A 72089-nucleotide genomic window follows, 5' to 3' on the forward strand; every position below is an offset into this window, starting at 1 on the left:
TATTAACACCAGGAAATGCTGTGATGTCATTTAGTCACCAGCAGATGGAGGCAATCATTCAGAGTTGAATGTTTTACTCTCGATTAAAAAACACATTTTCCTTGTGTAGGCACAGCAGTAGATTCATAATAAAAACACAGCAAAATATGCAGCATGTAACAAAGTGTTTGTTTTGATTCACATAATAAAGAATAGAAATGTAGAGTTATAGTCTAGAGAGGACTGAACATTTCAACAGGCGGACTCACACTAAATCTAAAGAGTCCAGTTCTTAGTTCTGTTTTATGTTTTTTGGCTAATACAAATCTTCCTGTCATGTTTCCACAGCCAGCCTGCTGGTGTCTGGCTCCTATGACAGGACTGTTGCACTCTGGGATATGTCATCCCTCTGCCAGACTCTCATCCTGAGGGTGAGACACACACACACACACACACACACACAGAGAGAAACACACACACACACTCTCATCCTGAGGGTGAGACAGACACACACACACACACACACACACACACACACACACACACACACACACTCTCTCTCTCTCTCTCTGCTGAAATAAAAGGCATCTTTAATGCTTTTTTTCTTCCTGTGTCACAGGGCCACAGTGATTGGGTGACAGATGTGTCAGTCAGTGCTGACAGGAAGTTGGTGGTCTCTGCCTCCAAGGTATAAATCCTCTCTAGTGGAAGCATTATAACATGAGCCGCTGAGTGTCCTGTGTCTCTGTAGGACAGGACGGTGAGGTTATGGAACATGGAGAACATGGAGGAAATCCCACAAGTCCTGGAGAAGAGGAGGACACAAGGAACAGGAATCCACATCCTCAAGGTGAACAACACAAGCCATCCTTTGTTGTTCTGCTGTTGAAATGTAGTCTTGCATTGTCTGGCTGCACCACAGATGCATTCTGGGATAGGAGAACAAAAACTCTCTGGGTTGTTTGGATTTCTTTAAACCAATCCCTAAACACGTGTAGTTTATAAAATCTGATGTTTGATTCTAAAGTAAACTAGCCGACAATATAACAGCTACAAGTCAACTGAGATGATGAGACCATTAAACACACAACTGGTTGATCCTTTACACACACTACAATGGGAGGAGACACAGAGAGAAAGGAAGGAAGGAAGGAAAGAAAGAGGGAAAGACAGAAAGAAGGAAAGACAGAAAGAAGAAAGAAGGAAAGACAGAGGGAAAGACAGAAAGGAAAGAACGAGAAAAATAAAGAAGGAAAGAGAGAGAGAGAAAGACAGAAGGAAAGACAAAGAAGGAAAGAACGAGAGACAGAAAGAAAGAAGGAAAGACAGAAAGAAGGAAAGAGACAGAAAGAGGGAAAGACAGAAAGAAGGAAAGACAGAAAGACGCAAAGAAGGAAAGACAGAAAGAAAGATGGAAAGAGGGAAAGACAGAAAGAAGGGAAGAGGGAAAGACAGAAGGAAAGAGGTAAAGAAGGAAAGACAGAAAGATGGAAAGAGGGAAAGAAAGATAAAGGAAAGACAGAAAGAAGGAAAGACAGAAACAGGGAAAGTAGGAAAGAGGGAAAGAAGGAAAGATGGAAAGAAGGAAAGACAGAAAGATGAAAGACAGAAAGAAGGAAAGAGAGAAAGAGGGAAAGACAGAAATGCCTTCCCAGTGTCTTGTTGTGTGTCTCCAGTGTGAGGAGTGTAGAAAGGCCTTCCCAGTGTCTTGTTGTGTGTCTCCAGTGTGAGGAGTGTAGAAAGACCTTCCCAGTGTCCAGGCTGCAGACCTCCGAGCTGCTGACTCGCTGCGTCTTCTGTCGACTCAAATCGCCCTCCAGGTACCGACCGCAGCCGCCACCGCTCATGTGACTTCCTGTCCAGGAGGTCAGAGGTCAGAGGTCAGCCACGCAACAGCAGCAGCCGGTAGGAACCGGAGAGAGTTTACAACCCAGCCTCACCTTCAGAGTACCTTACTGTCTCTGTGTTTCCACATTGTACAGATGTGACAATTTTTCCAAGTTTTTTTTTTCCCTTTTCCCGATGTTTTAGTTTTTGTCACTTTTCTTCTGCACTTTTTTGGCATTTTTGTTGTTTTTTTTTCACTTTTTTCAACGTTCTTTTATCAATTTATTTTTCCAAATGCTCTAAAATTGAATAAAAACACCCAAATTCAATGAAAGTAGTGAACTGATCATTTATTTAACTTGTAAAGAGTGTTGTAGGGAACCATCACACGTTATTTTTTTTTTGGGACATTTTGGTTGATAGAAACCCAAAATTTCTGATATAGAAATTGTGGTGGAAACTTTTCTTGTTAGCAGCCGGGTGTATTTCAAAAAGGACAAAGTGAAACTCCATCCATCCATCCATCCATCTTCGTCCGCTTATCCGGTGTCGGGTCGCGGGGGGGAGCAGCTCCAGCAGGGGACCCCAAACTTCCCTTTCCCGAGCAACATTAACCAGCTCCGACTGGGGGATCCCGAGGCGTTCCCAGGCCAGGTTGGAGATATAATCCCTCCACCTAGTCCTGGGTCTTCCCCGAGGCCTCCTCCCAGCTGGACGTGCCTGGAACACCTCCCTAGGGAGGCGCCCAGGGGGGCATCCTTACCAGATGCCCGAACCACCTCAACTGGCTCCTTTCGACGCAAAGGAGCAGCGGCTCTACTCCGAGCTCCTCACGGATGACTGAGCTTCTCACCCTATCTCTAAGGGAGACGCCAGCCACCCTCCTGAGGAAACCCATTTCGGCCGCTTGTACCCTGGATCTCGTTCTTTCGGTCATGACCCAGCCTTCATGACCATAGGTGAGGGTAGGAACGAAAACTGACCGGTAGATCGAGAGCTTTGCCTTCTGGCTCAGCTCTCTTTTCGTCACAACGGTGCGATAGATTGAATGCAATACCGCACCTGCTGCGCCAATTCTCCGACCAATCTCCCGCTCCATTGTCCCTCACTCGCGAACACAACCCCAAGGTACTTGAACTCCTTCACTTGGGGTAAGGACTCATTCCCTACCTGGAGAAGGCATTCCATCGGTTTCCTGCTGAGAACCATGGCCTCAGATTTAGAGGTGCTGATCCTCATCCCAACCGCTTCACACTCGGGTTGCGAACCGATCCAGTGAGTGCTGAAGGTCGCAGGCCGATGATGCCATCAGGACCACATCATCTGCAAAGAGCAGCGATGAGATCCCCAGCCCACCAAACTGCAACCCCTCCCCACCCCGACTACGCCTCGATATCCTGTCCATAAATATTACAAACAGGATTGGTGACAAAGCGCAGCCCTGGCGGAGGCCAACCCTCACCTGAAACGAGTCCGACTTACTACCGAGAACCCGGACACAGCTCTCACTTTGGTCATACAGAGATTGGATGGCTCTGAGTAGAGACCCCTCACCCCATACTCCCGCAGCACCTCCCACAGTATCTCCCGGGGACCCGGTCATACGCCTTCTCCAAATCTACAAAACACATGTAGACCGGTTGGGCATACTCCCAGGCTCCCTCCAGGATCCTTGCGAGAGTGAAGAGCTGGTCCGTTGTTCCACGACCAGGACGGAATCCGCATTGTTCCTCCTCAACCCGAGGTTCGACTATCGGCCGAACCCTCCTTTCCAGCACCTTGGAGTAGACTTTACCAGGGAGGCTGAGAAGTGTGATACCCCTATAATTGGCACACACCCTCTGGTCCCCCTTTTAAAAAGGGGAACCACCACCCCAGTCTGCCACTCCTTTGGCACCGTCCCAGACTTCCACGCAATGTTGAAAAGGCATGTCAACCAGGACAGCCCCTCCACACCCAGAGCCTTGAGCATTTCTGGACGGATCTAATCAATCCCGGGCTTTGCCACTGTGTAGTTGTTTGACTACATCAGTGACTTCCGCCTGGGAAATCGACGACAATCCCCCATTATCCTCCAGCTCTGCCTCTAAGATAGAGGGCATATTAGTCGGATTCAGGAGTTCCTCAAAGTGCTCCTTCCACCGCCCCTATTACCTCCTCAGTTGAGGTCAACAGTGTCCCATCCTTACTGTACACAGCTTGGATGGTTCCCCGCTTCCCCTCCTGAGGTGGCGAACAGTTTTCCAGAAGCACTTTGGTGCTGACCAAAAGTCCTTCTCCATGTCTTCTCCAAACTTCTCCCACACCCGCTGCTTTGCCTCTTTCACGGCAGAGGCTGCAGCCCTTCGGGCCCTTCGGTACCCTGCAACTGCCTCCGAGTCCTCCGGGATAACATATCCCGGAAAGACTCCTTCTTCAGTCGGACGGCTTCCCTGACCACCGGTGTCCACCACGGTGTTCGTGGGTTACCGCCCCTTGAGGCACCTAAGACCCTAAGACCACAGCTCCTCGCCGCAGCTTCAGCAATGGAAACTTTGAACATTGTCCACTCGGGTTCAATGCCCCCAGCCTCCACAGGGATGCACGAAAAGCTCCGCCGGAGGTGTGAGTTGAAAGTCTGTTGGACAGGGGCCTCCTCCAGACGTTCCCAATTTAACCGCACTACACGTTTGGGCTTACCAGGTCTGTCCAGAGTCTCTGACCCAACTCACCACCAGATGGTGATTGGTTGACAGCTCTGCCCCTCTTTTCATCCGAGTGTCCAAAACATACGGCCTCAGATCAGATGAAACGATTATAAAATCGATCATTGACCTTCAGCCTAGGGTGCTCTGGTACCAGGTACACTTATGAGCATCCCTATGTTCGAACATGGTGTTTGTTATAGACAATCCATGACTAGCACAGAAGTCCAACAACAAACAACCACTCTGGTTTAGATCAGGGAGGCCGTTCCTCCCAATCACGCCTCTCCAGGTGTCTCCATCATTGCCCACGTGTGCGTTGAAGTCCCCCAGCAGAACAATGGAGTCCCCCACTGGAGCCCCATGCAGGACTCCAGTCAAGGTCTCCAAGAAGGCTGAATACTCCGAACTCCTGTTTGGTGCATATGCACAAACAACAGTCAGAGTTTTCCCCCCCACAACCCGCAGGCGAGGGAGGCGACCCTCTCGTCCACGGGGTAAACTCCAACACAGCGGCGCTCAGCCGGGGGCTTGTGAGTATCCCCACACCCGCCCGGCGCCTCACACCCTGGGCAACTCCGGAGAAGAAAAGAGTCCACCCCCTATCCAGGAGTATGGTTCCAGAACCAAGACTGTGCGTGAGGTAAGCCCCACCAGATCTAACCGGTAGCGCCCACCTCCCGCACCAGTTCCGGCTCCTTCCCCACAGAGAGGTGACGTTCCACGTCCCCAGAGCCAGCGCCTGCCGCCCGGGTCTGGTCCGCCGAGGCCCCTGACCTTCACTGCCACCCATGTGGCATCGCACCCGACCCCAACGGTTCCTCCCACAGGTGGTGGGCCCATGGGATGGAGAGGAGTTGCCACGTAGCTTGTTCGGGCTGTGCCCGGCCGGGCTCCGTGGCAAACCCGGCCACCAGGCGCTCGCCGACGAGCCCGCCTGTCTGGGCCTGGCTCCAGACCGGGGCCCGGGCTTCCTCCGGCAGGGTCACTCCATCTCTGCTTAGCTTTTTCATTGGGGTTTTTGAACCATTCTTTGTCTGGCCCCTCACCTGAGACCACTTTGCCTTGGGAGACCCTACCAGGGAGCACAAAGCTCCAGACAACACAGCCCTCAGGTTCACAGAGACACACAAACCTCTCCACCACGATAAGGTGATGGTTCACGGAGAGGTGAAACTAATAAGACTATTTGAGAATGAAACCAAAGTTTGGTCTTTGAGTATTTATTTTACTTGTATAAGTATAGGAAGACAGTTTCCCAGGTACAAAAGCACGTGGGAAAGTATCTTCAAGTGAACTAAAGTTGAGTCCACGGTTATATATGATAAGGCAGTCAGAGACACCCCTCCTCCTGATATTTTTAGCAACAACAAACAGTTAACCAAAACACCATAAACAGTATGAAATCTCTTTACAACTTTCCCTTTGCTCCTGTTTGAAAACGAAGCCAAAACACCTGCTTATCTCAGCTGCTAGGGAGAGAGAAATATGTCTGAGAGTACATAGTTTACGATTGTTTTATGATTGACCTAATCGGCTAATAACAGAACGCTAAGATGGCTAAACAGTGCTTCACTGTTTTCCAGACTTTGTGGCTCTCACTTATTTTGTGAGAGTCAGAAAGTTAGAATTAAGACAATAATATACAAAAAGTCATGCTTAAATGTAATTTTCCATTACATTCCACCCTTTTGATTACAAAATAATCACAGTTAACAAAATTACTGTTACAATTTAGAATATATATTGCTTATAGCTTTTTCCATGTTCTTCTGGTGTCAGAGGTTCGTCCACTAGCACGTGACGCACCGTAGGAAACTAGTCTTTACCACTGTCTTGTTTTTCTTTGTTCTGGCAAGTGTGTGTGTGTTCTCGTTTAACTACATTCGTGGGGTCCAAATACTGGGAACACAGGGCTGTTTTTACGACTTGGTTTTAAGGTTAGGGTTGAATTAGGTTAGGGGGTCCAGACAGTAGTTTTGTGTTGCTAGGGAATGCATTATGTCAATGGTGGGTCCCCACAAAAAATGCTGGACCCCACAACTTTAATGGGCAGTTTGAGGGTTAAGACTTGGTTTTAGGGTTAGGGTTAGAATTAGGTTATGGTTAGGGGGAGGGTAAGGGTTGATGTTAGACATTTAGTTGTGATGGTTAAGGTTGGGTAAGTGGCTAGGAAATGCATTATGTCAATGGCAGGTCCCCACAAAGATAGTGAAATGAAGTGTGTGTGTGTGTGTGTGTGTGTGTGTGTGTGTGTGTGTGTGTGTGTGTGTGTGTCGGTGTGAAGTCCCTTTCTCCATTTTGCATTCAAACATACTGCTTTCCTAAGTATGATCTATGTCATCATTGATTCAAAGATGTTACATTAGGGTTAGTCAATTCATACAGACAGTTATAGTGGACAAAGTAAGTAAAAGTACTGATTCCAAACTGTAAACATTTTCTGTTACCAGCAATATTCCATGAAAAATATTACCTAAGTGAAAAAGATCATAAAAATACATACTTATTGAATATTGAATATGAATATTTTGTGAACAGTTTAAAGTTTGAATCATGTCTGTAGGTGAAAGAATGTAGAAGGAGATACATTTTGAAGCAGAAGAGGATTTGAAGGATTTGAAGCCCGCTCTTTGACTTCAATGTTAAAAAAAGTGTTAAAAAGTTTAATATTTTAAAAAGTATAAATAGTAGAAAATAAGTTGAAGAAGTCCCATCATTAGCTGAAAGAGATGAACATTTTAAAAGTTGAATGGTTTTAATAGCTGAACATATGCAGAAGTTACGGAGAGCAAAAACGATGGAATAATAAAAATGGACGAACAGAATAACAATAGTTGCAATGCTGCTGAATCGCCATTCCCTCTAATTATTTGTTCTTTTATTAATATTATCACTTTGAGAAAAAAATTCTACTAATTTTAGTGAATATCAATAATTATGAAACAGCATTTCTTTCCCTCATGCTGGTTTAACTCAATAAAATCCATACAAATTGTGTTGAAAAGGAAACACTGGTTTGAAATTGTTCTCTTTTAGGCCTCAGACTATGTTAAGGGTTGTGTTTTTGTAAAGAGATTTAAAATCTAAATGATGTGAACACCTTATTTATTATTGCTACTATATCCCTCCTATATGAGGCATGAAAAACTCATGACTCAAAAACGCAGCATATATAAATAATCTGTTTAATGGTTTAGCTATTAACACTGTGTCCTAGTTTACACAGCAAAACCCTGTATAAAAGCAACAAAAAGTTAAATAAATAATTTCTTTAAAAGAAAAAGAAATCACCAAAATATTATGTTTTCAACATCAATATCAGTAATTTAGTTTTAAACAATTTTTGTGATATAGCAACTCAAAAACTCCCATTTCAACCTTTATTTGTTTCAATATAACCAATGGACTAAGATTTAATTAAACAAATATATGTTGTTTATTATATTTTTGTCTTTAGTTTGCAACGCAAAGTAATACTAATTGCTGTCTTGTAGTTCTAAAAATCATTATAAATTAAAGTTTTTAGACCTAGGAGAGCAACCCTAAGTACTTCTAATTTGAAGTCTATTTATCCAAATTGTTACCTGATATGGGAACATATCATATTTTATGATATATAACAAAAATGTGTATCAAAATCATTGCTGAACCTAAATTCCACATGCACAACTCCTGATTTCTCTTACCTCTGGGTGTGTGTGTGGTGCTATGGCCTTGCTGCTCTGTCTACAGTTAGGGGTTACCAATCACCTCACTGAGTGTCTCTGCTGCTTTTGTTGTGGTTGTTAGATGTCATCAGGAATTGGTGTCTTTTTGCAGTGAGATACGTTACCAGTTGGTCCTCACACAATGGTGTGTCTGGTGGGTGTCCTCTTCGCTCAAGTCCAATGTGTGGAGGTGAGGCAAATAAAATTTCAAAGGGTGACAGGTTAAGTCACTTGCGCGTGCACATTCTCATATACATCAGTACAATAAGCAAAGCTTTTGTCAAGGGTAGGCATGTTGCATTTTGAATGCAAACCACTATACTCAAGATTTTGGTTGGAATTCTCCATTTTGGAATTATTTCAGTGAGTAGGGCTTTGGCTACTACACTGGCTGTCATTTGTGAACCAATCATCATTGTGAAACTATTGTTTTTCCCTCGATTGTATTTCCATCATAATAATAATTCCCCCTTTTTACACATGAGCTCTACTGCTTGTGCTGAGAGATGAGATGGCAGAGGTCCAGATGGTTCAGGCCAGTGCTAGAGTCTCTGGAAGAAGACCTGTTAACCTAAAAAATAAAATCAGGGTTAGTGAGAGGTGTGTCAGAGAGGTCAGGTCGTGGTATTCAGACCACCTGTAGCTCTGCAACCCAATTCTTTCTCTCGGTCATCTGGTGTGTGGAGAAGAAAAATCAGGGTTAAGAACAGTGCATCTGTTAGAGTGACATTTGGCAATCTAGCAGAGTAGTAATATCTAAGGTACCTGGCCACAGATAAATAGTTTTTCCATTCTGTTCCCACAAAATGTGTGACACTGCATGTAGAACAGGACGTATTTCATGCTTCCTCAGCGGCAGAATCCAGTTTAGCAGAGAAATTTGCAACCGGACGGAGTTTGTCGCCGTGGTGTTGCAGCAACACAGAGGTCATGCAGCTGCTTTTCAATGGTCTGCATGAAACTGTTTTTAGGGATCTGGCAGTCCCAGCGTCAGGCAAAACTGCAGAGCCAGTTTCATATTCACGAACGCTTCATCAACTTTGGGCATCCAAGAGATTGTTTGATGTGAACTGAGACCCTTACCATGGATCATGGAGCTTAATGGAGCTTCCATAATTGCATAAATAGAAATAAATGTATGTAATAGGCACATATTCCCAGTTGGACAAAACAGTGTATCAGTGAAAAGCATTTCTTCATTGCATGAAGTGAGTGTGTGTGTGGTTGCAGTACCTTCCTCATCAGGTTTTGGACTTAGTCAATCAGAGGGAAAGGTGTTGTTCTCTGTCTGAGGTGTTTTTTGCTTTTTCTTTGGGCAGTTACATACCCAATGTCCAAAGTCCTTACAGTACAAACACTGGTCTGGGTTGTAGGGCTCACCATTTTGTCCACGGTACCCACCTCGGCCTCCTCTGGCTCGACCACGCCCTTCATGGACGCAGCTCTTTTTGGGTCCACGCTCCATATGTTGCCCACCAGCCTGTTGTAACATGCAGACAAACGCTTCAAACATGGTTTTCTCACGTACTCGTTGGTCTTTCCACCCGATGCAGGTGTGACGGATGCTGGCGGTCCTGTCCAAGAGTTGAGTCTGTGTCCTCTTCGTCCCTCCGTTTTTTCAGCTCGTCTTTCTGGTTTGTAGAGAAAGCTCAGAACATGGGCTTTGGTTAGGTTGTAGAACTGATGAGGTTATTGGTGTATGTGTGTTTTTGCATTATTTCCCTGAATCATTACCTCTTTTATCCATATGTTAAAACATTTTTTGTTTTTCCTGTACTCAATGAATCATTTTCTGGAAACCCAAAATTTGTTGACCAATATGGTAAACATTGTGAACCATATTTCTTTATCATCTCGTCCACCACGGGTCCCGTGGGAATGTGACTTTGAACCTTTATTACCTATAACCAAATGGGGGAAGTACTTCTTAACCTTTACAAATAGCCGTCGCTATGAGCCCAAGTTTATTTTCGGCAAACCCGTGCACAAATCCGAACAGTTCGCCGACTGTTTACCTTTAGATTTTATCATAAAATCTAATGTCACACCCGTGTTGGAGAAATATTCAGAAATATGCCCGTTATTTGTCCAGAAATACCACTAGAACGATCATAAATGTAATTACCCAAATCGTTATACAAAAACCCAAAAAGGTTATCAATCTACTCAGTTTCCAACGTCAGTATTTGTTTACAAAATGTATGTACCAAGAGATAGTTTTAGGGTGACCTTGTAGCCCCTATCTGTTCAGACAAACAATGCTCACATTATGTTCCAGACTTTGTGGCTCCTACTTAGTTTAGTGAGAATCAGAATAAAAATGTGAGAATGAGATAAACTCACTTTCAGCATTGTGAGAGAAATTAAAACAGAAATAAGACAAAAGATATAAAGAATCATGCTTAAATGTAATTTTGCCATTACAGTATTTCTAAGTGTTTTTAAATGTATTTTTTGATATATCAAATTCCACTTGTACGACAGCTTGAGAACCAGTGAACTAAACCACATAAACATATGTATAAATGACATCATCATCAGCCCATCAGACACGTCTCTCCCCAGCACAAAGCTTCTTAGGAGCCTCCAGAAAGTTCAGCTACTTTCTCGATTTTCTAGTAGAAACATCCAATCTGGCAAACAGTTTAAATGACATCTTTTCAAACACCCCCACCCTATCATCTCACAAGCCCACTCCTGGAGATACGGCAGCCCTTCATTCCTCCATCCTCTTCAAATAATCTGTCAGGCTATCATTAGACTAGTCTGGACCCAGCTTCTTATGTGTAAAATTTAAATTAAACTCAGAATGTCTTCCATCATGTAATTTGCTAAAACAGATCAAATCTTAATTCTTCTTCTAACCTGGATCTCTACATTTTCATCAACACACACCTCTCCTCTCTCCACCTTCTCTGAGTTCTCTAACCTCACAGAGAAATCTCTGCTGGACAGATTTTGATTTCTGCAGTTTTAGCATCACCAGCCGGTCGGATATTGAACCAAGGGAAGAGTTTCTCAGTGAAAGTGTCTCTGTGAGTGTAGATGTGAGTCTTGTCTTCAGAGTTGTAGAAGGACACCTCCCCCCCTCATAGTCCAGCTGGACTCTGATCCTCTGGAGACTCATCTTCACGTTTACACTACTACCAGATCTATCAATGTATTTTCCATTGTAATGTAATAAACACCAGTGTCCATATTCTGCATAGCTTTCTCCCTTCCTGTCAGCTGACTCTTTGGCTAAACCCACATTCCAGTCAGGATGATCTCCCACCTCCACCTCCCAGCTGTGCTTCCCTGAGCTGAAACCCCCAGAGCCCAGAACATCTGCATACCTGCTGTGTCCCTCTGGATTGTCTGGAAGCTTCTGATTTGTGTCTCCCTGTCTCACACTGGTCAGATCATCAGACAGACAGAGCCAGGGGTTTGCAGTGTTTGGGTCCAGAATGAGGGGACAGAAGTGGACCATGTCCTTCATCTTCTCCCAGACTCTGAAGGACAGGTTGCCCAGATGTTTGGCCACATCTGTCAGTGCTCCTGAGAGCAGCTGTGGATCTGACAGCGAGCACTGGACTCTGGCTCTGCTCTGAGAGGCTTTATAACTGCTGAGGAACGCCACGCTGTCTTTCTGCAGGTCTGCTTCCACAGCAGAGATGCTGTCTGACAGAGAGGAGATCTGCTCCTGAATCCTCTTCATCTCTCTGCTGACAGTCTTCCCCCTCTGCTGCTCTTCCTCCCTCAGAGCTGCCAGTCTGGACTCCTCTTCCTCTTTCAGGAACTGGTGCAGCTTGTTGAACTCGGCTCTGATCTGCCTCTCTGTAGACAGCAGCTGCTTCTTGGAGTGTTGATTTATTTCATCGTATGTTTCCTCCACTCGTCTGTGTTTGTCTCTCTTGTCCTGCAGAGACTGTAAGTCAGATTTCAGCTGCTCCTTCAGATCTCTGACTGCTTGTTCTACAGGAACCACCGTGTGACCGTGGTGGAGAGAAAACTCACAGACAGGACACACAGCTCTATCTTCATCCTTACAGAACAATTTAGGCTCTTCTTGGTGTTTACTACACACCACCTCCACCTTCTTCTCTCCTTTTTCTGTCTCAGATGATCCAGATTTCTGTCTCCCAGCAAAGCTGTCAGCCAGTTCCTTCAGTGGAAAGTTCACCACAACATTATCTTTTGAGGATTTTCTTTTACAAATGGGACAGTTTTTGTTGTTAGCTTGTTCCCAGAATTTTTGCAGGCAGCTTGAACAGAAGCTGTGGTTGCAGCTCAGAGACACAGGATCTCTGAAAGTCTCTGAACACACATGGCAGTTCAGGAAACTTTCTAAAAGAGCGATTTTCTCAGCCATCTGTCTTTGTATCTAAATGTGTCTCAAAAACAAGACTCACCGAGTTCCTGTCCCTTCTCTTGACTGCTTCAAATCTTCCCGTCGTGTGTTTTCCAGCAGAGATCTCACACCCTGTAATGGCGTCTCAGCTCCGTTCAGCAATGTCAAAATCTACTTTCATTTTCACTCACCTCTCACCAGGTGAATTATTAACAGCAGGATCTACAGGAAGTGAAAGGTGTAGTTCAGTTTAAGATGATAATCTTATCAAGTATCTATAAATAAAACACAGTGTTAAACTATCATTACTGATGGTACACGAGACTAAGATCTGTTCATACAATATTGTGTTTATACACAGCTCTTTACAGCAAATCATAGCAGCTTTGTATAAAATCAGAGATTACAGGACACACACACACACACACACAGGCAGGGATGTAACGGTATGAAAATGTAACCTTAAGGTTATAGTGACCAAAATGATCACGTTTTTTGGTATTATCGCGGTATTTTTAAAAGTGTTTTCAGTATGTTCAGAAAGCACTGTTAGGCCTACACAAGCTGAACTAGTTTTGAAAAGTGTAACAGTGGTTATTATATTACAAAAATATAGGCAACAGGCTTGTAAAAACTATTGAACACTGGCCCGCTGTAGGTGGTCCGGTAAGAACTCGGACCAGAGATGTCTGACTCTGAGATCCAGGAAGATTTATTTCCAACTCCAACATGAAGTAACTATGAAGTAGTATTTGACGTTACATAAATATAAGAAATATAAGCAAATAATAATGCACATTAATAAGCATCTGACTTACTATGAACATTATTTACCAAAAACTAAATGTTATAGCCACCAGCATATAACAAGAAACAATACTAAGAATTACATTAATTTCTCTGTAATAATTAACTTAAATGTAACATATTATTGCTCAGTTACAAAAACTGAGAATAAGCCACATCTATTACAGCACACATATCCATAACGGAGCAAACAGTGTAATACACCTTTAATAACTGAGCATGTGGCTCCACAACGCTAGTCTGTTTATCTTTCTATTACTGTCTAGTCTGTTTACCTTTCTTTTACTGTCTAGGCTGTTTATCTTTCTTTTACCATCTAGTCTGTTTACCTTTCTTTTACTGTCTAGTCTGTTTATCTTTCTTTTATGGTCTAGTCTGTTTACCTTTCTTTTACTGTCTAGTCTGTTTATCTTTCTTTTACTGTCTAGTCTGTTTATCTTTCTTTTACTGTCTAGTCTGTTTACTGGCGATTGCACCTTGCTAGCAAACACAACCGGAATATCAACACGTGGCTGCACAATAACAATAATAATAGTAATATTAAACAATATGCACTTCTATCAGCTATGCAATGAGAAACACAGCAACAGCAATATTATCAATACGATAATATATCTCTCTCTCTCCAAATTAAGGCTGAGCAATTTTATCGATTCTGCGATATAAATCGATATTTTTTCCCCCGAGAAAGTATCGATTTTTATGCCGCGAGTATCGATACATAAGTCCCATTCAAATCCCCCGTGTTTAGCCCCGTTCACGTTGCAGGAAGAGCGATTTGGTCAGCCAGCCGATAGTGTCGCTGTAGAGCAGCCAACGTCAACTGGCGGCCCGCCGCCAAAGCTTTTAGTCTGGCCCGCAGAATAATCATGAACTCACAAAGAGGAAAAAATGTGTTCTGTTATTTATCATTTCAAGCATTTAGAGCAAAAACCCAGTCCCCTGTATTTACATCTCTATTCACATGCCGGGATTCTCTACAGCGATGACCGAGCTCCACACACACAGCTTAGCCGAGATGTGTGCGCGTTAAAGGTTAAAACACGCAGCACCTGACTGGGAACGATACAGAGTTACCAACGGCCGCTGGGGCAGATGAACTCCGCTGGTCTCTTTTCTGCAAATAGGCTACAATTAAACCTTCGTGAGTAGAAAGTCAATACTTATCAATGCACTCACCTGTGTAGACCGGCATCAACATGTAGAAAGCGATATTTCAATCTGCTCAGTCCACCGCGCCGTTTTAAGCAAACACAGCTCTACTCTGCAAATAGAGAATTTTTACAAACAAGCTAAAACAAAAGCTGTCGGTTTGTAGTCTAACTGTTTATCTTAGGTTGCCGGGAATCTGGAAATTTTGACAAATTCTTGTAAACTTCACTGCTGGCTGAACAAACCAAACTCTCCGCTAAAGCGGACCATCTGGAGCTACTTAATATGCACGTGAATGACGCGATCGTTATGTTCGAGTGATGATGATGATGATGGTTGTATTATTTTGCAACAACATCGTTTCATTGCAAATGAGGCATACATGACGAGTGCATAGCATGCTTATCAGTCATTCATCATTAAAGCTGGGCTTCTGGCTTTTCCACGTCAACTTTTTGCTTCAGCGTCTTTGACAGTGACATGTTTACCTGACAACAGCTTTTCTTTCTGCAAGCATTTTCCACCAATCAGGATGCTGCATACTACAATAATGTTTCCATAATCACAGACTTTAACCTCCTAGTCTGAGATCTTTTTCTATTTATCATTATGGAGTTTCCCTGCTTTTTAGGAGTTTGCTCACACTAATACATGTTAAAAAATAGTAGCATTAATTCAGTAAGAAAGTGAAAATTTCAAACAAGAATAGGCGTATTAGGTATAAATTCATTTTATTTTCTTTATTTGAAAGTCCAGCTGCCAGAGTGCTTTGAAAAATTCTGAAAAAAATGTAGTTGATGATCCCTGCTGTAGACTCTCTGTCCAGTCAGAGGCATATATTGTGTAATTGATTTTTTCAGTTCAATTAATTAAATCCAAGTAAATGGAACACTCACAAGATGTCACCAAAATCACTCGGTCCCCTTTAAATCTTTCAGAAAATGATGTAAGTGTATCGAAATATATCGAATCGTATCGAATCGTATCGTTGGCTGAATATCGTGATAGATATCGTATCGTGAGCTGAATATCGTATATCGTATCGTGACATTAGTGTATCGCTACAGCCCTAACACACACACACACACATACACACACATATATATATATATATATATATATATATATATATATATATATATATATATATATATATTAATTTAATGATTTTTAACTAGCAGATATCACCATGAAACTCTGCCAGATGATTACTTACATTGAGATGAGAAAAAAATGTATTACAAGTTTTCTGTAATTTAATGTTTAAATATGCAAATGATGCATTATCTAATGAAAAATGCGCTAATTTGCATATATTTAAAAAAACGAAATCTGAGTATTGGATAAAGCCACGTTCAAAACTATTTTTTCATTGTGTTCACATATTAGATGGGGAAAAAATTACAGAGGGATTTATGGATATCTATGTTTGTTATCCTGTAAATCAGAAGATACTGTCAATAGTCTTAAAAAAACGATTTTCGCCATGTTTTTTGGAATAAAATGTTATATAAATCAGGCTAGGAATAATATATTTACAAATCCCTCTGTAATTGTCTTCATAATATAACTAGGTACAAGACTGGAAGGTTTGGTGTATAAAGGTGCTACTGAAGTGGAGATTTCGTTCTTGGAGTATGAGAGAAAAGTCATTTTGAGAAAACGGTCTTTAAAGATTTTTATAGCAAAATTCCACTAATTTCTAATGAAAGCCATGAATTACAGACACATATCTCTTCAGGTCCAAGTAAGATCCATGTATCACACTGTTTAACATCCACAACTCATTATTGCTTCATCCATCACTGATCATAACATCCAAAACAACACATCAACATGGCCTTCAACTGAAGACCATTACATCACAAACTTCGAACTGACAGAACACAACCATTACACAGCCTGGTTCCATATCCATGCCAGTACCATATGTAGGGCCCTCCTCCATCTCCTGCTGGTGTCTTTTCACTATTTTGGCTGTGCTTACACTTTTACGGCTCCGCTTTGCACTGGCGGTATGGACACTATTGGCTTTTGAGATCCTAACCATGTCGTCATCCTTCATTGCATTAACAGTCTGTGCTCTGAAGCCACAATTTCTCCATCACAGCCAGCATGGCAGAGGCACCCTCATTGAATGTAGAAATAGCCTTCATGTCTGCAGTTTTTGGACACTGGGTCCATATAACCAAGTTCAGGCGTGCGTTGTCATTCTGAGTGCCTCCATGCTGCACTGTCACTGGACATTCGGTGATACACAGGGATGAGCTTCTTATGAATCATTCAAAAGAACAATATTTAGAACACTGGAGAAAGCAACCAAAGTAGACTAAATTGTTATTAAACTTATTATTTTCACACAGTCAGAGATATGAAGAAGAGACGGATCCTAACTAAATACAGGCTCAGTGACCACCAACTGGGTCAGACAGAGATGCAATTCCTCCTCCACTGGGAAAAAGTATCTTCACTAAGAGATTTACACCTTGGAAAAATAGCCAAAAAAATAAAACTTCCCAAAGTTAACACCAGAAAAGAAGCTGGTAGTTCTCCTAGGAGAGGGGACAGCAGCTCCACTGACAGCTAAATATGGATCTTCCTGCCACAGCCTGAGGGACTCACAACCACTTTAGGATCCCAAAATTACAGATTTGTTTAGTATTTTATAGTAATTATAGTAGAATAGTATATATGTGACACCTACATATTTATTATATGACATGTAGGCCATGAATATCTGTAAACTGCTTGGAGAGAGAGAGAGAGAGAGAGAGTCAGTCTGATTACCTCCTCTGTCTGAAAACTCCTGTTGTCTGAACGATAGTTTAAACATCAACGTACTATATGAAGACATTTCATCATCTGCTGTCTCAGTGTGTAATCCCCTGGGTCTTCTTGCTAATAACAACTGTTTTCGCCTTCTCTGAGGTGATTTTCGACCATTTTCGACGCATTTATTTTGACATTCTGAACTACCGCGGAAATGTCAGAGCGCGTCACGTGACCATTCTAAGCGAATCACGTTGTCAGGAATTGTCATCAGCCAATGATATTGCGCATTTAGCGCTAAATCCCCCCTTTTACTTTCACAATTGGTTGCTGATAAAAAGGAAATCCATATTCCTTTATCCTTCCTTTATTCCATATTTGGATCTGACAGCATTGTAGAGCAGAGAGAGAGCTTTCCAACGGTATATGTGATGACTGGGTGCAGACAGCGATCGCGGAGCAACGGGAAGATTTAGAACGCCAACTTTTGTTGAATTTAGGAGAACTCTACCGACGCTAACAGACAAAGTATACTAAAATAAAGACCTTTTTGACTTTTTTTCTCCACATGTCTGAAAGAAGACATGTTATTGAACACAAATAGCCAAAAATCTCCAAATTGACCAGTGAAAAAAAAACGATGTTTTTGCCTGCCGTGTCTCGCCTTAAAACTGAACATTTAGCCCACTTTGTAAAAAAATACAGAGCTATATATCATGTATCGCCATTCAGCGTTACGGCGACGCAATGAAAAATTTGGGTGCACCTAAATTTTGTGCTGGTGCACCTAAATAAAAAAAGTTAGGCGCACCAGTGCAACCAAGGCAAAAAGTTAGTGTGGAGCCCTGTGTATGATATGTTATATGATGTATGTTTTAGTCTTGGTTTCTGATGTGAAGCACTTTGGATACCTGTTGGTGACTGTAAAGTGCTATATAAATAAATGTTGATTGACTGATTGATTGATTGATTGATTGATTGATTGATTGATTGATTGACCATGTCCTGGATGTATGCTGGGGCTGATCCATTTGGGGCCCTGTATGTAAGTACTAGTGTACTGTATGAGAGTACTAGTGTACTGTATGAGAGTACTAGTGTACTGTATGTAAGTACTAGTGTACTGTATGTAAGTACTAGTGTACTGTATGAGAGTACTAGTGTACTGTATTAGAGTACTAGTGTACTGTATTAGAGTACTAGTGTCTTGAGGCGGATGCAGCAACTGGTAACTAGTGAAGAGAGCGGAGGAGCGGTGTAGTGTGAGAGAACTTGGGGAGGTTGAAGACAAGCCGAGCTGCTGCGTTCTGAATGAGCTGCAGGGGTCGGATGCATGCAGGCCAATCAGGAGGGAGTTGCAGTAGTCTAGACGTGAGATGATTAGAGCCTGAACCAGAACCTGAGCCGCCTTCTGTGTTAGAATGCTTCTGATGTTGTGCAGCATGTATCTACACGATCGGGTGGTTGCAGCAATGTTGACAGTGAAGGTTAGTTGGTCGTCAAGTGTCACACCCAGGTTTCTATCAGTCTGGGTGGGGACTACCACAGGTTTCTATCAGTCTGGGTGGGGGCTACCACAGAGTTGTCAATTGTCAAGTCAGGTCTTGGGTAGGAAAGCCCTTCCCTGGAAGGAAAATGAGCTCAGTCTTGTCAAGGTTCAGGTTCAGATGGTGTGTGGTCATCCAAGAAGAAATGTCAGTCAGGTAGGATACGTGCTGCTACTGCTACTGAGTTTCAGACTCAGGAAAGGAGAGGATTAGTTGGGTGTCATCTGTGTAGCTGTGATAAGAAAAGCCGTGTGACTGAATGACAGACCCGAGGAGAGTTGGTGTATAGAGAAAAGAGGAGGGGACCCAGGACTGACCCCTGAGGAACCCCAATTTTGAGCGGGCAAGGTTCTGAGTTAGAGCCTCTCCAAGTTACCAGGTAGGTTCAGTCTGTCAGGTAAGATGTGAGCAATGAAAGCGCAGAGCCTGAAACACCCAGATTCTGGAGTGTCGAAATGAGGATCTGGTGGTTCACTGTGTCAAAGGCAGCAGAAAGGTCCAGAAGGATGATGATGGAGGAGAGTGAGGTTGTTCTAGTGATGTGAAGCTGATCAGTGACACACATGCATGCATACTTGCATACACATAGACATTTACATTTTTTTTTTCTTTTCCATCTATCTTCCTCTTTTCTGTCTATCTATATCAAACCGAATGATAACACATCCAAACTAGACTTAGTATATAAACCCAGGAACCATACAGTCAGTATACAATATTATCACCTTGAGTCCTTTTCATATCCATTCAATATATTCATTTTAAATAGTCTCTTAAAATTACTCATTGTTGTACATGATTTCATCTCTTCACTGCAGCTGTTCAATACATTAACCCCTTTGGTTGTGATGCAGTGATATTCAGGGACGTGCAGAGACATTTGGAAGGGCTTTTGCTCTAAACTGTAAAAAGGCAGAGACTTCAAACTGTCTCCAAAGAAACGTTATGATTTAGAATAAGTTCTATTATGTACCTTGAATTAAGAATACTATTGTCCGCGGCATTTATCTTTCTCCCTTCTCTCCTCACCCTTTTACTGACATGGCCCTTTTTATAGGAACACTCACCACCCTCATTATGTAGCCGTCTGATTGGTTGAGTAATGCTGTGCATGCTAAAGTAACTTTCTTTGCATTTATTTGATTCCCAATCCAGATACACTGGTAATAATTTCTTTCCATTGTAAATATGTACTTAAAAACAGTTCTGAAATGTAAAATAATAGAATTTGAATCATGTGATAAAATTTGCGATTAATCGTGATTAACTATAGAAATTCAACGATTAATTGCAATTAAAAAAGAATAATCGTTTGACAGCCCTAATATATATATATATATATATATATATATATATATATATATATATATATATATATAAATATAAATATATCCCTAAGTTCCAAAACTCACGTGAAGGCAGTAGGGCTGTCTCTCTCTTTCATATGCGGTGCCCCAATGTGACTGGGGGCAGAGGGCATCGCTGATGGGAAAAATAAATTATGACAAGATTGAATGATATGACGATTTAATTTGATTTAACGTAAATAATGCTGGGCTTATCGTATTGATGCAGCCACAAGAGAAAAAGAAAGAAAGAAAAGTGTATTTAGGCTCTTTCTCCAGAGGGGCAGCTGAGCCAATCAGCAAAAAGAGCCTGTACCGGTGCACGTCCCTGGTGATATTTAGCATTTGTTCTTATAAGTTTCCTTTGAAATACAAAAGTTCCTCTTAAGTGATGTTTGCTCTCTCTCATTTGAAACAACCCTTGGATACTTTTTTACACAATTATTACTCCCAGAAATTTCAGTTATTTTACTTTTCCTATTTCAATGTTTTTTGTGTAAATTTGTTGCACGATTGCCAAAAATTATGAATTTAGTTTTACTTTAGTTCAGTTTTAGTTTATTTGCATCAAATAATTCATTCTCAACTGTATCAAAGAGTTGTTCCAAATGTGTGTCTGTGTGTCTGTCAGTGTTTTTGTGTGTGTGTGTGTGTGTCTGTGTGTGTGAGTGTAGTAACAGGTAAGCAGCCTATAAAGTAAACCACGACTCTTTATTATGATAAAACATTGAATCTTTTTCTTAAATGAACATTAAACTGACAGTAGAACATTAATTATCATCTATTAAAACAAAAACAAATCACTTATATAATTACAATTATGCAAATCTAAACAAAATCAAGAATTACCATCAACAGTCATACCCAAAACTTAACATGTCTTTAATGGAGGACGGCCCTAACAACATTTATAAACATGAATATATTCATATGTACAAAATACAATCTCTGAAAGTTATTCACTTCTTTAATTACTTCTTTTTTTATTTTAAAGGGAAGTTAGCTGTAAAAGGGAGAACACACATAACAGTGATATTACTAATAGGAGCAACACCAGTTCTGCTAATCAGAGCTGCAAATACATAACAATACTAAGTCCAAACCAAACAGTTGTTGATCAAAATAAATCATATTAAAGCCAGTAAAATAGATCATATGAGGATTGAGAGAGAAGTCCAAATAAAGGAAGTAAATGCACATTTCAAATGTTCTCTCCACTCTCTCCCCTTTCTGTCATTTAAGAGTCTACTCTGGGCCCCCTCCCAAACATTTAGGATCACTCACTTTAAGAGTGATGCATTCTGGGAATGTTGCCAGTTTATTAGGTAAACAATATCAAAATAATAAATGAGAAACACTAAAAACAGAACAATTACACACATTTACACACACAGACAGACGCACACACACACAGACACACACATACAGACAGACAGCCACACACACACACACATGCATACACAGACAGACACGCACACACACACGCACACACACACACACACACACACTCTCTTCCTTAGAAAATTAAAAAACAACATATTTTTAATTGACATCCCAGTTCTTGCAGCACATTTACACCAAAAGCAACTCAGCTGTAGTTTCTCATTCTGGGCTTTGGAAATATTTTGTGTATCAATCAAGAACCAAGGAATGTTTTCCATCATGTCATCAAATCTGAATTCTTCTTCTAACCTGGATCCCTACATTTTCTTCAAAAAGAGCTAACTGTATTCTGTATCAGCCCAAAAAAACACTACCACATAAAACGCCTAATAAACCACTTTGAGCTCTCCGAGCTCTTTAAACCTGACACAGAAATCTCAGCTGGACAGATTTTGATTTCTGCAGTTTTAGCATCACCAGCCTCTCCGATACTGAACCAAGGGAAGAGTTTCTCAGTGAAAGTGTCTCTGAGAGTGCAGATGTGAGTCATGTCTTCAGAGTTGTAGAAGGACACCTCCCCCCACTCATAGTCCAGCTGGACTCTGATCCTCGGGAGACTCTTCTTCACTGTGACACTCTTACCAGATCCATCAGTGTATTTTCCACTGTGATACTTCAAACACCAGTTTCCATATTTTGGTAAAGCGTAGCTTTCTCCCTTCCTGTCAGTTGACTCTTTGATTAAACCCACATTCCAGTCAGGATAATCTCCCACCTCCACCTCCCAGCTGTGTTTCCCTGAGCTGAAACCCTCAGAGCCCAGAACAGAGGCATACCTGCTGTATCTCTCTGGATTGTCTGGAAGCTTCTGCTCTGTGTCTCCATATCTCACACTGGTCAGATCCTCAGACAGACAGAGCCAGGGGTTTGCGGTGTTTGGGTCCAGAATGACGGGACAGAAGTGGACCATGTCCTTCATCTTCTCCCAGACTCTGAAGGACAGGTTGCCCAGATGTTTGGCCACATCTGTCAGTGCTCCTGAGAGCAGCTGTGGATCTGACAGCGAGCACTGGACTCTGGCTCTGCTCTGAGAGGCTTTATAACTGCTGAGGAACGCCACGCTGTCTTTCTGCAGGTCTGCTTCCACAGCAGAGATGCTGTCTGACAGAGAGGAGATCTGCTCCTGAATCCTCTTCATCTCTCTGCTGACAGTCTTCCCCCTCTGCTGCTCTTCCTCCCTCAGAGCTGCCAGTCTGGACTCCTCTTCCTCTTTCAGGAACTGGTGCAGCTTGTTGAACTCGGCTCTGATCTGCCTCTCTGTAGACAGCAGCTGCTTCTTGGAGTGTTGATTTATTTCATCGTATGTTTCCTCCACTCGTCTGTGTTTGTCTCTCTTGTCCTGCAGAGACTGTAAGTCAGATTCCAGCTGCTCCTTCAGATCTCTGACTGCTTGTTCTATAGGAACCACCGTGTGACCGACACTGTGAGGAAAGTCACAGAAAGTACACACAAGTCTATCTTCATCCTTACAGAACAATTTAGGCTCTTCTTGGTGTTTACTACACACCACCTCCACCTTCTTCTCTCCTTTTCCTGTCTCAGATGATCCAGATTTCTGTCTCCCAGCAAAGTTGTCAGCAAGTTCTTTCAGTGGAAAGTTCACCACAGTATTATCTTTTGAGGATTTTCTTTTACAAATGGGACAGTTTTTGTTGTTAGCTTGATCCCAGATTGTTTGCAGGCAGCTTGAACAGAAGCTGTGGTTGCAGCTCAGAGACACAGGATCTCTGAAAGTCTCTGAACACACATGGCAGTTCAGGTAACTTTCAACAAGAGCAGTTTTCTCAGCCATCTGTCTTTGTATCTAAATGTCTCTCAAAAACAAGACTCACCGAGTTCCTGTCCCTTCTCTTGACTGCTTCAAATCTTCCCGTTGTGTGTTTTCCAGCAGAGATCTCTCACCTTGTAATGGTGTCTCAGCTCTGTTCAGCAATGTTAAAGTATACTTTCCTTTCCCCTCACCTGTCCCCAGGTGAATTATTATCAGCAGGATGATTCACCATTAGCATCGTTGATGTATCTACAGGAAGAGAAAGGTGTAGTTCAGTTTAAGCTGATAATCTGATCAAGTATCTAGAAATAAAACAGTGTTAAACTATCATTATTGATGGTACACGAGACACTCAGATCTGTTTATACAATATTGTGTTTATACACAGCTCTTTACAGCAAATCATAGCAGCTGTGTATAAAATCAGAGATTGCACGTTTACACACACACACACACACACATACACAAACACACACACAAATTTACATAGATACACAGAAACAAACGAGCGCACACACACACTGAAACATACACTCAGAAACACACATACACACATACCAGGGTTCATACGTTTTGAAAAAACCTGGAACAGTTTAGGAATTTGAAAAATGCAAATTCCAGGCTTGGAAAGGTTTTGGAAAAATAAAAAGACCCAGAAAGTTTTGGAAAAATCATGGAATTTTTTTTTTTAACACAGCATAATAATATGTCATTAATAAAACAAAATGTTTAATAAAAAATGCATTTTCACGTCGTCTTAACCTTAACGTTCTATTCGGGGCGCGATATTACAAATTCCACTATGAACCACATAAATTGTCATTCATTTTATTGTTAAACCACTGAGGGTAAACTTTAACACAGATTTTTATTCTTATTGTATAATGTCGACTGAGATTTTCAGGAATACAAAGTCATGGAAAAGTCATGAAAAAGTCATGGAAAAGTATTGGTTAAAATGCGTATGAACCCTGACACACACACACACACACACACACACACACACACACACACACACACACACACACAGGTAGGGATGTAACGGTATGAAAATGTAACCTTAAGGTTATAGTGACCAAAATGATCACTGTTTTCGGTATTATCGCGGTATTTTTAAAAGTGTGTTCAGTATGTTTAGAATGCACTGATAGGCCTACACAAGCTGATAGTATAGTTTCGAAAAGTGTAACAGTGGTTATTATATTACAAAAATATAGCCAACAGACTTGTCAAAACTATTGAAAACTGGCTGCTGAAACACTGGCCCGCTGTAGGGGGTCCTGTAAGAACTTGGACCAGAGATGTATGCAAATTAATAAACATCTGACTTACTATGAACATTATAAACCAAAAACTAAATGTTATACCCACCAGCATATAACAAGAAACAATACTAAGAATTATATTAATTTCTCTGTAATAATTAACATAAATGTAACATATTGCTCAGTAACAAAAACTGAGAATAAGCCACATCTATTACAGCACACATATCCATAACGGAGCAAACAGTGTAATACACCTTTACCCAGCAAACATGCAACGTCACGTTCAGATAATGTCTTTATGACGTCCGTCAGTTCAGACCCAGTTTTGTACGTCTGTGGACGTGCAAAAGAGGTTCAAAATTTGAACGTCTGACTAGGACCCTGGTTTGAACGTCTGTGGACGTGTGGAACTGGTTCAATATCTGAACGTCTGACTAGGACCCCTCTATAGACGTCTGTAGACGTGCAACACTGGTTCAATATCTGAACGTCAAACTAGGGACTCTTTTGGACGTCTGTGGACGTGCAAAACTGGTTCAGTATCTGAACGTCTGACTAGGACCCCCTTTGGACGTCTGTAGACGTGCAAAACTGGTTCAGTATCTGAATGTCTGACTGGGGACTCTTTTGGTCGTCTGTGGACATGCAAAACTGGTTCAGTATCTGAACGTCTGATTAGGACCACCATATGGACGTCTGTGGACGTGGGAATCATGCTCAATATTTGAACGTCCAACTAGGGACCTCTTTGGATGTCTGTGGACATGCAAAACTGGTTGAATGTTTGACTACGGACCCTTTTGGACGTCTGTGGATGTGTTTGGCTTTTAAAAGGTAAAAAAATGTATATTACTTCAGACTGAATTAGCAAATATTTCATATTTCATTCAAAAAATTGCATCTGACTCTTCCAACCAGCATATTGAGTCCAACTATTGCACTGCAGGTTGAGGTGGGTGAAATAAATCAGAAGACTTCAAATGATGCTGTCATATTTTGTGCATGTTCAGGGTCATAGAGATGATTACCCAGCAAAAAGAGGGGAACAAGCAAAACGTAAAAGAGATTGTTTTGGTGGGAATGTGCAAGAAAAATAGGAGAAAATTGGTATAGCCATCAGGGGCTCACGCAGCCCCAGAGATGGATATACACTCTGTGAAAAATTTAAAACTAACAAGGGAACTAGTGGGAAATTAGCTATGATGTGTGTGGATAGCTAGGATATATTCAAATTTTCACAGATGGGTCTGCAGCCAGATACCTTATAGCATTTGTAAGACCAGAATTTGAGATAAAATATGCAACAAGAACAGATCTTTCAGTATTGACAGCATAACTTTAAGCATGGCGGTGGTTGAGCAAGTCAAGTCATTGAGGGTGTAGGCTCGCTATCAGCTTTAAAAAAAAACGTGCAAACAGGTAACTTAAGTGAGAGACATGACCTTAAATGTGACATAATGATGCTTTACAAAATTGATAAGGTTGGAACCATGTTATATTTGTTTGGGTATACCAGCTCATGTTGGAATGGTGTGGAGCTGGCAGACAAATATTAAGAGCACAAAACATTTCAATATACAGCAAAGTAGAAAATTCAGAAGCTAAATCAATAATAAAGAAAGATGCTATTGTGGCAGGAACAATGGAATAGAGGAAACAAGGGGGAACTATTTTATAAACCCTTGGTTGGGGTAACATACAAAGGGGTATAGATGCAGAAAGGAAACCATCATAGGGCAGACTGGACTAAACAAAACTCTGCATCTACACGCAAGCATATACTGGTGTATGTATTGTAACCTGATTGGAGAGGAAAATTGAGGATATGGGTCTAAAATAAATATCAAATAAATTGTCATACAATAATTTAATATTTATTTGAGTAGAGCTACCAAGCTTGATAAAATAATTCATTTTTTTTTCTGCATATAATGACTGAATGAACGAATGAGATCATTCATAACCATAGACTAATAATATACAGTCTATGTTCATAACCTGAAGGTGGCGGTAATGCGCTATAACAGTTTGTGACCGCCATTAAAAAAAATCAAAGAAGAAGAAGAATCGTCACATCACACTGCAGCTTCACCTGGAAAAGTCAAGGGGGTAAGCTTCGCTTCAGAACTCGAGCCACTTATGGTGCCATTTTGTTGCTAACTGGCCATCACCTCCTGTTAGCATTCCGCTGACGGCCATTTTTTTTTTACGTCACTTGATTGCGAATAACTTTACATCAGAAATGTTTGAAGACTCTATTTGTCCGTTGTTTAGTTCCAAAGAAACACGACAATGTATAAAAGGCTTCATTACCTTGTGCCTCACGTTATGGCTCCGTAGCAGACGCTTTTGTAAAAATAAGCTAACGATTGTGTCATAACCAAGTGACTTACTGTCGCATAGTAGAGGAATTACCGTATAGTTCAGGAGAAGCTCGCAGGCAGTTTCGACTTACATGAGCTGTTTAGGTTTAATTACTAATGTTAACTAGCATGTTAGTTAGCAATAATTAGCCTGTGTCTATGTTACTGTATCTCCTACATATACCTACACTCTCCGTATCTGTAAGATTGGGAATGATTGAGATTTCTCTTGGCACAGCTACCAGAAAACTTCCAACTTTCAGACACGTTGCTCACGTCACATTCTCTCAGTTGGAGGCTGCGCAGTAAAGCTGGCCATCACCGGAAAAGTGCTTCTAATAGCCTTCACTGGTCTCCGTCCAGAGCAACGGGGTCTATTGGTCCATTATATACTGTTTATGGGAAAAGTACCCGGCCGATGAAAAAGGCTGCTGACACGTGGAGAGAGACAGAGCCACTGCCTTTATTGGAACAAAACCCTAAAACAGGTAACGTTAATTAATAAAAACATCAATGTAATATGTTATTCTGTTACGTTTAGATGACATGAAGTGAATTAAGTCATATATGCCCCGTAATATCTTGAAATACTTCTTAAATGGCGGCATTTTGCGCGAATTTTGTGTTAGCCAAAGTTGGAAGCACTAGCAATAGTTTTCACCAGCTGAAAGCAATAAACAATCTACGTATTTTACCTCTTGTGCTCCGAAACGCGGGTAAGATAAGAACAGATAAGAGCATTAGTTGTTTGAGTGTAAACTGCAGAGATAGAGCCTACACATACAACAGTATCTAGCTAGCTAGAGCTAACGCACTAACATGCTAACGTCAGTTATAAACTTAAGTGTCATAGATATGCTATCACAGCTATCACAGTTTAGAAATGGGTCAAAAATGAATACCAGGAGAAACACTGCCATTAATGGAAGGATTTAAGTCCACAAATCAGCAACATTCACCATCAATTTAGTGTAGTAACACAAAACGGAACCATGGTAATGTTGCAGAAATGGTCAAAATGCTTAGTACTACACATTTTTTATTATATTACCATATTTAAATTTTATTTTTAATGCAATGACCAAAACATTTTTGTTCATCCTTCAAAGATTGTCTCCATTTATAATAAGTAAAAGTTTCAAGTTGTAGGAAAACTTATTTAAAAACAATAAATTATAATTTATCAGTGCTGTAGATGGCTGCAGAGGAGTGCTTATTAGCTATTTCGATTACCTAATATACATACAATATACACTCGTTTTCAAGCTCAGTGCTTTGTCAGCCCCCCATCATTGTTAACAAATACTTTTTGTAGTTCTCAGTGGCTCTGGTGCTGCTGCACTCAAATGTTAGTCTGGAGCCTGTGAACTTAAAATAAAACTGCATATTGTAATGTCTGTATGTTAAGTCTATTTATTTAATATTTGTGAAAGTGCATTGCATGTTGATTTAAGGTGTTCCCTTAAATGTTCTGCTTGTGCTACTAAAAAAATGAAGGGGCTACAACGCTCCAAGTAAAAAAAGTTAGTCTGGAGCCCTGAGCTAGTTTTAGCGCTTAAATGCTTTCTGAAATCTTAGAGCAAACATTTAGGAGTCCTAAAATTTGTACTGACACGCAAAATATTTTTAAGATTTCCTCCTAAATCGGCAAGTTAAGATCTACTTTTAGAATGAATGTGTTTTGTGAATACGGCCCTTGATTTGTATATTTCTGTATATGATATAGTTTTGTAATTTGGAATTCTTTTATCTCTTTCAGGTTGAAGCAATAAAGATAAAAAAGAGGTAAGTTTCTGTTCAAGCAAAACACGTTTTTTAATGTTTCTTAAACTAAATTGAATGTAATAGGAACTAGTTTGGTTTGAGCACAAACCCATCTTAATCATTACACCAAAAAGTACTGATGACATTTGGGTTATAACTTGAAAGAAAATAGTAAAATCAATTAAATGTATAGCCCAACTACATCACATAAACCTTGACTAATGCATGACTCTTTCAGTGACATTCTATTCATAGATATTTAGCTTTGAGAACTGTTCATACCAAAACATTTTATTATGAGGAAGCACATTTCTGAATCAAATTCATGATTAAACTATGTATTACAGATGGCTTATTTAAAAGAATGGCGCAAAAGGAAAGCAGAAATGGATCAGTTCCTGCATTCTGACAGTGATGATGACCATGAAAGTCAGAGATCAGTGACTGATAGATCAACCTGTGGCTTACATAACCAGGCTGACAGCGCGAGCAGTTTTGAATATATTCATTCAGCTGACAGTTCAACAACCGATGAATCAGACTTTGACACTGATGTGGAGTATGTGTCTTCTGAGTCAGAAAAAGAAGTTCTAAATGGTGATGCTGAATTGGATGTTCCCGATTTAGAAGAGAACTTAAGACAGTGGTCTACAACGAACAAAACAACACAAAGATCCTTAAATGAATTATTGGCAATATTAAGAAAGCAAGGACATCTGCTACCGAAGGATGCAAGAACACTCTTTGTTACACCACATGCTGTAGGATCTGAGCCAAAATGTGGTGGGCAATACATTTATTATGGGTTAGAAAAGGGGATTTGTTATTTACTAAGTCAGACAATGTCTTTCAAACATGATCACGACTCGATAAACCTCAGCATTAATATTGATGGTGTCCCACTCTTCAAAAGCAGCAAAGTCCAGTTCTGGCCAATACTGGCGAAGTTTCACAACCTTGAGCCATTTGTGGTTGCTCTCTTTTGTGGGGACAAGAAGCCGTATCCTCTTGAAGAATATCTTGATGACTATTTGAAGGAGTGTAAACATCTCACAGAAAATGGGATGATTCATGAAGAGAAGACCTACACTGTTCATATTCAAGCATTCATCTGTGACGCACCAGCAAGAGCTTATCTGAAGTGCATTAAGAATCATAATGCTTATCACAGTTGTGAGAGGTGCATCACCAAAGGTGCTTATGTCCAAAGAAGAGTGGTATTCAATGAACAGGGATGCACCTTGCGAACAGATGAAGCTTTCAGCGCAGTAGAGTACAAGAACCATCAAACTGGTGCCAGCCCATTCATTGCTGCAGGAATGTCTTGTGTTAGCTCATTTGTGTTGGACTATATGCATATGGTAAACTTGGGAGTAGTTCGACGGATGCTAATATTCTTGACTCGGGGCCCCACACTTTGCCGCTTATCTGTAAGGCAAAAGGAAGAAATATTGCAAAAGCTAAATGGACTAAGAGGAAAAATGCCTAGTGAATTTGCTCGACAGGTCTAGAAGAGCTGGACAGGTGGAAGGCCACGAAGTGGAAGTTGTACTGAAGAATGTCTTATCTCCTGAAAGATACTACCATTTTCTGTCCTTGACAGTAGCCATGTCAATTATGTTGGAGTCCGATGAGAGCACTTGCAATGCATACCTTCAATATGCCCATGAACTTATCTCACACTTTGTCATGCACTGTGCTGTCCTGTACGGAAAGTATTTTTCAGTGTACAATGTACATGGACTGATTCACCTTCATGAGGATGTCCGCCACTTCAATGGCTCATTGAATGATATTTCCAGTTTTCCTTTTGAAAACCATCTCCAACAAATCAAGAAACATGTACGGAGTGGGAAAAATCCCCTAGCACAGGTGACCAGGCGATTATCAGAGATTGAATATGCAAATGCCAACAAGAGCAAAACACAGCCTGAAGCACGACCCCAAATGTTTGTTTCTACAAAAGAAAAGGACAGTTGTTTTCTCTTGCGAGATGAAAGATTTGCTTTTATCAGAGAAAGAAGGGATGGGATTGTGTTATGCGATGTACTGCACCAGCGTTACACATCAGCGTTGTTTGAAAAGCCATGCAACTCAAAACTGCTAAATATAGTGTACACAACAAATCGACAAGGCAGGATGAAAAGACAACAACTGCTTGAAACTGATCTGTTCCGCAAGGTGGCCTGCCTCCCTCATGAAAATGGTGGTTCTGTCCTCATACCTCTCCTCCATGGTATAGAACACAGAATTTAAAGGTTGGCCTTTTTATGTTAATTAACCTCTATCTAGATGTACCATTCACTATTTTGTCATAACTGACTTACAGTGATGCGGTGTGGGGCGGGCCGGTGCGGAGGGTGTTGGGTTGAACGCTCAGCTCAGTAAAATTTAGATTTTTTATTACACAAAAATTACTTTAAATTATCTTTTGTGAGTCATTTCTCAGCCAAATTTAATTTCTAATTAATTTCTGGTGGCATTTGTGTTTGTTTGTAGCAGTTTCATAGATAAGTAGTGTGGAAACGTGCTAACACTTTATGAATGTGCCTTTACTTACCAGATCATGTATGCCAGGGCTATGTGGGTGGAGCATGGCAAGGAAGTGGAGGGAACTGCCCCAGACAACTGGATTGATGTTGACAAGAAAACTATTAGATGGCCAAAAAAAGGGGAAAAGGCAGCTTTCCTCAATAAACACCCCCCTCAGGATGACTGGATGACATTCACCTTGGTGAAGCGTAAAATGACTTCCGGTAAGTTTTTGTAAATTATCTAATAAGGTTCATTAGTCTTTTGACAAAATAAAAATTGTAAGGCAGCCAAATTACAAAAACCAAGTCAAAATAAGGTGCGCTCCAATCAGGATTTTTGGGGCCGATTGATGGAAGCTGTATCGGATGAGCACCCTTAGTCAAAATGCTAGTAGTATGGTCATTTTTATTGTAATGTCTGTGTCTTTAACCTTACAGTAAACATTTGTGAATGCGATGATTATGACATGACAAGCTATGTCGAGGAGGAAGAGCAGGAAAATGAGGAAGTAAGAGGAAGGAGGAAAAAGACCCAACGCAAGTTTGAGGACTATGTTCTTGGTATGTTTCTACGATAATTGTTGAATCTGTCTTGAGAATCAAAGTCTATACACTGAATCTATATGGGGCCCTCACGTTTTAGGTCCCTTTTTTAAAACTAATAATGTTTTAAAATGTTAATTTGTACAATTACAGAATCTGATGAGTTGGAGGCAGAAGAAAACGTGACTGGTAGTGGTTTCCCAAGCTATTAACATTACACACCTATATAGTTCTTATAGAATTGCAATGTTTTGCAAAAGATTACAAAGTTAATGCTCATTATTTTTATGACTGGTACTTCCATTTATTGTATATACTGTATCTTCCTAGGTGCCATTATCAAGGCGCCCTCCTTTCCCATTCCACCAACAAAGGTGACAAAGTCCATCCAGATGGAGTCTGCTGGATTTAACAAAACGTTCACTGGTATCCACTTTTGAATCTACTCATTTCTTGCATAATTTTTCTTGCATAATTATAACATAAAGGTGGTTACAAAATGATTGTTAATAATTTACATGTGCTAATTTTTAGATATTGGACATTCAAATTCAGCCAGGTCTCACCAAGTTCAGGGTGCTGGGTCCAGGGACATGTCCATAGGCAGTGAGTAATCATCACATTAAACCAGTCACCTTGAATACCAAATCATATTAAGCACAATTTAATCAACCACATTATGTGTAAATCCCAGTGAAATATTAGAGCATATTTCTTCTGTATGTCTTCTGTATTTACATGAACCTGCATTTAATTGTAAATTAACTCAATGTTTTGTTTTTCAGACTCTGGACATTCAAATGTAAACCAAGCCAGCCAGTCGAGGGGTGTTGAGCCCAGTCACCAGTCCAGCCACAGCGACGGGTCCCAGCACAGCAACCCATATCAACACAGAAAGCGGTCCCGACACAGCGACATGTCCCGGTACAGCGATGGGTCCCAGCACAGCAACCGGTACCGACACAGGAAGCGGTCCAGGCACAGCGACGGGTCTCAGCAAAGCAAACTGTACCAACACAGAAAGCGGGCCAAGCACAGCGACCAGATGGGACACGACAAGCAGTCCAGGCACAGAGATAAGACCGTCTAAAAACGGTATTCCTCCGAATGCAATTCACAGTGGCAAGAGTGTAAATGTTCTAAAGTAGCGGCCATGTTATAGTGCATATTTTGAACAACTGGTTTTGTGTTTAACATTCTGAGCTTCATGACTGACCACTCAATTTATTCTATATAAAGTATCATCATGGCCAAGAGTACATAGATCCCTTTGCACCGACTGCTGAACTTAATCAATCATATGGGCACACAACTTGCTACAAGAGCTATATCCACTATTACGAGCAACAAAGTAATATTTGACAAAATTTTTCTTTCAGATGACGAAAGTGTTCAAACGCCACTTTCAAGATACACTGGGAGGTCTTTCTCAGAGCAGAGTAACAGGTCCTCTGCACATGAATCCAGTACAGGGCCTCGTAGGGAAATAGACTTAAGATTTCCAATGGCCATGGCAAGTAAGTACTACAGAAAAAAACACTAAAAATGAATTGAACAGGACATGGTTTAAAGGGATATTTCACCATTGGAAAGATAAATATATCTTTTATATTGGGTCTCTTCTGTAGTAGAAATGTGATTTTTATTTATTTTTTGGGAAATTGGTGGCCTCTAGGCCGAGAAAAGTCATAAAATGTGTTTTGGGCTCATGTGGATGAGAAACACCAAATCCCAGAATGCACTTTCTTCGCTGCTTTAGAGTCTACTCCCAAGCCACGCCTATAGTTTACAGACAGACAGTGAGACGGTCAACTAGGGCTGAAACGATTCCTCGAATAATTCGATTACAAAAAATCCTCTATGCAAAATGACTTGCCTCGAAGCTTCGTTAAATCAATGTTACCAACGCTGTATCGCTGACGGACGGTGTTTCCGCACGGATCATTATTACTGTCGCACACAAGACGCTGGTCAGTCTGCCGCTGGCGACACATGCTAGAGCGTAAATAGCGAGGGGCTAAGAAGAGACAGGCTGGAGAAGTATGGAATCAGTTCAAACATAATTAAAACAAAAACTCTGTACAGTGTGTCTACTGCAAAATGGAACTAGCTTACCACAATATTAGCGCGATGTCAGTGCTTGAGCATCTCAACAGAAAACATGGAGTCTAACTTAATCATCCATTCCACGAAGCGGACCTGACGATGAAAGTAACTACACAAAACACAACTACCACCAAAAACTAAGACAATAATGTATAGTGGTGTCCACAATTTGATCTAAAGAGCTGACTTGTTGACTGTCCCTTTTGGAAAAACAGCTGATTATTGTGCATCTCTCTCTCTCTCTCTCTCTCTCTCTCTCTCTCTCTCTCTCTCTCTCTCTCAGCAGAGAAACAGCTGATCAACGCCACATAGGCCTATATACAGATCAGTCTCAGGTTGAAACTGAAAGTTAAGTTGCACAACTTAAAGTAATGTTTAATGTATGCCTTAGTTTGAGGTTGATATAATTTGAAATCAATGTAATATGGCACTTAAATGCACTTAATATGTTTAGTTTTTTGAGATATGATATTGTAAGCAATGTAGCTAATAAAAATGTAGCTTTTTCCGAAAATTTAACCAAACTATTGTATATTATTGACACAGCCCACCTCCACTAGCTAGTCTTACCAGGCGACAGAGGCCTGGTAGCTGGATAGTCCACAATAAACACTGTTGTGTACCGTACTGCCATGTTTCCACAGCAACAAAAACACAGCAGTCTCTGAACTCGCGTTGGGAGTTTCGTTGAAGTTGGATGTAGTCCAGTTTGTTTAATGAGTGGACACTTGCAAGCAGGATTGATGGAACAGGTGGCCGGCTAGCGTTAGCTTTCCACCTAGCTAGCTCATACTTCTGCCCTCGTTCTGCGTTTCACCTCTGAGGATGTCCCCTTACCGGCTAGTGGCATCGAGTGACACCGCAGGCTAAGGTGCTGGTCTCCGTAGCAGGCGAAGCTCGCCTAGTGTGACGAGTATTCAGTCTGTAATAAAGTGTCCTGCATATTCATAATTATTGTAAAAGTTTTCTGCTGAAAAGAGAGCCTGTTTAGCGAAGTTTGAAGATGGCTGACACTCTGTAAGCTTCATGTAAAGACAACAGTCCAGCCCCCTGTGGGCGGGTTGAAAACATGCAGACGTGCTGGCTGTAGTCCACAGACTCTGGGCAAAAATGCCTCAGATGACGCTAAATGATGAATTTTGCGTCATCTGAGACCTAATACTAAAAAGAAATATAGTCTAGGGGGACACGAGGGAGGTGAGCACCGTCATTCAAAAATACTACCGGTTTCTACTGATGCAAAGCTTAATGCTAAATCAGTGAAGTATCCCTTTAACTTTGTACATCTGTTTAAGGATAACAGTATTATATTTTCCTATTGGCTCCTTGCCAGCAGTTTAGACTGGCAAAGAGACTTTTACATATGTGATCCTTTTTTTGTTTTCAGAGTTTCAGAAAAAAGTCTTAACTAAATTGGTGGATATCCACATGGAGGTCAGAAGGCTGGGAAAAAGCGAGCCTCCCCTGTCATCTGCCCATATAGAGCTGCTGGAGACAATGGAGGAGTTTGACAGACAGGAGGAACGCCTGAAGGACAAGCAAGCCTTTGAGTCCCTGGTATGACTTGCGAGACACAATCTGGAAGTGATGTAATTTTATGCTATTTATTAATATTATTCTGTGGTATATCAGTGAAACTTGTTATAGGTTATCGTTTTTCTAACATAACAATTAATACCCCCTCTTTTTAAAGGTTTTGCAACTTGCAAGAATTGGAGGGAAAGATTTAAGGGATTGTGTCCACAAAATTCTTGACAGGTATTTAACAGGATAGATAACAGGATCCCTACATGTAACATGCATAATACAAACACGATATGTTTCTTGTCACAGTTTTCCAGTCGACAGAGGATGTTACATATGTTAACCAACTTATACTAAACACTTTATTCATCAGGCCACTGTCTGAAACAAGTAAGCTGTGGAAAAACAGGAAGAGCTCTAGAGTTTAATTGACTGCCATTTTTATATTTCATAAAAGGGCAAATTGTAGGGGTGGTACCGTTCATGAAAAAACACCCGAACCGCTCGGTTCGCTAGTCTCTGTTCGGAGCATATGTGTACCGCACAGTTCGTCAGTCCACTGTTAATGGTCACTAACCTCTTACTGCCGTAGTGGCCACTTTCGACACCTATGTTAAAACACTTACTGGAAATGACGAGCGGGATGGGCGTGACAAATGCAACCCATGGCAGCTGATTGGACGATTGCGTCACATGGGTCTGGCTGGTCCCTAATTTCAAAACAGACTGTCATGGCGGCTCGTTCAGAATAGGATCTCATATTGTACTAAAATAGTTCACCGAAACGTGTTTCTGAAAACATTTTAAGCGAGAAATAGGCCATGCAGTTGCTGAATCTGTCTTCATTTCAGATCAACAAAGGTCAGTTTAAAAGATTTTCGTCAGATTTTGAGAGACACCGAGCCGACCGCTCCTCAAGTGGAGTGGGGTGCCGCTGCAGGTCACGTCACGTCACCTGTAGAGATGTCAGGTGGGAGAGATAAGGAAGGCTGCCCCGAGCTGGAGGATGCTCCAGCGTCGTTTATAGTCTGGTGTGTGGGAACATTTTGGATTTCATGTTACCTATAATGAAATAAAACAATATAGAACTGCCACTGTGTGCATGTTTTGTGCAACATATATTCAATATGCTAATTTTAGCTATATGCTGAAGTATATTCTGGAGTGTTAAAGATTAAAAGAAAAAATAACAAGAACCGTACAGAACCGAAAACCGTGATACGAAGCGAACCGTGGGTTTTGTGAACCGTACCACCCCTAGCAAATTGATAAAAAATCTCAAATCTAAGTGAGTCTCCACTGTCATTTGCCCATATAGAGCAGCTGGAGATGATGGAGGAGATTATAAATGCAATTTAATTATCTGAAATGTAATCATGAGATGCATAGAAACTTGACATGGAAGATAAAGAGGAGGGGGTTCTACAAGTGCAGAACAAAGTATGTCATTGTAGCTATCAAATGGTCACGTCAAAGGTTTGTTTAATCGATTCCAGAAAAGTGTCCCAAAACCACTTCTCTTTAGTCTACTCTTGGCACTCGCATGTAAATTCTAAACTATGAATTTGTTTCTTCAGGCTCTTTACCAACCGGCTAATGGCAAAATTCAATATGAAGGGGAAGAAGCAGAAACTACCTCTGGAGAAGACTACAACTTTTGAAGCAATTAAAGGTACACAGCATTCCCTCCTTTCATGTATGTGAACTTGCATATTGCAATGTACCACTGGTTTTCTTTACATATTTATATTGGTTTTGTTTTTGTTCAACTCTTGCAGCTGCAGTCATGCAGTGGGATAAAGAAGCTACAGAGGCTACAATCAAGCATCATGCAGCAGAACATCTCAAACATGCGCCGGGAAGGAAGGGAGGTGGAGGGCATACAGGGGTGGAAAGTAACTAGCATGAGTACTATAAAGCTTGTTTTATGGTTCTGCAGAGGCTTCACGCAGAGCTTTCGCTGTAGCTTACGTAAGTGGCCTGATGTTTATACTTGTACATTGGTGTGTGCGCCGAGCGTGTGTGTGTGGGGGGAGTGGGTGATAGAGCAAGGGAGAAAGTGAGTGAAGGCGATTAGCTTCGGAGGGAGTAAAAACTCTAGAGTCATAGTGAGAGAAAAATGAGTCTCCTCTGTTCTTTCTGACCATGGTGGGAAATCTGGAGCAGGAGAAGTTATCCCTCTCCTTGATGTCCTGTTGTTTATGGAGAAGGAGAACCAGGAAATGAGTCAGAGGAAATGCAACGCTACCAAGACCCGGTCCAGCGACGTGTAGTTACATTTTTTCGAGAGGTGCACGTCAGTGTGTTTATTTCTAGTTTAGGGAACTTTTTATCTCATTGCCTTCCTTAGTCTGGAGTAATTTGTTTTTTGTTCACTTGGCAGTACACTGTAACCATTACAATTGTTTTATTTATCAGCCTGTTAATATTTTGCTGAAAACCTCATTAAAGATGGAAAAAATTGTCATTTCAAACTATTTTTTATTTTTGTTCTTTTTAACAGATTGGATGTCACTAATTTCCATTTGTAAATAAGGCTAGTAAAATGTCTTTGCATGTCTTGGACTGGTACATCAAAGGGATAGGTATTCATTTATTATTTACAATTTTAAAGCACTAGTTCTGCTCACTGATTTTACTATATGACTAGAGTGAGTTTTATTGAATACCATGGTCATCCAACCTTGGAATAACCTGAAGGTTTGATGACCAAAACATGGTTTAATAAAGCTAATAGTAAGACAGCACTGAATGGTGTCATTAACAATTAAAATAACAGTTGGTTTGGTAACATCTGAAATCAGTCCAAGAAATGCATCATAAAAACTTGTATGAATGTCCTTTAAGTGACATGTTAGAAATGACGTTGTAAAAACATTAATTTAGAACCCTGTAAAAATGTAATTTGCACGTCAATAATTAACTTTTAAACAACGTTTACAAAAGACGTCTAATGAACGTTCAATATTTACGTAAATAGTTAAAAAGACGACTAAAAAAGACGTCGCAAAAACTTTCATTCTGGCTCCTCAGTGGACGTCTTTTGAACGTACAACAAAGACGTTAAATTGACGTCTTTTGGACATGTCATTGCTCAGTGGGTAATAGCTAAGCATGTGGCTCCACAGCGCTAGTCTGTTTACCTTTCTTTTACTGTCTAGTCTGTTTACCTTTCTTTTACTGTCTAGTCTGTTTACCTTTCTTTTACTGTCTAGTCTGTTTATCTTTCTTTTACTGTCTAGTCTGTTTATCTTTCTTTTACTGTCTAGGCTGTTTATCTTTCTTTTACTGTCTAGTCTGTTTATCTTTCTTTTACTGTCTAGGCTGTTTACTGGCGATTGCACCTTGCTAGCAAACACTACCTGAATATCAACACGTGGCTGCACAATAATAATAGTAATATTAAACAATCTGCACATCTACCAGATATGCATTAAGAAACACAGCAACAGCAATATTATCAAGACGATAATATCTCTCTCTCTCTCTCCAAATAAATGTCTGGTCGTAACATGGGCAAAACTTAATCCACATGGTAGCAGAACACTTATTGAAATATGAAAGTAGCTTTAACGTTTACACAGTTAACGAGGCAGTAAAACCCATGACAGTTTAGCAAGCTACAGAATAGTTTAAACTTATGTTGTGGGCTACACACTTCACTTCAACAAGTCTGAAAACGGGAAAGGAAAACAGTCAGTTTACAGCTGTTCTGTCCCCTTCATGAGTCTGAGCACAAGTGATTGGCAGATCAAAGCAATGACTCTCGTCACTGATTGGCAGAGATGGGAAGTAACGAAGTACATATACTTCGTTACTGTACTTAAGTAGATTTTTCAGATATTTCTACTTTACTATTTTTTTTGTGGCGACTTTTTACTTTTACTCCTTACATTTTAACACGAATATCGGTACTTTCTACTCCTTACATTTTAAAAATTGGCTCGTTACTTTAGTTTTGTACAACAGGTCGTAATGTCGGAGAATAGCGCGGACACGCGCCTCACACCGCGAGCGGGCGCGTGCGCCAGACAGAAAAAAGTGAGAGAAAGAAAGACTGCTGTCCGTTAGATTGTGTGTGTGCGTCCTTGAGAACTGTAATTTGTATAACTTATGTTGTCAGTTCATTTAAGCCTGTTGTTGTGTTATTGGTCTGTAGTTCTTGCACAGTTAAAGTAGGTTAGCTAGTGATTTTGTTGTTTGTGTTCTTCACCTGTTAGCTAGGTTTCACGTTGCTTGATTGTAATAGAGCATCAAAAGAGAGAAGTTGTCTCTGTCCGTGCTTTAACAGACACACCTGGGGCGCAATTGGAAACCAGCATCAGCTTTAAATACAGTCCTAATCTAGTCCTTATTAACAAGTTTCAAATAATTTCACTGGAGTTACTGTTATTATTTTTCGCGTCATCAATACCGAATTCAATCTAATTGGATGGGAAACTGTACGTTGCATGTAACGCACCACTACAAGACGACTCAACAGATTCGGCGGCATTCTGCATTCATTTGCTATTTGAAAATGAAGAAAACAGAGATCCCAGAGATTAGGCAGACAAGCAGCAAGACATTAATCATCCTTGGCCTTATCTGAGAGAGATGTTTGAGATAGGCTAGTAGGCATCAAGTATGACTCTTGGCCAATGTGCTGCGTAACTTTAAAAGTATGGGGAGCTTCTTAATTAATCTATGTTTAGTAATTCATATTGTATCCTTTATTTTCTTTCTATATTTGCGCACACACACACATGTAGATTCCTTCAAATGTTAAGGGGAAGATTAAAAAAGAGAAACTGGATCTGTGAATTCACAGAATCACAATTGAATTCATATCTTGCTACTCAGTCAGAATCTTATTAAGCTGGAGTCCCAGTCTCTGTTACAATAATTATATATGTGATGTTTTAAGCCTATTACAGACATTCATTTAAAATGTAGACAATGGCATATAAAGAGCCTGGTTTTTATGTCCACTGAAGTTTCTCAGCTTGCACTCTAGTAACGTGTGTGGTCCATGTAGCTTTGCATAAAAAGTGGTTGTCATTCACAAGGCTACTTTTACTTTTATACTTTAAGTACATTTCAAAGCCTGTACTTTGTTACTTTTACTTAAGTAAAGAAGTTAAATCAGTACTTCTACTTTTACCAGAGTATTTTTTAACACAAGTATCTGTACTTCTACTTAAGTACAGGAAGTGAGTACTTTTGCCATCTCTGCTGATTGGTCAATCATCTCAAGAGAGAGAGCTAGTGTTACTATGGCCTTTTTTACAAGGCTGATAAATGTCCTGAGTGCTGTCATCTTCTCCTCACGACATGATTCCAACTTCTAGAAACTCACTGTAGGCTACGCAGTGCGCCCAGGCGTTACCTTCAGGAGCCTCAGATTAAGATGGGAACACACGGTTTCCTCACCGTGGTAATCCACCGAGATAATAATTATATTTTAAATGATAATGGTAATTGTTATCTTCAACATTTTTATCATGGTTTACCGTTACACCGGTAATCGGACACACACACAGACAGACAAACACAGACACACACACACACACAGACAGACAAACAGACATACAGACACAAACACAAACCTTCATGGGTAACTTTCAACAAGAGCAGTTTTCTCAGCCATCTGTCTTTGTATCTAAATGTCTCTCAAAAACAAGACTCACCGAGTTCCTGTCCCTTCTCTTGACTGCTTCAAATCTTCCCGTCGTGTGTTTTCCAGCAGAGATCTCACACCCTGTAATGGCGTCTCAGCTCCGTTCAGCAATGTCAAAGTCTACTTTCATTTCACTCACCTTTCACCGGGTGAACATTTCAACAGGCTGACTCACACTAAACCAGTTTGACAACATTTGTATTTCTCAGCAACATGAGAAAACATGTTGCATGGCAGTGTTCATTTCACCCAGTCAGACTAAATATACGTCTCTCTCTTAAGTTACACTTCTATTAGTCAGAGTTGTTTAGTGTTGTTGGGAATTTGTCGGGTACAGATAAAATTATTGGAAAATGATCTAGGATGTTTTATCAATATTAATGAAGTTATGAATATGTGTATTCATAACTCCACCAAAATGACAAAACAATCAAAGCGGGGCACCACCCTGTAAATCAGGGACCAATAATCAAACTGTGAAACAGTCTCATTTAGGTGGTTTTCCCTTTAAAATACAGATCTTAACTTAATCTATGTGGTATTCTTTAAAGGAACAAAAGGAAGGAATTCAAGCACTACCTGTTTCAACCAGCAGTTATTACAACACAATACACAAAACAATCACAGGCAACTGATATTTAATATATAGGAGAATTTATTCAAAATTATCAATGGCCACTCAACAATCCTTCCATCAATTAAAACCAATATAATACCTTTTTTTCAACTACAACAAAACAAAGCAAAAACAAACCAGCATGTGGGGAGACACGTCTGTGTCTGTGTGAGTGTGTTTGTGAGAGAGTGTGAGGAGGAGGGGGTGTCGAAATGTAGTCTAGCCCAAACACTACAAAAATGGCTACTCCTGTGAGCTGCACAAAACTATTTAGCCTCAAGAGGGCGGTAGTGGTGCTGGGTGCAGCGCTGTGTGGCTAGAGCAAGCCGGTTAGCTTTCAGGCTAACGTCTTACAGACCAAAGAACACACTAGCTACTTTGCTATGGGCTAGCAGTTTAGCTATTCACGGACGTGTGTGTGTGTGTGTGTGTGTGTGTGTGTGTGTGTGTGAAAGGGGAAAGAAAGAGACACTTAGATCTTAGTTCTTGATAATGACCAGCCCTTTCAGTCACTCAGGTCGGGACTAACGTGAAATTAGGGCAGACTGAAAATTTTGTCTGACTGAGGTAACGTTCATTATAACCACTCCGGTGGCTAACAGCTGATTTTCCACAGAGATAACACGGCTCCGCTGGTCTACACAGACTGTGGGGTGGCGTTCTCGTCGCCTCGCGGCTGTGAACAGATGGACCAACGGAGATTATTATCTCGCTGACCAGTAACTCAACTCCTCAGCAGTGGAGAAAGCACAAGCCTTTACAGCCTGAACAAGCTACATATTCAACCCAACATATCAACAAACGCACCCTGATCAGAGTACATTCACAGAAATAGATTTGATTCAGTCATCACAATCGTAGATTAATAAATCAACCTTCACCAGTAGCGCTTATTAATTGATCACATTAATGGTAAACAATGGCAACATTAGCGTTTACACATTAATAAAACACACTATTCCTCTGCCCAGAAAACCTTAAGCCTTCTTACTGTGTGTTCAGTCCGTTCGTGTCTGTCCATAGCTTTCAACGGAAAAACAGAATGCAATCCGGCTTCTCGTCAACGGGCGCGGACAAGCTGGGTACTCCTCAGGGCAGCGAGGCACAAGCTAGGTCGACGTGATGAGAGGAAAAGTTATCAGATTTCCTGGTAGAGTAACGTTTTCTCTTCTGGATTTTTGGAAACACGAGGTGCTTGTTTTACAGGATCCAGTAGTGTTCTTCAGAACACCGAGAAATAAGTCCACTTTGTCCAGAAGTGGAAGTATTTTGCACAAGCGCTTGCGCACTCCCTGCAGCAACGGGGTTGCAACAGAAGACCGGGATTTAGGGTGTTCAGGCTATTTATGGCTCAGGTCCCCTGACCTGGCTCCATGCTGATTTATGGTCCCAGGAGCCAATGGGAAATCAGAGTTCTCGTGTCCATTTTGTGCAGTAGCACCTACGTGTGACTTGCTGGTTGTTGCCGTGAAATGGCTTCACCCTCTAGTCTGAGGAGACGTGGATTGGAATTTTCCATGTAAGCCGAAAATCTCTTTGTCTGAAAGACCGCATGGTCTTTTGTCTTTCAGAGACAGATGCTCTGAGGCATTTTGGTTGAAAGCTCAGTCTAAAAAGTGTGTACACATCCGTATAAACAAAAACCTTTTGATTTTAACTTATTCAGGCTAAAATATATTTGCACTGACAGAACCAGCAGCATTGGCTTTGCACAGCACTGTTATAAAATAAACCATTTTATTGCACAAAGTGGCAACTAAACATGAACCTAAACAGCAGAGAAGGCGTTTACATACTGCATGACAAAGAATAGACATCAGACAGAAATCATACATGTGCATTCATAACAGCATTGTTGCTTCAGGACTATGGTCAGATCATGAGCAGCAAATGAAAAGAATGAAAACTTCCAGCCAAGCATTGTTTGAATTATGAAAGATATAATGAAAAGTAGCCAGCAAGGCACCAAATCTTAGACAGTGTATCGAGTCCACGGCAGTGACAGGATCAAAGAAAACTAAAAACGACGTCACTCACAGATAAGTTATCTTCTTATTTAATGTGTGCAAAACACAAACGCGTTTCAGCTAGAAGCTTCACCATTTCTTACTAAATAGGAAGGTTACTAGGTAACTTGTTATGCTGATGACACCAAGCTCTACCTCTCCACCAAACCAGCTTTTTTTTCATTGGTTGTTACGTTAAATCTTACCCAGTGTGTTTTTAGCCTTTGGCGGAAGATGTGTAGGTTTTCGGCCATCCTGATGTCGGTGGGGAGCTCGTTCCACCATTTGGGAGCCAGGACAGCAAACAGTCGGGATTTCGTTGAGTGATTAGTTCTCCCTCGCTGTGAGGGGGTAGCAAGCAGGTTGGCTGATGCAGAGCGGAGTGGGGGGGTAGTGGTATAGGGTTTGACCATGTACCCTATGTATGTAAGCTGGAGCTGATCCGTTCGTGGCCCTGTATGCAGGTACTAGTGTCTTGAAGCGGGTGCGGGCAGCAACTGGTAACCAGTGAAGAGAGGAGGAGGAGCGGTGTAGTGAGAGAGAACTTGGGGAGGTTGAAGACAAGTCGAGCTGTTGCGTTCTGAATGAGCTGCAGGGGTCAGATGGCACATGCAGGCAGGCCAATCAGGAGGGAGTTGCAGTAGTCTAGAAGTGAGTTGACTAAAGCCAGAACCAGAACCTGAGCCGCTTTCAGCGTTAGAAGGGGACATATCTTCTGATGTTATGCAGCATGTATCTACACGATCGGGTAGTAGCAGCAATGTTGGCAGTGAAGGTTTGTTGGTCGTCAAGTGTCACACCCAGGTTTCTAGCAGTCTGGGCGGGGGCTACCACAGAGTTGTCAATTGTTATAGTCAGGTCTTGGGTAGGAGAGCTCTTCCCTGGAAGTAAAAGGAGCTCAGTCTTGTCAACGTTCAGTTTCAGATGGTGTGTGGTCATCCAAGAAGAAATGTCAGTAAGACAGGCCGAGATACGTGCTGCTACTTGAGTTTCAGACTCCGGAAAGGAGAATTAATTGGGTGTCATCTGCGTAGCTGTGATAAGAAAAGCTGTGCGACTGAATGACAGACCCGAGAGAGTTGGTGTACAGAGAAAAGAGGAGGGTAAGATGTGTGAGCGCAGAGCCTGAAATCAAAATGAGTATCTGGTGGTTCACTGTGTCAAAAGCAGCAGAAAGGTCCAGAAGGATGACGACGGAGGAGAGTGAGATTGTTCTAGTGATGTGAAGCTGCTCAGTGACACACATGCATGCATACTTGCATACACATAGACACAGATGCATACATACATACATACACATACACGTTTACAATTTTGTTTTTCTTTTCCATCTATCTTCTTCGTTTCTGTCTATCTATATCAAACTTAATAATAACCCATCCAAACAAGACTAAGTATATAAACCCAGGAACCATACAATCAGTATACAATACTTACTATACTACAATCTACCTCAAGTCCTTTTCGTATCCATTCAATATATTCATTTTAAATAGTCTCTTAAAATTACTCATTGTTGTACATGATTTCATCTCTTCACTGCAGCTGTTACATACATTAACTCCTATGGTTGTGATACAGTGATATTCAGGGACGTGCACAGACATTTGGAGGGGCTTTTTCTCTAAACTGTAAAAAGGCAAAGACTTCAAACTGTCTCCAAAAGAAATGTAATCATTTTAATAAGTTCTATTATGTACCTTAAATTAAGATTACTATTGTCTGCAGCATGTATCTTTCTACTTATCACTCTTTACTGACATGGCCCTTTTATAGGAACACTCACCACCCTCATTATGTAGCTTTCTGATTGGTTGAGTGATGCTCTGCATGCTCTTCCTCACTCTCTGGTCTGGAGCCTTGTAGTAGGGCCTCATCTTAAATGGAATTATTAGAATCAGAATAAAGTAGCTTGCGGTATACTTTACTTTTCACTGCTAAAAAACACACTAAGACAACAGAACACTAGTGCAGCCAGTTAACTCTTCATAGACTGTGGCTAAACTCAATGATTCTGGTTGAGATAACTATTATGATTTGGCACCAAAAATGACTACAGCTCTTGCGAAGTGGGTGGCAACTAACTGCATACCTGTCAACATCTTAGAAGACTCAAGTCTTAAAGACGTACTGTACTACGGTTGGCATGTTCTGACCCATCTTATACTTTGCCGTCCAGAGGGACAGTAGTTTCACGCATACACAGCCTGTACGACGTGGAGAAAGCAGCTAAACTGTAAATACTGCAAAGTGTAAACGCTGTCTCATTAACTGGTGATCACTGGACGTCGGTGAGTAATCAGAATTATTTAGAAGTTACTGCACACTTTATTGACTCTGGTAAGGATACGGATTTTTTTAGTTAGGTACTTGGAGGAATTGTGCAATAATGAGAGATTCACACATTTTTCTTTTGTTTACAGTAAATAAATAACAAACAAATACAAATCTTAAAGTCAAGTTCATAAAGTCACTTTCTTTGCATTCATTTGATTCAAATCAAGATACACTGGTAAAAATCGCTTTCCATTGTTAATATGTACTTAAAAACAGTTCTGAAATGCAAAATAATAAAATTTTAATCATGTGATAAAACATCCGATTAATCGCGATTAACTAAAGAAATTCAGCGCTTAATCGCGATTAAAAACGTAATCGTTTGACAGAGTTATCAGCCTGCTCCAACTTAAAGAAAATGCTTTTGAAAAAACAGGCTTACTTCACATTAAATGAATAATGGAGGATGGTTGCTTGACATCAAACGTGCAGCTGGCCTGCTGACAGTTTGAATCCAGCTCTACAAAGTTGCAGTTCTTTTGGCTCTTAAGATCTTTCTATCTCTTCCGCAAGCATACAAAACAACTAGGCTATACATGTATTTAAAAAAAATGCAAAGTGTATTACATTAACCAACTGGGACATTCATTTATGATCTCATGACAAAATAAGCTAAGGTGACTTCTGTCAGCTTTCACTAACATTACATCTGCTTGTTAAAAATTCAACGTAACATATTGACTGTAAACATTGTATAATCTAGCATGATTCAAGAGCCCAAACACATCCCTGAGCTTCTCTCTTTTTTACAGAGCCACACTAATGTAATGGACATACTGTAATGTAGCTATGCTAGCTTGCTGCTGCTACATACCTGCACATTCGAAGCTCAGGTGGATTTATTTTACTAATCACAAGGCCATTTGTCATAATCTCCCAAACTTCCAAAACTCCCGTAAAGGCAGCAGGGCTGTCGCTCTCTTTCATATGCGGTGCTCCGTGTTTAAGAATCGGTAAGAATATAAACAAAGTCACATGACTGGGGGCAGAGGGCTAGCTGATGGGAAAAATAAATTATCACAAGATTCATATCACGTTAATAATGCTATGCTTATCGTATTGATGCAGCCACGACAGGAAAAAAATAAAGAAAAGTGTATTTAGGCTCTTTCTCCAGAGGGGCAGCTGAGCCAATCAGCAACAAGAGCCCGTACCTGTGCACGTCCCTGGTGATATTTAACATTTGTTCTTATAAGTTTCCTTTGAAATACAAAAGTTCCTCTTAAGTGTTGTTTACTCTCTCTCATTTGAAACAACCATTGGATACTTTTCCATAGTTGATTATTTACTTTGTACATCATTTGTGCAGTTTTAAAGTCAACAATATCTCTGAATTTTAGTGCATATAGTTTGATGAAAAGTGGATTAGTTGGTGCTCTAGAAGTGGTTTTATTTACAATTCTTAAGGCTCTCTTTTGAAGGGATGAATATAGGTTCAGTGTTTGTTTTCTAAGTGTTTCCCCACACTTCCAAACAGTAAGTAATGTGTGAAGGAACAATACAACGTGTACAATGAGCGTTGATTTAATTGGTATTTGATTTTATACAGTATAGCAATTGATTTGGATATTTTGGCCTTAATATAATGTATATGTGGCTTCCAACATAACATACATTTTATTTTAACATTAAAGTCAATGGCCCTCATTTATCATTCTTGCGTAGAAACGGGCGTATATGTTGGCGTAAGATTATGCTTACACTCCTCTCACCACCTGATTTATGAAGCTGTGCGTCCCTTTGAAATCCAGGTGTACGCATTACCTGCCCTTGTTAAATGAAAACAATCGTCATTAGAATAACACGCCCCAATATATTCTGGGTTTTGAGGCCTCGCCCCTACAATTCACGTCATGGCCAGACGTAATCCGGCTGAGAAGCGCCACTTTTCAGAGGTGGAGATGGAAACCCTGATATCTCCGGTTTATTTGCATTAAAGTGTGTACTGTTTGGCAGCCTGAAAACTGGTATTAAAGGCTGTAGAAAGAATGCGGAATGGAAGGAGATCACTGATGTGGTCAACAGTGTTGCCGTGGTAAATCGGACTCCAGCTGAAGTTTAGCCTATTTAATTTATACATCGACACATTTTTATATAGTCCTAATAGTAATATACAGCTTCTGTTGCAATCTCTTAGGCCTACATGTGTAGGTGTACTTATATTTAAATAAACACACGGTAGCGGAGTTTATGCAGTGTCTTTTATTTTATTCGTGTTTTTTTTCATGAGTCGGAACGAGTCAACAGCTGAGGGAGAGCGCTTGTCCTCCGCCCCCCCCGTGCTGGACCCTGCCTCCTGACAGCAGAGGGGCTGGAAAAACAAGCCAAAATAACTTGGTCAATGGCAGAAATAAATCATTCACTTGAAAGAGAAACAAAAACCTGAAGAATAAATAAAAATGTTGTGCATCGTCATGTTTCCTGTATTGAATATCATTGCCAAACATAACACTATAGGCTACCTTTTAAAAGCGAGGAATAATATCCTGTCTCCTTGGTATAGCCCCCAGTTGGGGCTGTTCTGGACACTGCTCTCTGGGCATCGGGTCATCTAGCTCCATCGTTACATTTATGGCACCGTGTTTTCCTGTGAGATGTTGTACATCATGTTCTGCGCATTTCCGCACTAACTCAAAACGTGCGTACATGTACACCACCTCCTGACTGGCGTAGGATTTGAGCGTGCCGTATGCCAACGTCCATATTGATAAATCTCAAAGTCATCGTGGTTTTGGGTGTACGCCAGGTGTACGCTGGAAATTTTGTGTACGCACTTTTGATAAATGAGGGCCAATGAGAGCATGCTTCAAATCCTTCAAATCCTCTTCTGCTTCAAAAGGTATCTCCTCCTACATTCTTTCTCCTAGAGACGTGATTCAAACTTTAAACTGTTCTCAAAATATTCAGGTATTCGGGGTGTGCTCAGCGTTTTGATATCTTTTACAGTTTTAGTGAAAAAGCTGTTCAAGTTTAGTGATCATTTCAGGAAATTTTATCGATTAAACAGAGTGTGTATTGTGTCAGCCAGAGTGAGTGATGTCATCAAGTAGGTGTGGAGCCTGAAAAAATTATCTTTGTCCTTTCTCTATAAATTGCTCGTATACCCACAATTTTTACTTCTCATACACAACTTATACATCAAAATGTAGGTATTTTTGTCTAGTTTCAGCCAGTGTGCTCAGTTATGCGATACGTCTTATACTTTTGGCTCCGTGAACTTCCAAATGACTTCCTTCATTCGCTGCCCTGTTAAACATCCTCCACATTTCTGAGAGAAATGCAGAGCGGACCACTTTTTTTAAATTGCTGATATGCCCACATTTTTAAGTTTATCCACATACATTTTATATCAATACATTCACAACGGCCTTGTGGTGCTCAGGATGACATCATTTAACTGATACCCCTTATCGTTTTTGCAGTCTGAGCCTTTATTTGAGAGCTCTCAGTGTCTCTGAATAGCTGCAGTGTGCCACAGGTGACAGTTTCAGCAGGTGACACGGTCGTTAACTGATTTTAGATTGAAGAGATCTCATCACAGACATCAAAGGGTGTTTACAAAGATGGTCACAGGTACTTAATAGCCATGACAACCCTTTCACAGACAGTCAACTTGAATACTACAGGCATTAATATGAACATTAGTCTATATCCTTTGCGTTCCACTTCTGTCTGTCTGTCTGTTTCTCCCTCCCTCCTTCCTTGTCTGTCTCTGTCTACTTCCCTCCTTCTCTCTCTCCCTCCCTCCTCTGTCTTTGTCTTTGTATCCCTCCCCCTCCCTCCTTCTCTGTCTCTCTGTCACCCTAGTTCTCGGTCTCTGTCTCCCTCCCTCTTTCTCTGTCTCCCTCCCTCCCTCCCTCTCTCTTTCTTTATCCCTCCCTCCTTCTCTGTCTCTCCTCCCTCCTCTGTCTCTTCCTCCCTCAAATCAATCCTTCTCTGTGTCTGTCTCCGTCTCCCTCCCTCCATCCTTATCTGTCTGTGTCTCTGTCCACCTCCCTCCTTCTCTGTCTCCCTTCCCTGTCTCCCTCCCTCCCTCTCTGTCTGTCTCTCTCTCACACTGTCTCTCACTTATTAGCAGGTGTGGAAGACAGGCTTTATTATAGGTGAAGGAAAACCAGCAATCTATAGGTTTATGATAGCGTAGTGGATATGATGCATGCCTTTGGTGTGGGAGACCTGGGTTCAAATCCCACTGTGATATATCAATCAATGTGTCCCTGAGCAAGGCAGATAAAGAGTATTGTATTTGCCGCACTTCAAAGCCTTTAATTTTCTCAAAAAACAACAGCGCGCCTTATAATCCGGAGCGCCTTATATATGGATCAACCTCTCAAGGATCACTGTCCCGTTGACGGGACACTGCGTCGCTGTAACCTTGATAAAACTTCCACTCATTTGCGTTTTTATAACTTTAAAGCATTAAATCTTCAAAATATACAGCCATGTTACACACCAATTGAAAGCTTAGCCTCTAATGATTAATTTAAGCCCACATACAAAGCATAAGATGATTTATAGCATTTACACAACTGTTATAAAGTAACAGAAAATAAAACAATTCAGCCGTAATCTGCGCAGGTGTCGAGAGTGCATCCATACCTGTTTTCGTTGTCCTTTCAGCAACAAAGTGGTATTTTGCCCAAAACTTGATTTTCATAAATCCACAAGAGTCCAAGGAAATGTAATGTAATATAAGCTTTATCTTCCAAAACTATCTGTTCGCCTCACAATGTTGAAGTTTCTGGCCGAATCACAACAGAAAAACGCGAAACAGTTTTCCATTTCCGCACTTGTTATCGCCGCTAGCTTCTCTGCCCAGCTTGCTACATGATCGATGTGGGCGTCATCGTATTCCCTAGCTTCTAAGCTTTCAATTGGTAGCTCATATTAGTCAATCGTTCAGGTTTGCCTCTGATATGGCCAATGGAAGCGGACAAGCCGATGACAACATGTCAGGGACCACGTTGAGACGATCAACATTTTCTCGGACCACTTAGATTTAAATGCTATAAGACCCGTCTATCTTTTTAGCTAATGAGCAGACAATTCGATTGATATGCAATATGGGCATGACATTCATTAACGTTTGAACAACGTTACCATGGGAGTGAACGGAGTTGTCAGAACGCTTAATAAAGTTGGACTTTATCTGACTGTTATGTTGACATTCCCTTTAGCACAGCTCCATCTAGTGGAGGCATAACGCAACCCCAGTCAAACGTTTGACTGCAGTATCTTCTATTCTATGCGCCTTATAATCCGGTGCGCCCTATATATGAAAACAGTTCTAAAATAGGCCATTCATTGAAGGTGCGCCTTATAATCCGGTGTGTTGTGGCTATATTGCATGTCCCTAATTATTGTCGTTGCAGCTTGTTTAGCTCTACAAATGGAGACGTTTCCCCTGCAGTAAGGAGTTTAACCAGGTGTGACGCATGTCTCCATATATGGATGTACCCTGTTGAAGTGGGCGTGGCCTAATGAGATTCCCCAGGATAAAGGAACCAGTGACGCGTCGCGCGGGAGCGCACAAACAGACTCCATACTGCCTTTGTTCCCATTCCCCTTTCCCTGCGCTTATTAGAATTGTAAAGTAATAGGCAATAAAATTATTTCATGCAAGAAAACTCTTCTCATTGGAATTGTTCCTTGTACTTAACAAATTGGTGCCGAAACCCGGGAAACAAGGATCCAGTCCATGAGGAATAAGATGAGAAGATCGATTTGGAGTGAAGGATTGTTTGAAAGACGCTGCAGGGTAATGTTCAAATCCAAGTCATGGATCCAGCGGAATTCAAGCGACTGAGGATAAGGCGAGGAGTGGTCCGAACTGCAACAACAAAACTCAACCAGAAGATTGATGGTGAGTTGGATAAAGAAGAACCATGCTTTGAGAGACTGGAAGAATTGCTTGATCAGTTGAAAGATAAAGAAAAGACTCAGAGAACATGATAAAGATGTTGAAGCAGAAACGGAAGAAGAGGATTTGGAAGATGAGATGACTGCAGCATTGGAGTATTTGGATGCAATAAGTGTGCGGAAAACAAGAGTGAGGCGCGCGTTGTGAAAGGAAAATGCAGAAAGCCAGTCCGGACAGAGTGAGCATGGATCTGGATCTGGGCCTAGAAGAAACACAGTCAAACTTCCCATATTAGTGTTTCAGACGTTTTCTGGGGAGATATGTGAGTGGCAAGGATTTTGGAGTCAGTATGAAACAACCATCCATGATAATGAACGTTTGAGCAAGACTGATGAATTCAGTTATTTGAAATCATTTCTGACTAGCACCACCGCGAGTGCAGTAGCGGGCCTCGCTTTGTCTAATATAAATTATGACACTGCCATTGATCTGCTTAAAAAACGATTTGGCCGTAAAAATTTAGTAATTTAATGCTCATATGAATAAGTTATTGAACATGACTCCTGTAAACCGAGCAACTGATGTATGCGCTTTGCGCAAATTGTGAGATACAGGTGCGTAGCCTTGACGCACTAGGTTTTGTAGCGGACACCTATGGAAGTTTATTATGTCCTATCTTGTTGAAAATGATTCCAGAAGATATTGCTCTCGCATTCACCAAATCAGAAGCCGATAATGTTCTCAAAGCAAAGGAGTTAATGGACTTCCTGAAAAGAGAGGTGGAAAGCAGAGAAAGAACCATGAATCTCACACAGAAGAAAGAAGTGTCTCAGAATGAAAGGAAGAATGCTGGCATTGATAAGGAATGCGCACGAGAGCGCAGGACGAGAAGGCCCAGTGCCGGAAATATGGCCTCCTCAGCCGCAGCATTTCATACATGGAGTCCGAATGACAGTGACTGTTTGTTTTGTGGTAAACTTGATCACAGATCTCCTGACTGTACCGAATCCACAGTGGATATCAGGAGAGAAAAGTTGAGACGATTAGGCAGATGTTTTGTATGTCTAGGGCCCAGACACATTGCGCGTAATTGCAGGGCGCACGGTATTGAATGTGCACAGTGTGACAAATGACATTATAAAGCAATTTGTAACAAACAGTCAACACAAACACGAGAGACCACAACTAGAACAGAGGTAGATACTGCTCAAGCACAATGTTCAGTTCAAAGCCAAGTGATTGTAACGGTAGAGCAGTGCTGTTACAAACGGCAACCATTTGGGTAGATACGCCACAACAAAGCCAAATTGCCAGATGTTTGTTAGATGGGGGGAGTCAGCGTAGCTTTATCCGTGAAGATATTTCTCAAGCTTTAAACCTGCCAGTAGTGGGTACAGAAATTATAAAGCTTCACATATTTGGTTCTGTAAATGCCAAAAGAATGACGGTAAAAAAGGTTAAGGCTAGTTTGAGAAATCTAAAAACAAATGTGTCTGTTAAAGTCGAATTATTAGAAACCCCAAGTGTATGTACATCTAATATTAAAATGGCCACCGAAGAAATCAGACGCTCTCTTGAAGCAAAAGGACTTCAAGTCGCGGATCACCCTGTGAGAGGTATGGAACAAGAAGGCCTTGGACTTCTCATCGGAGGAGACTACTATTGGAATATTGTGTCAGGACACACAGAGAGATTGGATAATGGACTTGTAGCAGTAGAGAGGAAATTTGGGTGGTTGATTCAAGGAACTGTGTCCATCCCTGTAATGAGCGTGACAACTGAAACAGTGGAGGTAAATGCTCTGTATCTCTGCGTCAGCGAGGATCAAGCGCTGACTGACCAGCTGCGTAGTTTCTGGGAGACCGAATCATTGGGGATCACAGACATTAAACAGAGCCCAGAGACAGATGCGCTGTGGAAGTTTAAGCAGTCAGTAAAGTACCAACAAGGTAGATATGAAGTTGGTTTGCCTTGGTGAGAAGAGAATATTAATACGGCTACTAACTACTGTACTGCTATAAATTGTTTGAATGGCCTAGTAAAACGTTTTCATAAAAATGATGAATTGTATGAGCAATATGACCAAGTAATGCAAGAATATCTGGCTGAGGGGATTATTGAAGATGTAACAAATGTTGAGACAGAAAACCCAGTGTATTATATGCCCCATCATCCCATAATCAAAGAAAGTATGACCACAACAAAGTTACGAATTGTGTTTGACGCGTCATCCCATGAGCGAGAAAGCCACTCACTTAACGAATGTCTCTTTACGGGACCAAATCTGAACCCTGACTTGCTAAGCATTTTGATAAAATTCAGGCAGCATAGAGTGGCTATGATGGCAGACATAACGAAGGCCTTCTTACAAATTGACTTGAATGAAATAGACAGAGATGTGCTTAGATTCTTGTGGTTCAAAGAGAGACCCAGCCCTCATGAAGACCTTAAGGTGGCGATAATGAAAATGACGTGTGTGCCATTTGGTGCATCAGCAAGTCCCTTTCTATTGGCTGCAACTATTAGACACCACCTTAAGACAAATGAAGGGAAATATCCCGAATATCCCCGCCTTATAGTGCGGAAAATACGGTAGTAGCAATTGGAAGTTACTCTCTCCTCCCTCTCTTCTCTTTTTCCTGTCTTCTCTCTTTCCTCTCTTTCTCTCCTCTCTCTTCTCTCCTCTCCTTCTCTCTTCTCTCTCTTCTCCTCTTGTTCAGCCCGTCGTTTCACCTAATATATTTCACATCTCATCTTAGCTAGATTGATGCTTTTTTGTTCTATGCAGTGTATATGTCTGATAATAATACAAAGTAATTCTTCTTTCAGCCTTTTCAAGAAATTCATTTCAACTTTCATCTTTGACAGTATTACAGTTCAGCTTCCAGCTTTTCTAACAATGTATTTTAGCTCTTCCTTTAGGTAATGCAGTTTGGCTTCCAACTCTGACAATTTTCCAGATGTTTCAGCAGTGCAGTGCAATGCATTTGAGCTTTAAGATTTTTCATACAATTTGTTTGATATTTCTGCATTTGTGAGTCATTATCAGTTAGAAAATATACTCAGACCTCTCAATGTTCTACATCTTTTGTCATTATTCACTTTTGCACTTTTTAAAGCCAACAGTTCAGTTTAGCATGAGCTTTTAACTTTTTAATGAAATTCATACTTATTAAAACAATTTCCACTTTTTCAACTATTCTCACTTCTTCAACTTCTTCTTACGGATTTAAGCTATTCATCCAGTTTACAGTAGCTTTAGCAATTCAGCTATTCAGCATTCCCACGTATTTTCTGCAGGAAATAATTTTTTTAGTTTTACATTTGTTATTAGTCCCAGAAATGTAATTTATTTTACTTTTTCTATTTCAGCATCATTTATCATAAGTTTTTTGTGTAAATTTGTTGCACAATTGGCAAAAATTATAAATTTAGTTTTACTACAGTTCAGTTTTAGTTTATTTGCATCAAACCAGCTCTTCATCTTTTTTAATTAATTCTCCACTGTGTCCAAGAGTTGTTCCAAATGTTTGCGTGTGTGTGTGTGTGTGTGTTTGTGTGTAACACAGGTAAGCAGCCTATAAAGTAAACCACACCTCTTTATTATCATAAAACATTGGATATTTTTCTTAAATTAACATTAAACTGACAGTAGAACATTTATCCTCATCAATAAAAAAAACATCAATAATCACTTATATAATTACAATTATGCAAAACTAAACAAAATCAACAATTACCACCAACAGTCATACCCAAAACTTAACAGGACAGCCCTAACTACATTTATAAACCTGAAAGTATTAATATATATAAATACATTCTCAGAAAGTTATTCACTTCTTTAAATTACTTTTATTTTACAAAAGGGTAGTTAGCTTTAAAAGAGAGAACACACATAACCTGTGATATTACTAATAGGACCAACAACAGTTATGCTAATCAGAGCTACAAATACATAACAATACTAAGTCAAAACCAAACAGTTGTTGATCAAAATAAATCCTATTAAAGCCAGTAAAATAGAACATATGAGGATTGAGAGAGAAGTCCAAATAAAGGAATTAAATGCACATTTCAAATGTTCTCTCCACTCTCTCCCCTTTCTGTCATTTAAGAGTCTACTCTGGCCCCCTCCCAAACATTTAGGCTCATTCACTTTAAGAGTGATGCATTCTGGGAATGTTTATTAGGTAAACAATATCAAAATAACAAATCAGAAACACAATCAACACAGACACACAAACACACACACACACACACACACACAGAGACACACACAAACACACACTCAGTAACCACAATATTCCAGATCATTCACCAAAATAAACCAAATAAACATATGTATAAATGACATCATCATCATCCCATCATACACGTCTCTCCCAGCACAAAGCTTCTTAGGAGCCTCCAGAAAGTCCAGCTACTTTCTCCATTTTCTAGTAGAAACATCCAATCTGGCAGACCCAGACAAAAATCAAGAAAAGACAGCAACACAGACACACACACATGCACGCATGCATGCACACAAAGACACAAACAGAAACACACAGACACAAACACCCACACATACACACACACACAAACATACAGACACACAGATACACAACACATACACACACACACAGCAACAAAAATATTCCAGATCATTCAACAAAATTGACAAACCAAATAAACATGTATAAATGACATCATCATAAGCCCATCAAACACGTCTCTCCCCAACGTGTATGTGTTTTGGCCAATAACTCAATGCATTTAAATGGGACTTTTACGATTGCAATATCTCTAATTGCTATCAACATGAAACTTGTGATTCTCGTTCGACATGCCACTTTGAGGCGGTGTACCAAATTTGGTGAAGATTGGACATTAGGGGGCGCTATAATCAACGTAGTAAAGTTTTGGCCCTTTTCCTCTATCAATGTTAATGAGATATTTGCAATGGCAATACAGACCTTGCAGGTCACAACTCTCGATATTTCCTGACCTTTGCTTCCCCAGTCGTCGGGGGCGACTCGCGCCGATGAGGCTTGGACCCCATCATGACTGCTTGCAGTTCTAGTTTTAATTAAAATCCAACTTCTTGCAGCACATTAACACCAAAAGCAGCTCAGCTGTAGTTTCTCATTCTGGGCTTTGGAAATATTTTGTGTATCAAACAAGAAGCAAGGAATGTTTTCCATCAGGTCATTTACTAAAACACATCAAATCTAAATTCTTCTAACCTGGATCTCTACATTTTCTTCAAAAAGAGCTAACTGGATTCTGTATCTGCCCCAAAAAAACACTACCACATAAAATGACTAATAAACGACTTTGAGCTCTCCGAGCTCTTTAAACCTGACAGAGAAATCTCAGCTGGACAGATTTTGATTTCTGCAGTTTTAGCATCACCAGCCGGACTGATATTGAAATAAGGGAAGAGTTTCTCAGTGAAAGTGTCTCTGAGAGTGCAGATGTGAGTCATGTCTTCAGAGTTGTAGAAGGACACCTTCCCCCCCTCATAGTCCAGCTGGACTCTGATCCTCTGGAGACTCTTCTTCACTGTGACACTCTTACCACATCCACCAGTGTATTTTCCACTGCGATGTGATAAACACCAGTTTCCATATTCTGGTGAAGCATATCTTTCTCCCTTCCTGTCGGCTGACTCTTTGTCTAAACCCACATTCCAGCCAGGATAATCTCCCACCTCCACCTCCCAGCTGTGTTTCCCTGAGCTGAAACCCTCAGAGCCCAGAACATTGTAATATCTGCTGTATCTCTCTGGATTGTCTGGAAGCTTCTGCTTTGTGTCTCCACATCTCACACTGGTCAGATCATGATACAGACAGAGATGGGGGTTTGCAGTGTTTGGGTCCAGAATGACGGGACTGAAGTGGACCATGTCCTTCATCTTCTCCCAGACTCTGAAGGACAGGTTGCCCAGATGTTTGGCCACATCTGTCAGTGCTCCTGAGAGCAGCTGTGGATCTGACAGCGAGCACTGGACTCTGGCTCTGCTCTGAGAGGCTTTATAACTGCTGAGGAATGGCACGCTGTCTTTCTGCAGGTCTACTTCCACAGCAGAGATGCTGTCTGACAGAGAGGAGATCTGCTCCTGAATCCTCTTCATCTCTCTGCTGACAGTCTTCCCCCTCTGCTGCTCTTCCTCCCTCAGAGCTGCCAGTCTGGACTCCTCTTCCTCTTTCAGGAACTGGTGCAGCTTGTTAAACTCAGCTCTGATCTGCCTCTCTGTAGACAGCAGCTGCTTCTTGGAGTGTTGATTTATTTCATCGTATGTTTCCTCCACTTGTCTGTGTTTGTCTCTCTTGTCCTGCAGAGACTGTAAGTCAGATTTCAGCTGCTCCTTCAGATCTCTGACTGCTTGTTCTACAGGAACCACTGTGTGACCATGGTGGAAAGAAAACTCACAGACAGGACACACAACTCTATCTTCATCCTTACAGAACCAATAAGGGACTTCTGGATGTTTACTACACACCTCTTTCTTTTCTTTTTCTGTCTCAGATGATCCAGATTTCTGTCTTGCAGCAAAGTTGTCAGCCAGTTCCTTCAGTGCAAAGTTCACTGCTGGCTCATCTGTTAAGGACTTTGTTTTACAAATGGGACAGGTTTTGTTGTTAGCTTGTTCCCAGAATGTGTGCAGGCAGCTTGAACAGAAGCTGTGGCTGCAGCTCAGAGACACAGGATCTCTGAAAGTCTCTGAACACACATGGCAGTTCAGGAAACTTTCAACAAGAGCAGTTTTCTCAGCCATCTGTCTTTGTATTTAAATGTCTCTCAAAAACAAGACTCACCGAGTTCCTGTCCCTTCTCTTGACTGCTTCAAATCTTCCTGTCGTGTGTTTTACAGCAGAGATCTCACACCCTGTAATGTCGTCTCAGCTCCGTTCAGCAATGTCAAAATCTACTGTCCTTTGCAGTCACCTGTCACCAGGTGTTTATTTCAATAGGCTGACTCACACTAAACCAGTTTGACAACATTTTCATTTCTTAGCAACATGAGAAGACATGTTGCATGGCAGTGTTCATTTCACCCAGTCGGACTAAATATACGTCTCGCTGTTAAGTTACACTTCTATTAATCAGAGTTGTTTAGTGTTGGGTGGCCATCCCAGTTTTACCTTCCAACATATACTGCATTACAACTGCAATAGCAGTACTGTCTACAACATGCTAAACCAACAAAGCTCAGTCTAAAAAGTTTGTACACATCAGTATAGACAAAAACCTGTTGATTTTAATTTATTCAGGCTAAAATATATTTGCACTGACAGAACCAGCAGCATTGGCACCATTTTATTGCACAAAGTGGCAACCTAACATGAACCCAAACAGCAGAAAAGGCATTTACATACTGCATGACATAGAATAGCCTACATCAGAAAGAAATCGCACATGTGCATTCATAACAGCATTGTTGCTTCAGGACTATGGTCAGATCATGAGCAGCAAATAAAAAGAATGAAAATATCCAGACAAGCATTGTTTGAATTATGAAAGATATAATGAACAGTGGCAAGCAAGGCGACAAATCTTAGACAGTGTATCGAGTCCACAGGAGTAGTGACAGGATCAAAGAAAACTATGTCACTCACAGATAGGTTAGCTTTTTCTTTAATGTGGGCAAAACACAAATGCATTTCAGCTAGAAGCCATCATCACCATTTCTTACTAAATAGGAAGGTTACTAGGTAACTTGTTATGCTGATGACACCCAGCTCTACCTCTCCACCAAACCCTTGTCCACTCTCCCGCCCTCCTCCCTTACTGATTGCATCTCTTAAATAATAACCTGGTTCACCCAAAACTTCCTCAAATCAAACCAAGGTTCTGCTCATTGGCACCAAATCCAGTTTATCCAAAACCGACAGGTTTTCTCTCACTATTGATAACTCCTCTGTTTCACCCTCCCCCCAGGTTAAGAGTCTGGGTGTCATCCTTGACAGCACACTATCCTTTCAACCCCACATCAATAACATTACCCAGCCTGCCAACTTCCACCTGTGAAACATCAATCGCCTCCGCCCATCCCTTACCCCCTAAACTGCCGCCATCCTTGTCGATAGTCTCATAACTTCCCATTTGGATTACTGTAACTCTCTCCTCTTCGGCCTCCTTCACAAATCCCTCCATAAACTTCAACTGGTCCAGAATTCAGCTGCCTGCATCATAACTCGAACCCCCTCCATCCATCACATCACTCCTGTCCTCCAACAGCTCCATTGGCTCCCGGTCCAGTTCTGGTCCACTGGCTCCCGGTCCAGTCCTGTATCCAATTCAAAGTCCTCCTGTTTGCATTCAAGGCCATCCACAACCTTGCCCCCCCCCCCATATTTGTCTATTCTCCTCCAGCGTCCCACTCCCTCCCGCTCCCTCAGATCTTCTTCCTCCATACACCGGTCTGTCCCCTCTGCCTGTCTCACCATCATGGGGAGCAGGGCATTCAGCCGCTCTGTGCCCCGTCTCTGGAATTCATTACCACCCCAACTCAGAAACATTGATTCAATCCCCCATTTCAAATTGCAACTAAAACCACATCTGTTTAAAACTGCCTATTCCACTAAATGTAAATTGCTCTGCCTCTTTCTGTTGTTGTTATTGTTGTTGTATTCTTTATTTTTTGCCGTTTTTAAATATATGACTGTAAGGAGTTCTTGAGTGCCAAGAAAGGCACCTTTTAAATAAAATGTATTATTATTATTAAATAATAACGCAAGAAGCATTAATCACGCGTCACGTAACGTTACCTCTGTGAGGGCCAGCACAAACACACTCCTCTCTCTCTGATTGGCTGTCAGCTCCGCTGGGGAAATGTCTGCACATGCTGCAGAAAAGCTCGTTCTTATTTCCACTGGATTACATCCAAGAAAACTGTCCATACCACTTTAAAGAGAAGCCATTGTTGTTGCGGTATCTTTTAATAGTACACTGCTTAACACATCCACAGGGCTTTCAAGTTTTAAACACAGGCAAGAGTGAAAAGAGAGTGTGTGAGAGAGAGAGAGAGAGAGATGTTTTTTTCATTGGTTGTTGTGTACCCAGATAAAATAGTGCTATTTTCTTATGTGTTTTCTGATTGGCTATTGTGTAGCCCCTTTCTTTTTTTTGATTGGCTGATAAGTGGCAGGCTTAACTAAGAACTCCAGGGGAGACGCGCTTGATTCCTGCCGGTTTCATAGTGAGAGCCACGAGGCCGGAGACATTTTGGGTGTTGCGGCATATTAAATATATTATCAATAGTTTTTCCATGTGAGAAATACAACGTGTGGTGGGAGTGCGTGACAAAAGACCGAAATGAGTGATACTTGAGAGCCCTGCATCCATGATATATTGTCTAAAAAGCCAGCTAGCTAACGTTAGCTGCTGAAGGTAGCCCGGAGAGTCTGCCTGTTGTTACCATAGCAGCCACCGACGTCCCGAAAGCTTCCTAATTGTTTGATCCTTCTTCTATGGTTCAAGCAGTTTCGTTTTAAACAGAAGAAAAGACAAATTAAACACACACAACTAGTTCTGATAATATTTCTTCTTTTTTTTTTTTTTTTTTTTTTTTTTTTTTCATAACAAATCGTATTTTGATCAAACTTGGCTGGGCGGGCCAGTGAGTAATGTGGGCCAGTGAGTAAAGTGGGCCAGTGAGTAAAGTGGGCCAGTGAGTAAAGTGGGTCAGTGAGTAAAGTGGGCCAGTGAGTAAAGTGGGCCAGTGAGTAAAGTGGACGGACCAGTGAGTAAAGTGGGTCAGTGAATAAAGTGGACGGACCAGTGAGTAAAGTGGACGGACCAGTGAGTAAAGTGGACGGGCCAGTGAGTAAAGTGGACGGACCAGTGAGTAAAGTGGATGGGCCAGTGAGTAAAGTGGGCCAGTGAGTAAAGTGGGTCAGTGAGTAAAGTGGGCCAGTGAGTAATGTGGGCCAGTGAGTAAAGTGAGCCAGTGAGTAAAGTGGGCCAGTGAGTAAAGTGGGTCAGTGAGTAAAGTGGGCCAGTGAGTAAAGTGGGCCAGTGAGTAAAGTGGACGGGCATTGAGTAAAGTGGGTCAGTGAATAAAGTGGACGGACCAGTGAGTAAAGTGGACGGACCAGTGAGTAAAGTGGACGGGCCAGTGAGTAAAGTGGACGGACCAGTGAGTAAAGTGGATGGGCCAGTGAGTAAAGTGGGCCAGTGAGTAAAGTGGACGGACCATTGAGTAAAGTGGGTCAGTGAATAAAGTGGACGGACCAGTGAGTAAAGTGGATCAGTGAGTAAAGTGGGTCAGTGAGTAAAGTGGGTCTGTGAGTAAAGTGGACGGGCCAGTGAGTAAAGTGGGTCAGTGAATAAAGTGGACGGACCAGTGAGTAAAGTGGACGGAGGAGTGAGTAAAGTGGACGGACCAGTGGGTAAAGTGGACGGGCCAGTGAGTAAAGTGGGTCAGTGAGTAAAGTGGGCCAGTGAGTAAAGTGGGTCAGTGAGTAAAGTGGGCCAGTGAGTAAAGTGGGCCAGTGAGTAAAGTGGACGGACCAGTGAGTAAAGTGGGCGGACCAGTGAGTAAAGTGGGCCAGTGAGTAAAGTGGGCGGACCAGTGAGTAAAGTGGGCCAGTGAGTAAAGTGGGCGGACCAGTGAGTAAAGTGGGCGGACCAGTGAGTAAAGTGGGCAGGTCAGTGAGTAAAGTGGGCCAGTGAGTAAAGTGGGCGGACCAGTGTGTAAAGTGGGCTAGTGAGTAAAGTGGGCCAGTGAGTAAAGTGTGCGGGCCAGTGAGTAAAGTGGGCGGGTCAGTGAGTAAAGTGGGCGGGTCAGTGAGTAAAGTGGGCCTGTGAGTAAAGTGGGTGGGTCAGTGAGTAAAGTGGGCCAGTGAGTAAAGTGGGTCAGTGAGTAAAGTGGGCCAGTGAGTCAAGTGGGTCAGTGAGTAAAGTGGGCCAGTGAGTAAAGTGGGCCAGTGAGTAAAGTGGGTCAGTGAGTAAAGTGGGTCAGTGAGTAAAGTGGGCCAGTGAGTCAAGTGGGTCAGTGAGTAAAGTGGGCCAGTGAGTAAAGTGGGCCAGTGAGTAAAGTGGGTCAGTGAGTAAAGTGGGTCAGTGAGTAAAGTGGGCCAGTGAGTAAAGTGGGTCAGTGAGTAAAGTGGGCCAGTGAGTAAACACAGACTGTTTCTAACGATGGCCGCCACCTCTCCACTTCTCTCTAATATCTTTTAAAGAATTTTTACACTTAATACAACTTACAGGGAATGTAATTACACAGATAACCATAAAACATCTAAATGGGTTTCCTTGTTGTTGTTTTACATCTATTTTTAGTCATTTTCCCTAACCCACTGAACGGTCTGTACAGTGGTTCTTTTAACCTGCTTTTAATATATGTGTCCTGTTTAGATGGCTTTTAGATAACCAGACCTGTTTTTTAAGGAGGTTTTAAAGTGTGTTCTCACATTAGTGGTCCCGTGCCCCTCAAATCCCCTAACCGATCCCTATACCTTTTCATTCATTTATTTATTTATTTGTAGTTTATTTTGAACAATATATATATATATATATATATATATATATATATATATATATTATGTGTAGGCACAGCAGTATATTCATACTAAAAGCACAAAATATTCAGCCTGTAACAAAGCTTATGTTTTGATTCATTAAATAAAGAATATGAATGTTAATCTAAACAAGGAGAGGAGTATAGAGTTATAGTCTACAGAGGACTCAACATTTCAACAGGCTGACTCACATTAAACCTAAAGAGTCCAGTTCTTAGTTCTGTTTTATGTTTTTTGGCTAATAAAAATCTTCCGGTCATGTTTCCACAGCCAGCCTGCTGGTGTCTGGCTCCTATGACAGGACTGTTGCACTCTGGGATATGTCGTCCCTCTGCCAGACTCTCATCCTGAGGGTGAGACAGACACAGACCCAGACCCAAACATACAAACACAACACACACACACACACACACACACACACACACATACACACTCCCTCTTTCTCTCTGCTGAAATAAAAGTCATCTTTAATGCTTTTTGTCTTCCTGTATCACAGGGCCACAGTGATTGGGTGACAGATGTGTCAATCAGTGCTGACAGGAAGTTGGTGTTCTCTGCCTCCAAGGTATAAATCCTCTCTAGTCTCTCCCACTGAACTGAGCTGATGTGGAAGCATTATAACATGAGCCGCTGAGTGTCCTGTGTCTCTGTAGGACAGGACGGTGAGGTTATGGAACATGGAGAACATGGAGGAAATCCCACAAGTCCTGGAGAAGAGGAGGACACAAGGAACAGGAATCCACATCCTCAAGGTGAACAACACAAGCCATCCTTTGTTGTTCTGCTGTTGAAATGTAGTCTAGCATTGTCTGGCTGCACCACAGATGCATTCTGGGATAGGAGAACAAAAACTCTCTGGGTTGTTTGCATTTCTTTAAACCAATCCCTAAACACGTGTAGTTTATAAAATCTGATGTTTGATTCTAAAGTAAACTAGCCGACAATATAACAGCTACAAGTCAGCTGAGATGATGAGACCATTAAACACACCACTGGTTGATCCTTTACACACACTACAATGGGAGGAGACACAGAGAGAAAGAAAGAAGGACGGAAAGTAAGGAAAGATAGAAAGAAGGAAAGATGGAAAGACGGAAAGAGGGAAAGACAGAAAGAGGGACTGAGTCAGACTGTATGAAATATGACTTGTTGTGTGTCTCCAGTTTGAGGAGTGTAGAAAGGCCTTCCCAGTGTCTTGTTGTGTGTCTCCAGTGTGAGGAGTGTAGAAAGGCCTTCCCAGTGTCTTGTTGTGTGTCTCCAGTGTGAGGAGTGTAGAAAGACCTTCCCAGTGTCTTGTTGTGTGTCTCCAGTGTGAGGAGTGTAGAAAGACCTTCCCAGTGTCTTGTTGTGTGTCTCCAGTGTGAGGAGTGTAGAAAGACCTTCCCAGTGTCCAGGCTGCAGACCTCCGAGCTGCTGACTCGCTGCGTCTTCTGTCGACTCAAATCGCCCTCCAGGTACCGACCGCAGCCGCCACCGCTCATGTGACTTCCTGTCTCAGAGGTCAGAGGTCAGAGGTCAGCCACGCAACAGCAGCAGCCGGTAGGAACTGGAGACGGTTTCCCACCCAGCCTCACCTTCATAGTACCTTACTGTCTCTGTGTTTCCACATTGTACAGATGTGACATTTTTTTCCAAGTTTTTTTTTTCCCTTTTCCCGATGTTTTAGTTTTTGTCACTTTTCTTCTGCACTTCTTTGGCATTTTTGTTGTTTTTTGTCACTTTTTTCAACCTTCTTTTATCAATTTATTTTTTCAAATGCTCTAAAATAGAATAAAAACACCCAAATTCAATGAAAGTAGTGAACTGATAATTTATTTAACTTGTAAAGAGTGTTGTAGGGAACCATCACACGTTAGTTTTTTTTTTGGGACATTTTGGTTGATAGAAACCCCAAATCTCTGATATAGAAATTGTGGTGGAAACTTTTCTTGTTAGCAGCCGGGTGTATTTCAAAAAGGACAAAGTGAAACTAATAAGACTATTTGAGAATCAAACCAAAGTCTGGTCTTTGAGTATAGGAAGACAGTTTCCCAGGTACAAAAGCACGTGGGAAAGTATCTTCAAGTGAACTAAAGTTGAGTCCACGGTTATATATGATAAGGCAGTCAGAGACACCCCTCCTCCTGATATTTTTAGCAACAACAAACAGTTAACCAAAACACCATAAACAGTATGAAATCTCTTTACAACTTTCCCTTTGCTCCTGTTTGAAAACGAAGCCAAAACACCTGCTTATCTCAGCTGCTAGGGAGAGAGAAATGTGTCTGAGAGTACATAGTTTACGATTGTTTTACGATTGACCTAATCGGCTAATAACAGAACGCTAAGATGGCTAAACAGTGCTTCACTATGTTCCAGACTTTGTGGCTCTCACTTAGTTTGTGAGAGTCAGAAAGTTAGAATTAAGACAAGAATATACAAAAAGTCATGCTTAAATGTAATTTTCCATTACATTCCACCCTTTTGATTACAAAATAATCACAGTTAACAAAATTACTGTTACAATTTAGAATATATATTGCTTATAGCTTTTTCCATGTTCTTCTGGTGTCAGAGGTTCGTCCACTAGCACGTGACGCACCGTAGGAAACTAGTCTTTACCAATGTCTTGTTTCTTTGTTCTGGCAAGTGTGTGTGTGTTCTAGTTTAATTAAGTTAAGTTAAAAAAGGGCTGTTTGAGGGTTACGACTTGGTTTTAAGGTTAGGGTTAGAATTAGGTTAGGTTTGGGTTAAAACGCAGCACCCAGCATGGAGGGTAAGGGTTAAGGTTAGGCATGTAGTTGTGATGGTTAAGGTTAGGGTAAGGGGGCTAGGGAATGCATTATGTCAATGGTGGGTCCCCACAAAGATAGTGAAACGCACTCTGTGTGTGTATGTTCTCGTTTAACTACATTCGTGGGGTCCAAATACCGGGAATACACTTTACTTGTGGGGTCCAGACAGCTTTGTGTTGCCAAAATGCTGGACCCCACAACTTTAATGGGCAGTTTGAGGGTTAAGACTTGGTTTTAGGGTTAGGGTTAGAATTAGGTTATGGTTAGGGGGAGGGTAAGGGTTGATGTTAGACATTTAGTTGTGATGGTTAAGGTTGGGTAAGTGGCTAGGAAATGCATTATGTCAATGGCAGGTCCCCACAAAGATAGTGAAATGTGTGTGTGTGTGTGTGTGTCGGTGTGAAGTCCCTTTCTCCATTTTGCATTCAAACATACTGCTTTCCTAAGTATGATCTATGTCATCATTGATTCAAAGATGTTACATTAGGGTTAGTCAATTCATACAGACAGTTATAGTGGACAAAGTAAGTAAAAGTACTGATTCCAAACTGTAAACATTTTCTGTTACCAGCAATATTCCATGAAAAATATTACCTAAGTGAAAAAGTATCATAAAAATACATACTTATTGAATATTGAATATGAATATTTTGTGAACAGTTTAAAGTTTGAATCATGTCTGTAGGTGAAAGAATGTAGAAGGAGATACATTTTGAAGCAGAAGAGGATTTGAAGGATTTGAAGCCCGCTCTTTGACTTCAATGTTAAAAAAAGTGTTAAAAAGTATAATATTTTAAAAAGTATAAATAGTAGAAAATAAGTTGAAGAAGTCCCATCATTAGCTGAAAGAGATGAACATTTTAAAAGTTGAATGGTTTTAATAGCTGAACATATGCAGAAGTTACGGAGAGCAAAAAACGTATGGAATAATAAAAATGGACGAACAGAATAACAATAGTTGCAATGCTGCTGAATCGCCATTCCCTCTAATTATTTGTTCTTTTATTAATATTATCACTTTGAGAAAAAAATTCTACTAATTTTAGTGAATATCAATAATTATGAAACAGCATTTCTTTCCCTCATGCTGGTTTAACTCAATAAAATCCATACAAATTGTGTTGAAAAGGAAACACTGGTTTGAAATTGTTCTCTTTTAGGCCTCAGACTATGTTAAGGGTTGTGTTTTTGTAAAGAGATTTCAAATCTAAATGATGTGAACACCTTATTTATTATTGCTACTATATCCCTCCTATATGAGGCATGAAAAACTCATGACTCTAAAACGCAGCATATATAAATAATCTGTTTAATGGTTTAGCTATTAACACTGTGTCCTAGTTTACACAGCAAAACCCTGTATAAAAGCAACAAAAGGTTAAATAAATAATTTCTTGAAAAGAAAAAGATATCACCAAAATATTATGTTTTCAACATCAATATCAATAATTTAGTTTTAAACAATTTTTGTGATATAGCAACTCAAAAACTCCCATTTCAACCTTTATTTGTTTCAATATAACCAATGGACTAAGACGAATTAAACAAATATATGTTGTTTATTATATTTTTGTCTTTAGTTTGCAACGCAAAGTAATACTAATTGCTGTCTTGTAGTTCTAAAAATCATTATAAATTAAAGTTTTTAGACCTAGGAGAGCAAACCTAAATACTTCTAATTTGAAGTCTATTTATCCAAATTGTTACCTGATATGGGAACATATCACATTATATGATTTATAACAAACGTGTATCAAAATCATTGCTGAACCTAAATTCCACATGCACAACTCCTGATTTCTCTTACCTCTGGGTGTGTGTGTGGTGCTATGGCCTTGCTGCTCTGTAAGCCTAGTCTACAGTGAGGGGTTACCAATCACCTCACTGAGTGTCTCTGCTGCTCTCCTTGTGGTTGTTAGATGTCATCAGGAATTGGTGTCTTTTTGCAGTGAGATACGTTACCAGTTGGTCCTCACACAATGGTGTGTCTGGTGGGTGTCCTCTTTGCTCAAGTCCAATGTGTGGAGGTGCTTTAAATAAAATTTCAAAGGGTGACAGGTTAAGTCGCTTGCACGTGTGCATTCTCATATAAATCAGTACAATAAACAGAGCTTTTGTCAAATGTAGGCATGTTGCATTTTGAATGCAAACCACTATACTTGAGATTTTGGTTGGAATTTTGGAATTATTTCAGTGAGTAGGGCTTTGGCTACTACATTGGCTGTCTGTGTTGACATGACACATGCCTGCCAGTGCTAGAGTCTCTGGAAGAAGACCTGTTAACCTAAAAAAGGGTTAGTGAGAGGTGTATCAGAGAGGTCAGGTCGTGGTATTCAGACCACCTGTAGCTCTGCAACACAATTCTTTCTCTCTGTCATCTGGTGTGTGGAGAAGAAAAATCAGGGTTAAGAACAGTGCATCTGTTAGGGTGACATTTGGCAATCTAGCAGAGTAGTAATATCTAAGGTACCTGGCCACAGATAAATAGAGTTTTTCCATTCTGTTCCCGCAAAATGTGTGACACAGAATGTGGAACAGGACGTATTTAATACTTCCTCAGCAGCAGAATCGAGTTCAGCAGAGAAATTTGCAACCAGACGGAGTTTGTTGCCATGGTGTTGCAGCAACACAGAGGCCATGCAGGTCTTGTGCTTGTCAATGGTCTACATAAATTGTTTTTAGGGATCTGGCAGTCCCAGCATCGGGGAAAACTGCAGAGCCAATTTCATATTCACATACGCTTAATCAACTTCGGGCATCCAAGAGATTGTTTGATGTGAACTAAGACCCTTACCATGGATCAGGGAGCTCAATGGAGCTTCCATAATTGCATAAATAGAAATAAACGTATGTAATAGGCACATATTTCCAGTAGGACAAGACTTTTTCTAAATTACATGTTTGGAAAAGTTCCGGTTAGCTACTATATATTTGGGTGAGATGGATTTTGCCATAAACTGTGATCACATGACCCATAAAAAACTTCCTGTTGAACAAACTGGTGTATTGGAAAAAGTGTGTGTGTGTGTGTGTCCATCTATCATTCTGGGTTTGGGAACTGCTGTTTGTTGTTGGCGTTGGGATCTTATTTTTGTGTTTTGATATTTTACATTTTAATTTTAATTCAGCACTTTGGTCCGATTAATGTGTGTTTAAATGTGCTCTAGAGATAAACTTGACTTACTGAAAATTAACATGAGAAACATTTTACAGACCGAAAGGTATGTTGCTTATAATAATTAATCAGAAATCACAATCAGAACAAGTTTTATTGTTTATGAATAATGTTTATTAAACAGACGATAGATTATAGATACAGACCAAGATATAATAAGTTTATAACACTTATTACACTGCAAGATACACTGCAAGATACAATTACTATAAATGCTGCAAGATACAATTACTGCAAGATACAATTACTATAAATGCATTAAACACAATTCATACACACATTCCCTCACACATATATACATATATATATGTGTGTATGAATGTGTATATATATATATATATATATATATATATATATATATATACTTGTAATAAAGTTGACAGTAATGTTAAAAAGTGAATTCCCAACATGTCCAACTATTAAACCAATGTCCCCTAACAGAGCAGCCCCCCAAGCTGTGATCCCTATAATCACACAAATCCACAACAACATCAAGAAAAGCTCAACTTAGTCAATATATATACAATATAATATCATCTATGTATATAAACAACATACTAATACAGATGATAAGGGAACATCTGCACCCCGTCAGGATCAAAGGTTACCTTCTAACATTCAAAACTTATTTTATATTATTATAATAATAATCATTGTGTATCCCATCATTTCTGTTTGTTGTTTCTGTTCTCTGTCTCTCTCTGTCTTTTGTGTTCTAGTTTAAATGTTTTCTCTGTATGAATGTGTCCCTACCCTTGTTTTAAAGCCAGTATATACCAGGCTGTATTAAAGCCAGTCTATACCAGGCTGTATTAAAGCCAATGATGAAATGATCATATATGCATATTAAGTGTGTGTGTGAGGTGAAAGCTGAGCTCCTCTCCGTGTCCTCAGGTTCACAGCGACTACAGCAGCACAGAGCATCAGCAGCAGGACACTTAGCACTGAGCATCGCACTTTGAAGAAGGTGGAGTAAATCCCAAAGGGCTCCATGTACACTAACAGAGTCCTCCTGCTTGACACACACTGATAATCATCATATCTGTCTATAACTGCACACCAGTACTCCCCTGCGTCTCCCACTGAGATATTAGAGATAACCAGGCTCCCATTATTATAGTACCTCCTCACTCTGCTCATGCTCTGACCCATTACACTAAAGATTCTTCCCTCTGTTCGGTTCGACTTGATAAACCAACCATGCCCTCTACGCATTCCCCAATCTGTGCATCTGAGAGTGACGTCTTCTCCCTCTGAGAAGAGCTCTACAGCAGGGGGGCCAAATTTGGGGCACACATACAGCCAATACTCTTTCTCTCTCCTAGAGGCTTCACAGAAGTACCGACCTGAGTGATTTAACATTAGAGATGAAAACACCAGCGAGTAGTTTTGGTCTACTGAAGGGACAGTCTGGTTTAGTTGTCCTACGTCTGTGGAGATCTCATAATTCCTCCAACGTGGCGGCTGTTCATCAGTGGAGTCAGCAGCATTGCACGGCAACACAGCGGCCTCTCCCACTGAGCCGTAGATTATCTCAAGCGGTAATAACAAATCTACAGTCTCACTGCTCTCACACTGCTGTTGGTTCATCACCAGACATCTGTACCGTGTAAAGTCTGTTTTTTTGACTTTGGAAACACGAAGAGCTGATGTGTTTGTCACCACTTGGTATCTTCCAGTAACATTGTCCATCACTGATGTTGTATTGTCCCCAAAAACTCTGTTCCATGTTTCTTGCTCATATCTAGAGTCCCGTTTGAGCCACTGGATATCCAGATTATCAGCTGCTCCCTCACATGGCACGTCCACTGGTTCTCCAAGTCTCGCTCCAAAACCTCTCCCTTCTATTGAAGTAGTACAAACAGTAATAGTGAAGTTGTTCTCATGCGTCACGTTGCCCTCAGTCCAACACTCCTCTCGGTACTGGCCGGAGTCTGAATGGGTCAGGTGGAGGATGGTGTAAGAAGAAGTTTCCACATCGATGACAAGTCGTTGTTTCAGGTGTTGAGGTACTGAGGGGCTGTTGGACCCGAGGTCAGAGGTGTTCCACAGGACAAGCTTCTCCTCACCAACACATCTGGAGATCAGGCAGGAGTTGGTGTTGTTGGGGAGCTTGAAGGTGTAAGAGGTCCTTTCCTTTTGGATGATGATCCGTTCTTGTGCATGGATGTAGTTGATGAGAGCAAACAGCAGGAAGGAGAGCTCTGTGACTGCAGCCATTCTGCTCCGAGGTTGACAAACACTGACACCACTCAGCTCATATACGCTCTACACCAACCCTCATCAGCAGCTGCTCTTTTCCTGTTGTTAACAAACATGGCTTCTTTATCTCATCATCAGAGGAAACGTTGCAGCATCAGCTTTCTATCCAGTAATCAATGTCCTTTACATGACTCTAAAACCACGGATGCTTACGTGTCTTCATACACACATTATTCAGAGAGGAGAGGAAACATCCAGAGATAAGTGTGGTGGGGGGGGGTGTATATGTGTGAGTGTGTGTGTGTCTGTGTGTGTGTCTGTGTCTGTGAGTGTGTGTGTTAGGCATCTAATAGCTTAGACAACCATAACACAGCAGACACACATACACACATGTATCTCACATACATAAAAATCACTCACAGAAATTTAAAGAGTTCACAATTTGTGAAGTGATTACAAAGGTCTGGTATGGACTGACCATGT

The 72089-nt window shown here is 41.0% G+C and overlaps 2 protein-coding genes, 1 long non-coding RNA gene and 1 pseudogene across 3 annotated transcripts; 1 reads left to right on the forward strand and 3 right to left on the reverse strand.

Moving 5' to 3' along the window:
• Positions 1-11130: 11130 nt before the first annotated feature.
• Positions 11131-12551, reverse strand: LOC114561002 (nuclear factor 7, brain-like; annotated as a pseudogene).
• Positions 12552-21904: 9353 nt separating this feature from the next.
• On the reverse strand, positions 21905-23518 carry LOC114557300 (nuclear factor 7, brain-like). Its single transcript, XM_028580761.1, has one exon. The coding sequence runs from the start codon at positions 23384-23386 to the stop codon at positions 21905-21907; it is 1482 nt and encodes a 493-aa protein (XP_028436562.1). The 5' UTR covers positions 23387-23518.
• Positions 23519-27407: 3889 nt separating this feature from the next.
• Positions 27408-31817, forward strand: LOC114564046 (uncharacterized). Its single transcript, XR_003693737.1, has 3 exons — positions 27408-27484; positions 31324-31516; positions 31733-31817. It is a non-coding gene; the product is annotated as an uncharacterized LOC114564046 (long non-coding RNA).
• Positions 31818-57235: 25418 nt separating this feature from the next.
• On the reverse strand, positions 57236-58708 carry LOC114557397 (nuclear factor 7, brain-like). The gene has a single exon (XM_028580867.1). It carries the CDS (start codon positions 58706-58708, stop codon positions 57236-57238), a length of 1473 nt encoding a protein of 490 aa, XP_028436668.1.
• Between the last annotated feature and the right edge of the window lie 13381 nt (positions 58709-72089).

Source organism: Perca flavescens, chromosome 1 (genome assembly GCF_004354835.1).
Source record: "Perca flavescens isolate YP-PL-M2 chromosome 1, PFLA_1.0, whole genome shotgun sequence".
NCBI lineage: Eukaryota > Metazoa > Chordata > Actinopteri > Perciformes > Percidae > Perca > Perca flavescens.

Excerpts from the sequence above, each read along its gene's own strand:
- LOC114557397 (XM_028580867.1), bottom strand. The coding sequence starts at position 58,708 with ATGGCTGAGAAAACTGCTCTTGTTGAAAGTTTCCTGAACTGCCATGTG.
- LOC114557300 (XM_028580761.1), bottom strand. The coding sequence starts at position 23,386 with ATGGCTGAGAAAACTGCTCTTGTTGAAAGTTACCTGAACTGCCATGTG.